General features: G+C 36.3%; 2 protein-coding genes across 2 annotated transcripts; one reads left to right on the top strand and one right to left on the bottom strand.

Annotated features, from left to right (window-relative positions):
• The first annotated feature begins 36,518 nt into the window (after positions 1-36,518).
• On the top strand, positions 36,519-37,901 carry LOC104087765 (uncharacterized). Its single transcript, XM_070185347.1, has 2 exons — positions 36,519-37,503; positions 37,804-37,901. Exons 1-2 carry the CDS (start codon positions 36,519-36,521, stop codon positions 37,899-37,901), a joined length of 1,083 nt encoding a protein of 360 aa, XP_070041448.1.
• A 144-nt stretch (positions 37,902-38,045) lies between these two features.
• LOC104087761 (cation/H(+) antiporter 2-like) lies at positions 38,046-41,941 on the bottom strand. Its single transcript, XM_009592321.4, has 4 exons — positions 41,494-41,941; positions 39,669-40,664; positions 38,603-39,519; positions 38,046-38,448 (listed from the first exon to the last, which is right to left on the bottom strand). The coding sequence occupies exons 1-4, from the start codon at positions 41,647-41,649 to the stop codon at positions 38,154-38,156; spliced, it is 2,364 nt and encodes a 787-aa protein (XP_009590616.1). The 5' UTR covers positions 41,650-41,941; the 3' UTR covers positions 38,046-38,153.
• Between the last annotated feature and the right edge of the window lie 30,148 nt (positions 41,942-72,089).

Genomic DNA, 72,089 nt, shown 5'->3' with positions numbered 1-72,089 from the left:
TTCAAATATAATTTCCTCAAGTAAATATCTTTCAAATATAATTCTTTCAATAAATCTTTTTTAAATATAATTTTCTCAAATAAATATCTTTCAAATACAATTCTTTCAAATACTACTTTTTGAATCAAAATCCTTCCAAATAAATATTTTGAATATAATTCTTTCAATTAAAAGTCACCATGTGACACCTCATTTCAGAATCATAAAAATATGTGTCTCAGCCCTTTTCATATTTTCACGATACTTCGTGCCCATAATTGAATCATCATATTTCCTGGCACTTCGTGCCCATTTTTCATATCACATATGCACGGACAGTTCACGTGCCAATAATAAAACCATCATATTTTCTCCGGCACTTCGTGCCCACGTTTCATATTTCAACTGCACGGACAATTCACGTTCCAATATCATCATTATTTACTCACGGCACCTCGTGCCCACATTTCTTTTCATAATCCGCTTGGCAATAGCCACAGGTTCCTAATTTCAACATAAATCAGACTATTATCAATTTACCAACAACAAGACAAATTGCACAAGGTATAAAAATAAACACAAGAAAAATCACAATATCATATAAAATCGTCAATGCAACCACTACACATTATCACATATCATCCCTGACAATAGACAACCTTATCACTCCTATAATAGCCTCCCTTATCCCTCCGCCCTGACAATATCAATAGCCACCCTTATCGCTTATATTTCCACCCTTATCGCTCCTATAGCCACCCTTATCGCTCCGTCCAGATAATATTCCAACACACATAACAACAGTGAAATGCCACCCTTATACCCACATAATATCAACAGTGAAATTCTACCCTTATGTCCTCAAAATAATAAATCAAATAACACCACAATTTACACGGAATATTATCACGGCAACATACAAAATCAATTCATATCACGATTTGCCCAATAGCCACAACCAATTTCAAAGATATAACAAAATCAATAAATTTCACAACAAATAGCCCGAGGCTCTACACAATGTATATAAAACCTTAAAAACAATCAACAGAGATAGAAAATAATCAGCATAGGGCAACGCCTTCATAAATTCAAATTTTGCTAATTATATTAACACTTCTTCTTAAGCTTGTTTAATTAATTATTTGCATAGAAAAAATTCATAATGGAATTAAATTCCAAGAATATCAAACCGTCAAACTTACGGAATTCATATAAATATACAGGTAATATTCACATCAAATCGTAATATAAAAACAAATTCAATAAATGCGAATTGAGGCATGGTAAATAGATGATTAAATAAATGCCAATAAATATCCAATTTACTACACAATATGCCTAAGACTTTAACCCAATATATTTTGCACATATAAGCCCGAGTACGTACTCGTCACCTCGCGTACAAGGCTTTTCACATTTCAGAAACGGCGCATAAGACCTGATGCCTTAGGGGTAATTCTCTCACTCGAGGTTAGGCAAGACACTTACCTTTTTGAAGTTAGGCCGATATTCCAAAATAGCCTTCTTGCTTGAATTGACCTCCGGACGGCTCAAATCTATCCAAATTAATTGTATAACTTCATTAAAATTCATCGGAAACAACTCCGGATACTAAAACACCAACTTAATATTTTATTCTAAAAAGACAGTGCGGGGCCCGTCCCACGGAACCCGACAAAAGTTTTACGAAATCCGAACACCCATTCTGATACGAGTTCAACCATATCAAAATTATCAAATTCCGATAACGGATCGCCCTTCAAATCTTAAATTAAAGTCTAGAGGATTTCTACCATTTTCAACTCAATTCACTAATTTAGTGATAAAAACAACAATAGATTCATGTAATTTAACCAAAATCAAGTTAGGAATTCTTACCCCAAATGTTTTTCTTGAAAACCTCTCAAAACATCGCCTCACCTGAGCTTCCTTGGTCCAAAAATGAAAGAATGAGATAGATTTGGACTTTATTCTGCTGCCCAGAGGTTTGTTATTCCCGTTCGCGATACTCCCCTCGCGTTCGCGATGAACAAATTCTTCAAAAGCTATTTTCAAACTCTTCTCAGATTAATTTGTATTGAGTATATTGAATTGTTTATGACTAGATTTGAGAATTTCGGACAATAATTCGCGAGGCAAAGGGTGTATTGAAAACTTGAATTTGGTTGCGAAGCGAGGTAAGTGTCGTGGTTAACCTTGACTTGAGGGAATAGAACCCTTGAATTATTTGCTATGTTAATTTCATGTGTAACGATGTATAGGCAAGGTGACGAGTGCCTATACTTTGTCAAATTAATTGTTTACTTAATTATTTAAACATCTTAAATTGTTTAAGACGCGAACTAATTGTTATAATAATTGTTTCTCTCATATTCCTTGTCAAATATTAATTCTTGAATTCATGCAATAAGTGTTACATGCTTATTTGATTTATGTATCTTAATTGCTACTTGAGATTTAACATAATAAATATTAAACTACCTATTTTCTCCTTGATTTTCACAATTAATTGTTACTTGTCATTGTTTGTTTCATAAATAAATTATAATTATTGTATGTCTTGATGCTTAATAGTTTCTCATTGAACGTGGTATTTATTGGAGTATTTTCATTACATTTAAGAGTTGTTAACATATATTGAGGAATCGGGTTGCACGCCGCCACAGAAATAAAAATATATTTATTTGGGGATCGGGTTGCATGCCGCAACAGATTTATTTAAAGTTTATATTGGGGGATCGGGTTGCACGCTATAATAGATTTATTTAAAGTTTATATTGGGGGATCGGGTTGCACGCCGCAACAGATTTATTCTAAGTTTATATTGTTGGAGCGGGTTGCATGCCGCAATGGAAACAAGTTGAGGGATTGTGACTGCTGAATTGACTTCAATTATTGATATTATTTACCGGTCTTACTACTATTCCCGTTATTATTATTATTATTATTATTATTATTATTATTATTATTTTATTATTATTATTATTATTATTATTGTGTACAGGTTAATGTAAAGCGACATGCCTTAGACTCGTCACTACTTCATCGAGGTTAGGCTCGGCACTTACAGAGTACATGGGGTCGATTGTACGCATACTACACTCTGCACTTCTTGTGTATATTTCAGAGTTGGTCTCAGCGGCGTACTATAGACTTGCTCGGATTGCAGCTACCCAGAGGAGACTTGAGGTATAACTGCACAGCGTCCGTAGTTCTGAAGTCCTCGTCTACTCTATTTTAGCTGTGTATTTTCTTTCAGACAGTTTTATTTTATTCAGACCCTTATTTGTATTATTTTAGAAGCTCGTGCACTCGTGAATCCAGTTCTGGGATGGTATTTAGACATCACGATTATCATGGATTATACACTTTAATTTAGACTTTATTTCCGCATTTGTTTCTTTATTATTAATTAATTTAAAATTGTGTCAAAATGGCTAATTATATTTTACGGCGAAGGTCCCAATATACCCCTGTACTTTTGAAAAAAATGGTTTAAGAATACCTCTCGTTATCCTATAGGGTTATCTATACCCATGCAGTCATTCTTTGGGTTCAAATATACCCCTCATTTAAACGGAGGGACATGTGCCATCGTCCTGTTAGCTTATTTTAAATATCTCTTAATTAATTAAAAAGACTCATTACCCATACCGGAAAAGCAATATTTTTTTTGTAAAAACTGAAAAAAACTGAATATGTTTTTTTACTAAAAACTGTAAAAAACGAAAATATTTTTTTTCCAGTTTTTACAAAAAAAAAATGCTTTAAAAAAATAAAAAGTATTTTCTAAAACAATATTTTTGTAAAAACTGAAAAAAAAAACTAAAAAGTAATTTTCTAAAGCAATTAAAAACTGAAAAAAACTGAAATTTTTTCAACTAAAAACTGAAAAAAAATAAAATATTTGTTTTTTCAGTCTTTACAAAAACATTGCTTTAAAAAATTGCTTTTCATTTTTGTTTTAGTTTTTACAAAAACAATTGCTTTAGAAATTATTTTTCAGTTTTTTTTAAAGCAATATTTTTCTAAAAACTGGAACAAAATATTTTTGATTTTTTCAGTTTTTAGTAAAAAACACATTCAGTTTTTTCCATATTTTACAAAAAAAAATTCATTTTTTTTTTTCAGTTTTTACAAAAATATTGTTTTAGAAAATATTTTTTAGTTTTTTTAAAAGCAGAGTTTTTGTAAAAACTGAAAAAAAATATTTTCGTTTTTTTCAGTTTTTAGTAAAAAAAATCAATTTTTTTTAAAGTTTTTACAACAAAAAAAATTGCTTTAGAAAATTGCTTTTTGGGTATGGGTAATGGGTCTTTTTAATTATTTAGGAGATATTTAGAATTGGCCAACAGGACGATGACACGTGTCCCTCCATTTAAATGAGGGGTATATTTGAACCTAAAGTATGACTGCAGGAGTATAGATAACCCAATAGTATAACGAGGGGGTATTCTTAGACCATTTTCGAAAGTACAGGGGTATATTTGGCCCTTTGCCTTATATTTTAACGTTGGCTTGCCTAGCAAGTGAAATGTTAGGCGTCATCACGATCCTGAATGTCAATAATGGGGACCACTGATGAATATGTAACGGCATGCTTTGAATGCCATAAAACTCTACAACAGACTGTGTATTTAATACTGCAGAATATTCTTCATTGAATGTTATCGGATGACAGACATTCATTTATCTTTATGAGTAATATTCCCTTCGGGGGTTTTCCGGTGCCAACCGAGACTGTTGTCCTCGGTCTTGATTCTCACTTGTCTCGCTTTTCATCTATCTTCGGTTCCACGTATTGCTTTATTATGCGAGCATTCAATATGATCAAGTTTTACCCTATACAATATATATATATATATATATATATAGTCCGGACAAAAGTTAGATGTTCACGTGAACCTACAGTCTAGACGCTGTAGATCCTCCCCTGCTAGTTGCATTTAAATCGCTAAAATAATTCTATTAGAATGATACTGAGTAAGAACAGGGTAGAGCCTCAAATAAGTTAAAACGGAGCTTTCAGACTCCCAGCACATGTATGGCCTCGTAACGTGGGAAACAAAACTTCAAGCAAAATTCTTTTTGTACATTTACGTATGAGTTTGGCATTTTTAGGAGAAGTGGAAGTTGGGATTATGATAACTTCAGAATTTAGACTATTACTACCAATGTTTGTGAAATAAAACAGGTGAGAACAAGAAAACATAGAAGTAAATACAAGCTGTACCAGTAGCTACCAACTATATCCGTACAAGCCACTCATGCACAAAATAAAATGCGTACAACCTTTACGTCCCTTTTGTCAATTTTAATATTTACCACAACCCTGCACGTCTTTTTTAAAGATCTTCCACCAGAATATTAAAGATATGATATTGATGGACAGAGTAACCCCACAGAGGCGAATCTAGGATTTTGAATTTGTGTGTTAAATCTATAAGGTTCTTAGTATTGAACCCATTATAATTTTAAAATAATGAGTTCAAACCTACTATTGGTTGTAAGTTTAGTGTATTTTTTCCACATAAATTTATGCTAAACATTGAAAGTAATAGGTTTAGATGAACCTGACGTCACAACATCCATGCACTTCTATTACCCGGTTTCTGCACTGATGGGAGGTACCAGGTACCCATCGAATTAGTCAAGGTGCACATACCAGGCCCGGACACCACGATTACAATTTTGTTTTTAAAACTGTTATTTAAAGACAATTTAAAATGTCTTCATGATGTCTTAAAAATGCCTCGAGGGCGGACCTATGCAATACCGAGAGGGGTCACCGACACTCGTAAAGTTCAGCAAAAATTCTATGAATACATGTATATGTTCTTAGAAAACAAATAATATATTAGAAGTAGGCACTGTTAGCTGTTTGCCATAATTTTCTTGCCATATTTGGTTTTTCTATTCCTGGAAGAAAATGACAATATATTTACCATAATTGAGTTTTCCTTCTAGTAAAAGAAAAATTATAAATCTCCCATATTTGGCTAGTCCCTTTTTTTGTAGGAAAAAGTTTGGACTTCTATAAATTGAGGATACTTCCTTCTCATTCAACAACATCCACAATGTAGCCATATGGGGTTTGAGAGTCATGTTTAGGTAGAGAACTTTACAGGACAAGTGTTAGTGTATCACTTGTTTTTGCCTCTTCGTAAGGTTGTTCTCTCAGCATTTTATACTCTCTTTTATATAGTGGATTGCTCATCTCCGCCGTGGACGTAGGTCAATTGACCGAACCACGTTAAATGTTTGTGTCTCTTTTGGTATATTTCTCTTTTATTGTCTGATTTATCGTTGTTCAAGGTTTGTTTTGCTAGCTTTCGCATGACACCTGATTATTTCGGTCATAACAGTGGTATTAGAGCCTTGGTTATTTATGGGGTTTTTACGGAATGGAGGCGAATATGAGCAAGAAGGTATGTTTAAATGGGAGAAATGGGAGAAATTATAATATTTGGAGAAGCAAGATGAAAGATTTGTTGTTCGTGAAGAAGATGCATCTACCCGTTTTTGCAGCTCATAAACCCGAGAGTATATCTGATGAAGATTGAGATTTCGAGCACCAACAAGTATGTGGATATATACGGCAATGGGTTGAAGATAATGTTCGCAACATATTGTGAATGATACATGTGCAAGATCATTGTGGGAAAAGCTAGAGACTCTTTATGCTTCAAAAATTAGGAACAACAAGTTGTTCCTGCAAAAGCAATTGATGACCTTTAAATACAAGGAGGGCAGCCCTATCCTTGATCACATAAATAATTTTTAGAGCGTCCTTGATCAGCTGTCTAGAATGGGAGTTAATTTTGATGATGAGATACAAGGACTTTAGCTTCTTAATACATTACTGGAAATCACGCATTTCCGACTACTTTTAGATCAAAACTGGTCAGTCGAAAAATAATTTTCGATCGAATCCGTCGGTGATTTCCGACCAAAGTAGTTGGAACGATCAAATAGGTCAAACGACCAAATATATTCAAATTTTTTACCAAAGTGGTTGAAATTTTACCGACCGAATCAGTCATAATAATATAAATAAAAATAATTATTTATTTAAAATTAAATAATAAAAATATATAATTTCTGACCGAATCAGTCAGAAATTAATAATTAAAAATATTATTTAATTCCGACGGAATCTATCAAAAACTGTTAAATATTAATTTTTATTTTTTAATTTCCGACCGATTGAGTCAGAAATCTGGGTGTTTTTGGTAAAATCTGGGCAGTTGTCCGACTTTTTCCGTCGAAAATCAGTCGGAATTTTCTGTAAAACTGGGCAGAATTCTGCTCAATTTTGAGCTACACCACCTGTCAGACTATTACAATACAATACCGCCAACAACCAATCAACAAATATAATATCTAAACCAACAATACCAACTATTAACATAAGCTAAAGTCTAAACCAACAATACCAACCATTAACACAATCTAAAGTCTAAACCAACAATACCAACCATTAACACAATCTAAACCAACAATACCAACCATTAAGCCTTACAATTTTGGGCAAAAAAACTTCCAAATAGTAGCCCACATTCAAGTTTAAAAATAAAACATAAAGTTGTCTCTCACAATCAAGTTTACCAATCAACCAAAACGCCACACCTAAACTACTACACATCATATTCAATTGGTTCATCCTCATCATCAGATAGATCATGCCCATGTTTTCTCATGAATTTCTTCATCTTAACAAACATTCCGAATTAGGAGTCTAAATGTTGCTTCAAATCACGAATTTCATTTCTCATATCTTCCATATGTTCTTGATTTTGAGAAGAAGAAGAATTGTCTAAGAGTGGGTTTGGATGACCTGTAGGTCGATGCATTCCAAGTCCGTAGACTTTACTTTTGTTTACTCCACCCGCTGCCTCTGTCCAAAATGAAGCCATATCATCATGTGTTGGTTGAGTTGAAGGAGGTTGAGTTTGTTGCCATTCTTCCACCCTTTTATAATAATCTTCCTGAAATCAGAACATAACTATTATGCAAACAAACTAATATTAATAAACCATAAATAATTATAAAGTTAGTATTTTATATATGTGTCCGACGCACGCGTCTCCACCCAGTGTTCTCTTGTACCATCCTTCTTCTTTTTCTTATGCGTCTCCTCGAAGACCTCAACGTGACTCATATATCGCCCTCTTTACTTTTCCTTCATAACAAAAAGTATGAGTTAGACATTACAATCGTAAAATTCTATATGTAAAACTAAGAAAAATTTTATAAGTTATTACCAATCTTAGTTTATGGGCAGCAAAACTAATCGAACCTCCTGTGTGCAACGAGCCACCTTTACTGGATGCACGGTTTGCCTTTGCTTGTTCACTCGTCTTCTTCCATTCTGCAGTATTCCATTTCTCAAGAAGTTTATCCCAAACATCTTCTCTTAACCACTCTGGCATTTTACAAGCATTCCTAGCAGCGAACAGAGTATCTTTAATTTGCTTAGCAGCCTTCTTCTCGAAAATATTATTTATTTCATTTTGATGCTGAGGATGCCATGTACACTTTGTCTGCAATATAAAAAAGTAACATTAGATGAAGACGATAATTATTAAATAAATATAATCAATTTTTACCCTAAATTGATTCCACATTTTCTCTCTGATGTTGTACGGTAACTGTCTCTAAGAATTCCTCGGCTCATGATAAAATGGCTTCATAGAATCCACAACCAAATGTGTAGACTGAAACGATGGCAAAAACCTGCATTAGAGTTAACATATATATAATTAATAAGCATCTTAAAGTTTCAAAAGTTTTAATTATAAATAAATATTCCTTAATGTTAACATATATAAAAGTATATTCAAAACATAAAAAATAGTATAAAAACCTTCTTACCCATCCTCGTAGGGGACGATTATCAATCAATTATAACTATCAAATTGTACATCCTCTCCAAGATTCTGCCTGCGTCTACTAGATGGTGCAGAAGCAGCACTAGATGTAGCTGGGTGAGAGCCTCCAATATCCAACTTAGATATGCTAGGAATGGATGATGATGATGGACTGGAAGATGATGGAGCAACAAAAGACGAACCATCATGCTGACTACCATGAAAGCTCGTGGATGCAGCAGCTAGTGAGCCACCATGCTGACTACCATGAAAGCTCATGGGGTGTAACAGCTTGTGAGCTAGTATCCTGACTACCATAAAAGCTCGGGGGTGCAGCAACAGGTGAGCCACCATGCTGACTACCATAATAGCCCGGTGAAGATGATGGTATATAAGGTGTGGGTACAAAGTTAAAAACATTGTTACTTTGACTTCCTTTGGTAGGCATAGAATAATACTGAACTGAATTATTATTACTTTGACTTCATTTGGTAGGCATCCCTCATCATTTCATTGTATCGAAAATTTTTAACATTATGCTCCGCAATGGGGCTACCCTCATCACCAAAAGAATTATGAAAGTTAACATCATCTAAACTAGCATGATTCTCCCCGTGAACAGTCCATATATAATAATTTTCTGCAAACCTTTTCTTGTAGAGATGAACTTTAACTTCGTCTCTTTTCAATAACTTAACACACTTACATTTCACACTAGGGCACCTAATCCTTCCTCCAATAAGAAAATCATCAAGTGTTTGAGCCTTAGCAATAAATTCAGCAACCCTTTTAATAAATTCATCCCTCAACCCCGCACGATAAGGATGATTCGTATTATACATCCATCTACGATGCTTAAATTCCATCTACACAAATAGAAATCTAGAAATGAGATATTTAAAACAATTTGATTTATTTAAACTAGTTACAAAGTTATACTCTTTCAAGGTTCGTTTTAGATATATGCATATCATTGTGTCAAAGCACTTTAATTGATATATTTTATTTTTTAACACTCGAAATCTCACATTAATCCCTATTCTAAATAATATAAGTCTTTAACTATAATAATTAAATTTGAATAGCTTCTTAAATATTCATATAATCCAAATTAACTAATGATTTCTCAAATTTACAAATTAATCTTAATGTTGAAATTGAAAATATTTAAATTTAATATCATTCTAATAATAAAACTAATAAGCAACAATGAACCTAGTACAACAAACTTTACACCAAAGCTTTAAACTGTAACTAGTTAATATAATTACCGTTTGAAGTGAAAGTGAAAGTGAAAGTTCGTTTTCCTTCTTTCCTATCGTTGTTTTCTCAATTACTTTATGCCAACATGTCACCTTTTTTATTTCGAAAATAAATAAGTTAATCAAACACTAATTCAACATATTCTTAACAAATTCAAAATTAGATTTAGGATTTCTTGACATATTCTTGTTTAACCAAAAATTTCAACCATAACTAATTCAACATATTCTTCTCTCTTTTGGTTTTATATTATGTATTATTAAAAAACTAAAATCCCTAAAATTTCAACCATACCTACTTCATCTAGCTAGGATATTCATATATAGAAAATTACTATAAATTTAACAATGAAAACAAGTATATATATATATATATATATATATATATATATATATATATATATATATATATATATATATATATATATATATATATATATATCAACGAAGTACTTACCTCGACGGAAAAAATGCCGAAGAAGTCAACTGAGCCGCCGCGGCGCCACTGCTGCAAAACGGGTAAACTAATTAATAAATTAAGTGGAAAAAATGGAGGAGGAAGGAGAGGGAGAAGGGAGGAGGAAATGTGTGTGAGAGAGAGATCAAAAATACATTTAAATTGGGGGAGAAGGACGAGAGGGAGAGAGGAGGAGGATGAGAGAAGAAGGAGGAAGAAAAGAGAAAAGAAAAGAGGGGACGGGGGATAGGGTTTTTTTAAAAATAATTCCGACCGATTCAGCCGGAATTGTCATTTTAATTTTATTTTTAAAAAAGTACCGACCAAATCGGTTGGAATTAAAGTCAAACAAGTCAAACAAAATTTTCTGCCAAAAGTTACGACCGATTTGGTCGGAAATGTGGTTGACAATTTTTTTAAAATATATAAGTGATATGTTTTTACAATTCCAACAGATTCCATCGGAAATTTCCGACAAAAATTTTCAGTAAGAAATTCTTGATTTTCTAGTAGTGATACTTTGCTAGACTCTTGGGAAACTCTTCGTGTTTCTTTGACAAATTCAGCACCTGGAGGTAAGGAAACCATAGAATATGCCAAGAGTGGTGTGTTGAACGAGGAAGTAAGGAGAAAATCTCAGGGTTCATCCTCACAAGCAGATGTCTTGGTTACAAAAGATCGGGGGAGAGACAGAACAAGAGGTTTGAGGAATAGAGGTAAAAGCAGAAGTAAGTCAAGGTCTAAATGCCATAATATTACATGCAACCACTCTGACAAGAAAGGACATATCAAAAGATTTTGCCACAAGTTAAAGTAAGACATTAGAGAAGGAAAGAAAGTTGAAAACAATGAGAACAATATTTTTGCTGTTGTTCGAGATGACCTTCTTTTTGCTTATGATGAAAACGTCATCAATTTGGTATCCCATGAGACGAGCTGGATAGTAGATTCTGGAGCTACCTCACATGTCACGCCAAGAAAAGACTTTTTCTCATCTTATACTCCTGTTGATTTTGGAGTGTTAAAGATGGGCAATGCCAGTGAAGTTAGGGTGTTTGGTGTTGGCACAATTTGTTTGAATACTAATAATGGTTCAACGTTAGTTCTTCAAGATGTCAAGCATGCTCCAGACATTCCTTTCAACTTGATCTCTGCAGAAAGATTAGATGATGAAGGCTACCATAATGCCCTCTTTAATGGCCAATGGAAGCTCACCAAGGATTCATTAGTAGTGGCTCGATGAGTCAAGTCTTCTCAATTATATGTGACATAGGGCTCTATTCTTAATGACTCCATAAATCTGGTGAAAAGTGATACTTTATTAGAATTGTAGCACAGAAGCTTGAGTCATATGAGCGAGAGGGGGATCACGTGTTTGGCTAAGAAAAATTTGCTTTCTGGAGTGAAACAAGCAAAGCTGAAAAGGTGTATCCATTGTTTAGCTGGCAAACAAAAAAGGGTTTCCTTTCATAACCATCCTCCTTCAAGAAAGCCCGAATTATTGGAGCTATTACACTCTGATTTGTGTGGACCTTTTAAAGTAAAGTCAAAAGGTTCTGCACTTTACTTTGTGACCATCATTGATGATCATTCCCGTAAGATCTGGGTGTATACTTTAAAATCTAAAGATCAAGCACTTGGCGTGTTTAAGAAATTTCAGTCCTTAGCTGAGAGACAGAAGGGGAATAAATTAAAATATATTCGCACTGACAATGGTGGTGAATATTATGGTCCCTTTGATAACTATTGTAAGGAACAAGGAATTCGTCATCAGAAAACTCCGTCCAAGACGCCTCAATTGAATGGTTTGGCAGAGAGGATGAATAGAACTCTAGTTGAGAGAGTTAGATGCTTGCTTTCAGAGGCTAAACTTCCAAATATATTTTGGGCGGAAGCACTTAATACTGTTGCTTATGTTATCAATTTGTCTCTTGCTTTGGATGGTGATGTCCCAAACAGAGTTTGGTTTTCCAAAGATGTTTCTTATAATCACCTGAGAGATTTTGGGTGTAAAGCTTATGTGCATGTTCCTAAAGATGAGATATCAAAACTGGATGTCAAAACTAAGCAATGCATCTTTATCGGTTATGGTCAAGATGAGTTTGGGTATCAGTTTTATGATCCAATTGACAATAAACTTATTAGAAGTCGTGATGCAATATTCATTGAAGACCAGACTATTGAAGATATTGACAAAGCGGAGAAGATAGATTCTCATAGTAATGAGAGCTTAGTTGATATTGATCCAGTTTTTATTGCTAAGGCACCTATTGCACATGAAGGAACCCAAGACAATAATGAAGATGGTGATCAAGATCAAAATAATCATCATGGTGTAGATGTTATGGATACTCCAGTTGATGAAGTTATTGTTGATCAGCAACCAATTCCTGCTTAGGTAACTACTTCGAACGCTCCTGAAATCTCTCTTAGAAGATCTACAAAGGAGAAGCAAAATATCCATGTGTTATCCTCCTAGTGAGTATGTGCTTTTGACTGACATGGAAAAACCTGGGAATTACGATAAAGCCATGCAAAATACTCACAAAGATGAGTGGATAGAAGCCATGAAAGATGAGATAAAGTCAGAGAATGGCACATATGAGTTAGTGAAATTGCCGAAAGGTAAGAGAGCTTTACCTAACGAATGGATAATTAGAGTAAAGCAAGATCAATATACCTCTGCCCCTAGGTACAAGGCGAGGTTATATATTAAAGGTTTTAGCTAGAAGAAGGGAGTTGACTTTGATGAAATTTTTTTCCATGTTGTGAAGATGTCTTCTATTCGTGTGGTTCTTGACTTAGCCGCGAATCTAGATTTAGAGGTTGAGAAGATGGATGTAAAGATTGCTTTTCTTCATGGTGATTTAGATAAGGAGATTTATATGGACCAGCCTGAGGACTTCGTAGTTAAGCTTGCAGATAAGCATGAGTTTTAAGAGAAAGCACCACTCATGATCTATAAATAGGACAACCTTGGAGAATTATTCTATCCTCATTGGTACAAGTCTTTGAAAGACTTAAGCACATAAGAGTGATTTTTGAGAGAGCTTTCATCAAGAGAGAAGAGAAAAGGAAAGTATTCGTTTTGCAGCAGATTTATATTCCAACCAGCCAACTTCAAATCACGTTTTCTGATCCGTTAATCGTTGGATCGGGCTGATATTGTGACTCAGTATTCGTAACATCTTGGTCTTTGATTTGAACGGTAGAGATCGGATTTGGCCTCTAATTTTGAGCCCCGAACAACAGCTCCAGTTTTGTAATTTCTCCTTCTTGTTCAATTGATTTGTTGTTGCTCTTGTTATTCTGTGTTTGGCACTTGTTGTGTAGTCAATTTGGAGAACTTTTATAACCCTCTTATTTTTATAGTGGAACTTTTTGGATCATTGTGATCCCGTGGTTTTTACCTTCGATTTGAAGTATTTTCTACATTAAAATTTGGTGTTCTTTATCTTCTTTATTTTCGGGTTTGCCTCTTCCTCGACATAACAGTGGTATCAGAGCAAGGTTCAAGACAGGTTCATCTTGGCGGGTTCAGTTCTAATCGCAACCTAACTAACGGTAATCGTGATTCACTACTAAAAATTCGACAAAAACCGACCAAGGTCGACCGACCAACTTTGGTCGGTCAAAAAACCGACCAAAGTTGGTCGATTTTTCAAAATATTTTTTTTAATTTTTTTTTTTTTACGAAACCGACCAATTTTGGTCGGTTTTCTTTGGTGCAAAAATGCGGGAAACTATTTTTGAGTCCCGCGAAATTTATGTTTCAAGAAACCGACCAACTTTGGTCGGTTTTTCAATTAAAATAAATAAAAATTAATATTAAAAAAACCGACCAAAATTGGCAGGTTAATTCAGCGGGTCATTTAAAAAAACCAACCAACTTTGGTCGGTAATTTTACTTTTTAATAAAACCGACCAACTTTGGTCGGTTATTTTCATGCGAAAATACAATTAAAGAGTATAAATCAAATAAAAGACAATCTTAAAACAAAATGTACCAATGGTCTAGTGGTAGAATAGTATTCTGCCACATTACAGACCCCGGTTCGATTCCCAGATGGTGAATCTTTTTATTACATAATTAAAATACCGACCAACTTTGGTCGGAAAAAACCGACCAACTTTGGTCGGTTTGTTTTGCAATATTTTTTTTTTGAATTTAACTGACCGACCAAAGTTGGTCGGTAATTTCCGACAACCTTGGTCGGTATTCCTTTCCGACCACAAAAATACCGTCCACACGTAAATGGTCGCGTTTTGGTCGGTTTTTGACTATTATCGACCAACGTTGGTCGGTTTTTACCGAATTTCTAGTAGTGATTTTTTATATGAGAAATTTGACCAGAGTACTACTCATTGAGATAAACTTTGCGGTGGAGATTTGGAGATGCGACCTGTTGAAGATTATGTGAAGAAGGTGGATCAAGTTTATTTTGTCAGAAAATTTAGGCCAAGGGGGAGATTTGTTAGTTGTTTGTCATAATTTTCTTGCTATATTTGGTTTTCCTAATCCTGGAAGGAAAGGGCAACATATTTACCATAATTGAGTTTTCCTTCTTGTAAAAGAAAATTATACATCTCTCATATTTGGCTAGTCACTTTTTTTGTAGGAAAAGGTTTGGACTTCTATAAATTGAGGATCCTTTCTTCTCATTCAACAGCATCCACAACGTAGCCATATGAGATTTGAGAGTCGTGTTTAGGTGGAGAACTTTACGGGACAAATGTTAGTATATCACTTGTGTTTGCCTCTTCGTGAGGTTGTTCTCTCAATATTTTTGTACTCTCTTTTATATAGTGGATTGCTCATCTCTGCCGTGAACGTAAATCAATTGACCGAACCACATTTAATGTTTGTGTCTCTTTTGGTATATTTCTCTTTTATTGTCTGATTTATCGTTATTCAAGGTTTGCTTTGCTAATTTCCGCATTACACCTGATTATTTCGGTCCTAACAGGCACCCTATATACAAAGTAGATTTTGATTGAATCTAACAGTGCACCCGTGACGTCGACCTTCTCCTGGATTCGCAATGCCTCACAACTCAGAGAGCCTAGACAAGCTACATACCTTCCTAGTAATAAATCGGAAACAACATTTTGAACCACTAATAATAAGATGCCAGTGCACATGGCTATCTATATATAAGATGCAAAATCTTAGCCAGTGCAGATGGCGATAAGATGCCTAATGACAACTTCTTAACCGGGTAGCAATAGAGAATAGACAGCTACTATCAACGAAGCCATGTAGTTGTTATTTCGATAATATTTAGTAGGCAGGAAGAAAAGAACTAGTAATGATACAAAATTAAGGTTGAGGCATCCAGTAGATAACAAAAACAGTTATCCATCCACTAAAAAATTGATTGGATAATGAACTTTTCAAAAATTGGTAAAATACATATAAGAGCCATATTATCCGCTTAAAAAATGGATAACCAATGTGTTAACTTTTACATTTGCAAAGATTCAAAATAGGGGTTCCTCAAATTTGGAAAACTAGGAATTCTCCCAAAAGTTATCATATTCAAGAAGTCATGAATAATATGGATATATATATCCATATTATCTGCCGGTTAACTTGTTTTCTATCCGTATTAAATAAGACTGGGTCGGATATTTTATCCTTTTTTATATTATCCATTTTTAACCTGCTATATCCGACACGACACGACCATTTGTCACCTGTAGAGGCATCATATAAAGAAGTGGTAATTAGTGTAGCTGTGTAGGCCAAATGTGTAGCAGCTTAATTACCAGATTAGAAGAAATGCTCACATTTCTATCACATGCTGATTACATTAACTTATTATATCGAGACTTTTTCTCATCCTGTCTCCTTAATATACGACGAGTAAACAAGAAGCCATTATGAATAGAAGATTATTTCACGAATAGCCTATAAGAGAAACCTTGCTCACGGAAATGTCTCATGAAAACATACAAGGTAGAGCCAGATCCTAAGGGAAACTGTAAGGGAATATGTCATTGTAAAATCGAGAAAATATATAGTTTTTGTATATATATACATAAAAATTTACAAATTTTATACTTTTGCGGCTATACCTGATGTAAATAGTTTCGGCCACGAACTAAAAGTGATCTTTGTTCTTCTAATGAGAAAACCCTAGAACTAACTGACCATCTGAGAGAGATAAGAGAGCAAGAGGGGAAAATGATCTTGTTAATCAAAATGGCAAAAACTGTACAATGAGTAAATATCTGTCTATTTATATTTACAATACATCCGGGTCGGGCAAGTTAAATAAAAATAATTTGGGTACGATCCAAGTGTTGGAGCTTGTTAACTGGGCTAATCAAGGTCTATTGGGCTAAATAACTTGAGAAGAGATGGAGAGAAGATTAATAACACCAGACTTCAAAGCATTCTGAACAAAATGATAATTCACTTTAATGTTTTTTGTCCTCTCATGCAAAAATATTATTCTTTGCAATATTTATAGCAGACTAGCTATCATAGAGCACATCAACAGAAACTACATTAGTGACACCAAAATCAGATAAAAATCTAAGGCTTCTGATCAACATCTTTAGGTAATCTGGTTTTCTTAACATCTGACTCGGTTCTTTCGATATCTGCATGACACATTTGCAACCCTATATATCAGCAAGTAAATATATATCTTTAATAGACCTGGTTCTTTGACAACTGTTTGTTAATCATCAAAATCAATTTAAATTCACCTCAACACACTTTTCATGATTTATCCAATACCTTCATCAGGTACAAATCTTTTGCTTCTTAAAATAAAATGGAAGTCAACTTGGCAGGCAGCTGTATTAAGCATTAATTTGATTATAGTTTCCAGAAGGATTCTGTTGGTAGCAGACATGGAAGGAATCATCTGCACAAGCCACTCGTGCACAACTAATTAGCTAATATCTTCACAATATTTCTTAACCACTCTATCAATTCATTACTTATTTAAATAATGTGATTCTCTGTTTGTTTAGATCTCAAATCTTTCTAATACTTATTTTTCATTTCATTATTGTATGATGCATCTCCAAATGAACCAGTACAATTCATTGCCAATCTACTTGTTCTAGGATTCCTCCTGGAGGCAAACACTTTTATGCATACTTCTTCTGGTTGATCCACACCATCCTCTATTCTTGAAAGATGATACACACTAGCTAACAGCCCGTCAGGCGTTGCATCATAGGCATATTGAGGACGGAGATAGTTGTGTTGGAATAACTTGATAAATTTAGTAGATCAGTTTAGGAGGTCCTAATGACTATAAATCGAACCTATCCAATTTTTACGGTACGATGGTTAGCCAAGTAACAAGTTATAGTTTTTAGCTAAGAATCCATGATCAAATGGCCTCTAAGTAAAGCTGAATAGACATCTAATAATGAACCAGAAGTAATAAAGAGGTACAGATAATAATATCATGAAAACACATGGCCAACCATCCAAACATGCACACATATAATAGTAGATTTATTCGTGAATCTCCATAATGAAAAGATTATGACTTATTATTATAGATGCCATCTCCTTATGTTGCGCTCCTCCAGCTAAGAACACCTCGGAAAACCATGTACTTACAGACAAAATCTCAAGAAAAATTAAGATTAGAGAAGTGGAAATTAACTACTAGAGCCCTTGTATGCCAAATATGTAGCATCTTACCAAATTCCAAGAAAAATCTCATGTTACTATCATATGTTGATAAGATTCATTTTCCTTATAAATGACATTGCTTGAGTCTAATTGCACATCATAAATATAGAGTTTCCTCTCAAGAAAATAAAACACTAGCAATGGCTACTTCTTCAAAATCCAAACATGTTCGATCAATCAGTTTGCCTAGATCACATTTCACTCAAAAAGTTGAAGAGGCAGTCAATAACCTCAAAACATTGAAGATATCAACTGCATCGACAGCAGAGACCATGCACGACGGTCTACTCGGTCTAGAGGAGTTATACAAGTGCATGAATGATTTACTTAACTTGCCTCAAACACTTCAAGAACTATCTCAATATCAACAAGGGAAATTGGTTGAAGATTTATTGGATAAATCCGTGAGGCTTCTTGATTTGTGTGGCACTATAATGGAACTTGTCTTACAATATAAAGAAAATGTAAGAGACCTTCAATCCTCTCTCAGAAAGAGAAAAACAGATTCGACAACAGAAACCAGTATTACCAAATTCACCACCTTCAACAAGAAGATAAAGAAGGAAGCTAAAAGATTAGTCTTGATCTTAAAGAAAATGGATCAGAAGACTGAGGGATTTGTATCCCAAGATGCAGATCAAGACACAGTAGATATGATTAAAACACTAACAGAGGCCAATGCAATGCGCATTTCCATTTTTCAAATGTTCTTGTCTTTCTTGTCTGTTCCACTTTTGAAGCCAAAATCATCTAAATTGTCATTGGTTTCAAGCTTTGTGAACAAGGGAAGAATTGCATGTGTAGGCCAAGAAGAAAAAATGAACTTGGAAACTAGGCTGGAATCATTTGAGGCTCACCTTGACAACTTTGAAAATGGCTTGGAAGGATTATTTAGGCGCATGAATAGATCAAGAAGCTCTCTCCTAAATATGAAATCCTGTTAATCTTGCAAATTTTGTTTCATAAACTGTATAATTGACCACACATTGATAGATAAATAATTTTGTAGTTATTGTTAGAAAACACAACATACAAGTGAAAGATTTATCTCCAATTTTTCATCTCTCTCTAATTGTTATTGCGGATACCTTTCCTTCCAACTTAGACAAAGAGAAATATAGAAAAGCACTGGTTCGGATATGAATCCTAATAAAATTGTGATTTTGAAAGAAATCAATGAATTCATGATTAGGGTTTGAGAGAGCTATTGAGAAAGAATCGGGGACCTATTATTTCAGAAAGAGGAAAATCAATATTTACAATAGACTTGGCCTCACTATTTATACAAACCAGGATATCCAAGAAGCCCAAAGTAAAACACTGACCCACCTATAAACTATAATCTGAATAAATATAAAGTGGGCTTCGGGGCCCAATACTAGAAATAACTAATGGATAACAAATGAATTAAGTAATGTCATTAGCATATATCTCAACACCCCGGAAAGTTGGAGGGTGGGATAACCCCCAACTTGCGAAGAAGTAAATGATGAAGTGCACCAGTCAAAGGCTTAGTGAGCATATCAGCAAACTGAGTGGCACTTGAAGTATGCGATAACTGAATCAAACCTTCAGCGAGCTTGTTCATGACAAAATGGCAATCAAGCTCAGTGTACTTGGTATGTTCATGAAATATTAGGTTCTTTGCTATGTGGATGGCTGCCTGATTATCACAAAATAAATAAATAGGAGAAAGAACTGCAACACCAAGGTCACAAAGAAGCCTTGAAACCCAAGTGAGTTTAGTAGTGGCCTTGATAATAGACATGTACTCAGCTTCTATAGAGGATAGTGAGACCACAAACTATTTCTTGGACTTCCATCCCTCCAAGCTTCCACCCAGTAGTATACAGAAACTAGAGACAGACTTTCTATCGTCTGGTTAGGCCCCCAATCATCTATCTTAGTACACACTAAGAGAGAGCTCAGGAGAGTAGTTGTAAAATACAACAAAATTAAAGGTACCTTTAAGGTATCTAAGTAGATGTAAAGCTGCCTGAATGTGAGGGAGACATGGTTTTTGCATGAATTGACTTAAGTGTTGGACTGCAAAGAAAATATAATGTCTAGTGTCGGTTAGGAAATTCAGCTTCCCAATCAAACACCTGTAGCTTTCAGGATTAGGCAAGACAATGCCCTCACCGACTTTTAGTTTCTCATGCATTTCAAGAGGGCACACAACAGAAGAGATACCACACTGGGAAATACAATACCAGAAAAGACCAAATCCCTTAGTAAACTTGAAATTATGAGGGTACTCATGCAACTAATAGCATTTGTCAATGGTGTGACCTCGTGTCTTACAGTATGTTCAACTAGAAGTACATGGAGAAACGAATGTATGTGCCATTGATGTGGATGGCATTGATTCAAATATAGATTATTGGAGTACTGCGGTAATTTGTTATATGCTTGGAGCACATCCTTCATTTTCTATATTGAATGGGTTCATTCAAAGAATGTGGGCGAATCATGGAATCTACAAAATTGCGATGCTAAAAGGTGGATAATTCTAGTAAGGTTTGACACATAAGAAGGGAAGAATGAAGTTCTCCAAGGAGGTATTTACCACTTTGAGAACAAGCCATTCAATATCAAAGCCTGGAGTTCTGACATGAAATTCACAAAAGAGGAACCGCAAACGGTACCCATGTGGATTAAATTACCTGGACTTGATTTCAAGTATCGGAGTCCGAAATGACTTAGTAAGGTAGGGAGTTTAGCAGGGAGGCCATTAATGGTGGATCACAACACTGAAAACAAGGTGGAATTTAATTTTGCTAGGATATTGGTAGAAGTTGAAATGGATTCCAATTTATCAGATACAGTTCTATTCTGAAAAGAAAATGGATGGTCATAGAACAAAATATACAGTATCACTAGAAGGAAATCCTATGCAAATCATGTCATAGGTATAGACATTCGGAGGAAGAATGTAGGAAAAAGAAAGCTCCAAAACTAGTTGTGCCAAAAGAGTAGGGGGCACAGTCAGATCATGGTAAAGAAGAAAATACGGGTGCAGAGCAACAACAAGGTATAGAGAAAGAGAAAGTGAAAGGCAAGAAGCATATGGAAGTTAGTAAAACAACAAGAATAACATATAATGTGCATAGAAAAACCAAGCAGACAGATAAAGCCACTAGATCACAATCAAGATGGATCACTCATGTGAATAGATATTTAGCAATGCAGAACCCACAACTAGCAAAGCAGAATTAGGTGATAGTAGGACAGAATTCTTTCCAAACACTGGGAAAGATGAACCTAAAGCAGAGAAGCAAGTAAATCATGATATAAATGAGGGAGGAGAAGATTTTCCTCCTTTAGCTAATGGTTTATATACTAGCATGGAATGTTAGGGGTCTCAATGCCCCTAACAAACAAAAGAAGGTCATACACCTTTGTAATGAACGAAGTGTTGGCTTAGTAGGACTGTTAGAAACAAAAGTGAAAGAAAGTAGAGTTGATAATATAGTAAATAGTATGTTTGGAGGTTGGTAATACATTACCAATCTGGAACAACATCAGAATGGTAGAATTTGTATTAGTTGGAGGCAAGACCTTTATCATGTTATTACTTTATCAAAGTCGGCTCAAGCTATAACATGTAGGGTAGATTGTATTTCTAAACAAACTAGTTTCTATATAACTTGTATGTATGCTTATAACCACAGAAGTGAAAGAAGAGAACTATAGAAATATTAAGAAAGATAAATGGTGGTATGTAATAGCTATTGGATGGTATTAGGGGATTTCAACTCAGTCCTTGATATGTAAGATAGAATAGGTTGGAACCTAGTCACACTAAGGTGCTGGAATTTAAGGAAAGCATTGAAGTTTATGAACTTATTAAGCTTCCCAATTATGGAAATAGACATACTTGGAATGACAAGCAAAGTGAACATAAAATATTCTCTAAAATAGATTAGGTATTTGTTAATAATAGATGGATAGACATAATGGCTCGTCGTGTTGGTACTTATTTACCAGAAGGGTTGAGTGATCATTGTACAGTGAAAATAGCAGTACTAAATGGTCCTCTAAGAACCAGGAAGGCATTTCAGTTCTATAATGTATGGTCAAGTCATCCTCAGTTCTTAGAAAGGGTGGAGAATGTGTGGGGCATTGACATTGTGGACTGCAAGATGCTACAAGCCGTTAAAAGGTTAAAACTTCTGATAGAAAAGCTTAAAAGATCTAAATGGTCAGTATTTCAGGAACATTATAACAGAAAAGGAAGAGAATATAGATCAATTATTTTAAACTCAAAAGTTCTTTGCAAGATGACCCTTTGAATCAACAGTTGCAACGAACAGAACAAATGAAATACAAGAGTTTAGGAGGACTTTGTACATGGCTGAAATGTTTTTGAAGTAAAGAAGTAAGGCAATTTGGATCAGACTTGGTGATGACAACATTAAGTATTTTTTTCTCAGTAAGAAAACACAACACAGGAAACTGCAACAGGCTATTATCCAACTACAAGGCAATCAGAATGTTATTCAAAATGATCCAGGAGTTATTGCAAACATTTTTGTGGAGTATTATGAAAATCTGTTGGGCAAGAAGGAGTCTTTAAGATTCAAGGCAAATACAGGGGTGCTAAAAAATGGGTACACATTTATCAGTGGAGCAGCATGTGGAACTACTACAGAAATACACTGCAAAGGATGTAAAGTCTAGGGCTAGATGGCAATGAAAGTGGCTTTTACAAAGCTGCTTGGGGTGTAATTGGATAGGATATTTCAGCAACAATCTTGGAGTTTTTTTACGATGGAAAGTTGTTGACACAAATTAATTCTACAATGATAGCACTCATTCACAAAGTGAAAGTTTCTGTTAATGTCAGTCAATATAGACCTATCTTATGTTGCAATGTTGTGTACAAATGTATCTCAAAGATAATTCGCAGGAGACTAAAGAAAGCTATTGGGCACATAGTAGCAGAAAACCAAGCAGCATTTGTTGAAGGAAGATCTATGGTACACAATATCTTAATATGGCATGATTTGATTAGGTATTATAATACGAAAACTTCACATAGATATTTGATGAAAATTGATCTTAGGAAAGCCTATGATATGGTTAGTTGGGAATTTGTGGAAGAAGCTCTAAGAGGTTTTGGGTTTCCCGATAAGTTTGTGCTTCTAGTAATGACATGTATATCTTCTACAAAGTTTTGTGTGAAAGTTGATAAGTAGGAATTTTGACCGCTTATTTGCTCTCTTTTACTTACGTTTTAGCTCAAAAATGCTAAAGGTATTCCCGAGAACTAATGAAATGTGCTTTCTTGCAGGAATATTGGAAAACGAGCCAAAGAAGTAAAAATTAACTCAAAAAGGAGTAAAATTGGGCAAGAACCAAAACAAGACAAAAAGGGCTACAATGCGGACCGCACAATATTGTGTACGGCCGCAAACTTTGAAAATGCACTGATAAAATTTCTTCATAGAGTGCGGACCGCACAATTATTGTGCGACCGCAAAAGACTAGATTCAGAGACTTATAGTTTGGGAGCTTGAAGATGTGCGGACCGCACTATTATTATGCGGCCGCAGGATGCCAAAATGCGGCCGCATTCATAAATGTGCGGTCCGCAGAATGAAGTCCAGATCCAGTTCAAGAGCAAGAGTGCGACCGCACTCAGAAATGTACGGTCCGCATAATTAGAGAAAGTGCGGCCGCATCTCACTCTTATGCGATCACATATCTCAATTGATATCGCCCAAACCCACACTACTAATTTAGGTTGCGAGGCGGTCGATGCAATAATAAAAATCCAACGCGAGTCGGGGTCGATTCCACAAGGAGCTTGATGTGAGATTAGGTATATACATAGTGTGAATGTATGACGTGCCTAAGATTACACTTCCACATTTTCAATTGTTGTTTCTACTTCTACTTTTACGCTAATACTTGTAATTATAAATCTAAGAGACAATGTTTTTGGTTTTGGTTGCTTTTCAAGTTATAAAAGATATAGGGTTGCGACTTCCGCCTATTTGGTTACCTAACAGATTTAGAGCTTTAGGGTATGTTTGGTTGATTAGGATACAATATAGCAATCACACGCAATTACTCACTCTATACCTCTCGGTAGTTTGAGTGATTTTTCCCAATTTAACTTTCTCAAGTCCAAATAGGTATCTCACGAAACAAGTGATAAATGCTCAAGTTGGGTCTTACTATCTCTAGCTTTGACCCTTTAATTGAGGCTATCAATTTCTTGAGTTCACCCCAATATTTTATTAGCCAAGTTTTCCTAGACTTAGTCTCACTTTCTCAAGTATAGACTAAGTCAATTAGGCATGAATCAATGTTTGCAACCATCAATTCTCAAATTCAAGCAAGAACTAGGTTAAATATCATATACCCAATCATAAATAAGCCCTAAATCAATCACCCATTAAGTACCCATACTAGGGTTGAGTCACAACCATAGCTAAGGGTTTAGCTACTCATGGAAAATGAAGAAATTAAAGAAGAAACTAAGATAAAATGCATAATAATTAATTAAGGAAAGAAAGTCTAATTTTTAAATGCTAAACTAGTACAAAGTTATCCAATACAGTAAATAAAAATGGCTCTAAGTGTTCAGGTGCATCAAACTTAACCTAAAAATGACAAAAAAGATCTATTTATACCCAACTGAAAATATCTGACAAAATTGCCATTGCGAAGGTTGTGCGGCCGCACAATTCTGTGTGTGGTCCGCACTTTGATTTTCCTATCTCTTAAAGGAAATGGCAACATGTTTATCATAATTGGATTTTCCTTCTTGTAGAAGAAAATTATAAATCTCTCATATTTGGCTAGACCCTTTTCTTGTAAGAAAATGTTTGGACTTTTATAATTTGAGGATTCTTCCTTCTCATTCAGTAGCATCCACAATGTAGCCATAAGGGGTTTGAGAGTCTTATTTAGGGGGAGAACTTTTCAGGACAAGTGTTAGTGTGTCACTTGCATTTGCCTCTTTGTGAGGTTGTTCTTTCGATATTTTGTACTCTCTTTTTATATGGTGGATTGCTTATCTCCGTCGTGGATGTAGGTTATTTGACCGAACCACGTTAAATGTTTGTGTCTCTTTTGGTATATTTCTCTTTTGTTGTCTGATTTATCATCGTTCAAGGTTTGCGTTACTAGCTTCCGCATGATACCTGATTATTTCGATCCTAACAAGTGGTATCAGGGGGGAGGTTCAAGACAGGTTCATCTTGGCGGATTTAATTCTAGTCGCAACCTATTTAACGATAATCATGATTTTAATCTGAGAAATTTGACCGGAGTACTACTTACATTGAGACAAACTCTGCGATGGAGATTTGGAGATGCATCATGTTAAAGATTATGAGAAGAAGGTGGATCAAGTTTATTTTGTTAGAAAATTCAGGCCAAGGGGGAGAATTATTAGGTGTTGTCTCAATTTTCTTACCATATTTGATTTTCCTATATTTTGAAGGAAATGGCAATATGTTTACCATAATTGGGTTTTCCTTCTTGTAGAAGAAAATTATAAATCTCTCATATTAGGCTAGTCCCTTTTCTTGTAGGAAAAGGTTTGGACTTCTATAAATTGAGGATACTTCCTTCTCATTCAGTAGCATCCACAATGTAGCCATAAGGGGCTTGAGAGTCTTATTTAGGGGGAGAACTTTTCGGGACAAGTGTTAGTGCGCCACTTGTATTTACCTCTTTGTGAGGTTATTTTCTCGATATTTTGTACTCTCTTTTATACAGTGGATTGCTCATCTGTGCCGTGGGCATAAGTTAATTGACCGAACAACGTTAAATTTTAGTATCTCTTTTGGTATATTTCTCTTTTGTTGTCTGATTTATCGTCGTTCAAGATTTGCGTTACTAGCTTCTGCATGACACCTGATTATTTCGATTCTAACAGCGTATAGGAAAACTCATAGGCCTAGAGGATTGATACAAAGACTTTGTAATTAGCTAGTTTGTTTCTGTTAGAGGCCTATTTAACTATATTACTCTTCCTGGAAGATAGATATAATTATTAGGTGGTCTTCAGGTGTACTTTTTGCTTGCTAATGGTAATTTCACAATTATTACCAAGAAAAAAATATTAACAAATACACTTAAACAAATGATTTAGGAACTTTTTATTACCAAATAGTTATGCAACAATGTATACAGTATACAACACTACATAACTATATTGTAATCGTATATATGGACGGGGGGGGGGGAAGAAAACTAAATGTCTTCCAACTTCTCCTTGGCCAATATCATTTCCCTTGTCGAAGAGCCTTGTCCCAAATTGAAGAAGAAGAAGAAGAAGAATATAACATATGAATCCTAACTATTTTTGATTTAAAAAAAAAAAAAAATTAGACCTCTTTCGATCAAACAAATATTTCACTCTGTTTTCAAGTGTATTATAAGTCCAAAGCCAAACCATTACACAAGAAAATCCTACAACAGGTGCCCTTTACTAAAATAGGGAGTACTATCAATCTCTAAGTATGTAACTTAGAATAATGGAATCGTATGTATTGAAGCTATGAACATAGGATGTCCCGTATTTATACAAACAAAAGGAAATCAAATGAATAAAAGAAAGTTTATGTGATGGTGACATAAAATTCATACCTAAATAATCTTCTTTAATTTGTCTAACTCAAGATCTCTACATTCTTAAAGGTCATTCTATACTTTGTTTTCTATAGTCAGTTAATGTTGCTCAATTTTACACTTGTCCAGCGATTTCTGGTGTCGGACAGGTAGTCTCTTCCAACAAACAGTAATCCAGTAATCCTCTTTCAAATAACCACAACTAGTTCTCTGCTGCATAACATTACAGTTGTAAAGCTATAGCCTGAGTTTAACCATTGCATGTGCTTAACAAAAGATTCATGTAATAAGTAGCGAGTATAGTTTTGCAATTAACATTTGAGACATAGAATATAGTCTTTACAACATTAGATACTGTATAAGAATAGTTGTTACAAGCAAAAGAGAAAAATGTTCCCATGAAACATGCAACTGTTTTTGAGGTTTTATGCTGCTAGTAGGATTTCCTTAAGGTTGAGGAAACATTCATTTAGAGTGGAATAATATTCAGTGAGAAATCAGTCGTAACAAATTGCAAAGTTTTAGGGTGTGCTTGGTACGAACGAAAACCTTTGCTGGAAAATATTTTTCAATATTTAGTTGGTTTAAATATTCTGAAAAATATTTTACTCATGAGCTTATTTTATTTCAATCGGAGGAAAATGGCTTCTGCACCACAAGGAGGGAAAATATTTTCCATAACTTTGTTTTAACCTTCTCTACCCCACCCCAACCCTCCACGGTCCACCCCAATCCCCTACCACCCCACCCCACCCCCACCCCCACCCCAATCCACCCCCCTCCCCTGCCCCTCACCACTGCCACCCCTAGATCCCGGCCTATCACTCTCCCCCGTTACCCATTTCATCTTTCATAATATTTGCTTAAATTATTTATTTTCTAAAAACATATTTCTGCTACCTAATCAAACACAAAAGATAAGTAAGAAAACCACTTACTTTTCAAGAAAATATTTTCCTTCACACCAAACACACCCTTAATTGCAAATACAATTGATTTTCCAAAGAGCCAAATCACAACTCTCAGTCCCAAAAGCGTCTTTTGATCCCAGTCACAAAGGTATTCAAGTATATAATCTATCAAAGCCATATATTTAGCTTAATTCAATATCTGATAATTAAGAAGTTCAATAACTAAATTGAAAAGCAGGATCCAAACATCCTTTTCTAATAATGCAAACTGAATACTCTAATTGATTGAGTGCAGTATTGAATTAACTGAAGATCAAACAGCCAGTATACCAACCATACTCATTCTTAAAAAAATTATTTAACTGTCCAGTTTACTGCTTTCTGAATTATCTCTAATTTAAATACACCAATTTTGTTTTCATGATAGAGTGCTTAAGGAAGAGCGGATAATATGGTAGATTGGGGTTTCTAGTGTTTTGCCAAAAGTTTAGGTGTTTTCGAGAAAAAGAGAAGAGATTAAAATTTATTTGCGTTAAAACATTTGGAAAAATGATTTAGCGTGAATAACTGAAAAGTCTATACAAATGCTTTACTTTCGTGGCGACGTTTTGCGTAGTTGCCACTAAAAGATTACGTGGCGAGTGGTGAACCTTTTTGAGTCGCCACTATGCCCTTACATTCGACGACTATATGAGTCGCCATAGAAATCTCCATTTCTTGTACAAGATGCCTAATGTATTTAGCCCTTAAAATCTAGTTTTCAACCGTTTAAACAGTTTGTTATTTGGATATTCCTATTAAAGAATATGTTCTTTTTACTAAGAGGTAGTAGTACAATCGACAACCCCACGTCGCTAAATTGTGTTAGAATTGCCTGAAGAACATACCAGGGACAGAATATATAGTCGCGCTTTATCATGAAAAAGCGCGCCCCGAGACAACCTATAAATACTCCCATGGACGGAATTTTTGCTTATTAATTTTAATTTCCCAAGGAGCTAGGGCTTTTCTCTCTCGAGCAAGTTCGGCCAAGAACAACTCCCCCACCAATCAACGTATTTTTTAGAAACATTGTTTGGTTAGTTACTACTCGTAAACACATGTATTAATATCATTCAACCTTGAAGTCTTTAGATTTCTTTCAAATTTTCAAGAACACTAGGGAGAATATTCTAGGATTCTTCAAAGAGCTAGGTAAACCCCACTACTCAAATCTCACTATTTGTGTATAGAGTACACTTACGTACGGAAGGTACTGCAGAGTAGAAATTATAATTTAAACCATGGCATTCATTGAACCCTACAAGTGGATCTTTGGGAAGAAGATGATGAATAGCACCTAAGACTAAGAAATGTTTTGGATAATGATTTGAATACCCCTAATAAATTTCAATTGCCATTTTGGGAATAAATAGACTCTAATTATTGGAGTAATCGTGATTATGGTGACTTTGAGCCAAATTGTAAGCCCTAGTTGGGATGAGATAAGATCGTTTGAGTTTTTATTGATGAAGTCCTATATTGAATATTGTAGATTGGTTTTAATTGGAATTGTTGAGCTTAATTGGAGAATAAGGGCGAGATAAGTTAAGATGTACCTTTCTTTTTAAGATTTAAAAAAAAAACATGAATCGTAATTTACGAAAAATATTTCAAATGCTTGTATAATTTTGTATGAGCAAGAGCTATTCATTCCATTTATAAACTAAATTGTGCTATCATATGCTTTAATATTTATGGAGTATTTTACATGTTGGCAAAACTACTGCCTTGAAATAAGTGATAGCACTATGAAGAATTTATGATGAATTGTGAAGTTTTTATGAGATAAAAAATGAAGCTAAAACCCTTTATGTTCTCATGTTTAACTTGATCTCAAAAATATTAAACTGCTTTCAAGTTAATATTAAAGTGACGTTCTCAAGAAGTATATTTTAAAACGTCTGTGGGCTAATAATGCCAAACTCATGACGGCTTATGGACCTAAAAATGATCAAATGACAATGTTAAATGTTTTTGGGAGAACCTTAGGACTGGGGCATTCGTTTTCACAAGTCAAAATATTTGTCTAGAAATTATATGTGCCGATGTAGGATAGTGGTTAAACCACCGGGATCTTTACACAAATAGCCGTTCATATTCATTGTTTACTTTTTTTAGTCATATACATAGTTTATATATTAATTATACATAATTATACACATATAATACATAAATTATGCATATATTATATCTCCACCGGTTATTTTTAGTTTAAGCGATTTGGTGGACGGCTATTTATGTTAATTCTTTTAGACCAAAATGGTTACTAGTAGTATCAACCTAAAATAAGGGGTACATTTAGTGTTCAACCCCTCGAAGTGTTGATCCATGCGGCATACATGGTGAGGTCGTCTTATCGATGACATTCGTCTGTTATGATATTTCTCATGGCATAGTTATAATGATGATGATGATGATGTCAATGCTGTTATTTGTGACTTGAATTATTTCCTTATATTTTTAGGAAACTCATAATCCCTATAGGTTTGGGAAAACTCATTGTTCTAATAGATTTGGGAAAGGAAAACTTATTGTCCTTGTCGGATTGGGAAACCTTTCTCTTATAGGTTTGGGACTATTTGGGACATATATATAGGGGTTATACTTGGGGATTCTATAGATTGTATTGTGTTTTTTCTTCTCATTCATAGTGAAAAACTCTCTCTGCTTCTGCCCCGAGGATTAGGCTTAGCCGAACCTCGTAAAATACTTTTGTTGATTTTTCTTCTCTATTTGCTTTGTGTATAATTGTGTACTAGTTAACCCATAATTTTTCACAATAATTGGTATCAGAGTAAGATTCGTGTTTCTACATATAATCTCAGGTTAAGATATCTTCATCATCTTCAACAAAGTACGCTGTGGAGAAACTCGATGGGGGTTCTAATTTCAGTCTATAGAAGATTAGGATGAAATCGTCCCTGGTGTTACAAGGGTTACAGAAGGCAATTCATGAGGATTTTTCTGAAGAGATGAAAGAGACAGAGAAGGCAGACTTGAAGGAGAGGGTTTTGAGTATAATTTTCATGAGCGTTACAGCTAGCATTATTTGGAAAATTGCTGAAGAAACTTCTGCAACAACGGCATGGAAGAAGCTAGAAGATCTATATGCTAAGAAATCACTGACAAACTACCTCTACCTGAAAAAGGGGTTATACAATCTCCGTATGAACGAAGGTACACTTGTTACAACTCACCTTGATCAGTTTAATTCAATCATAATGACCTGACGAACGTGGATATCAAAATTCAGAGTGAGGATCAGGCATTGATTGTGTTATATTATTTACTACCGTCTTATGATAGTTTTGCTGATACATTACTATATGGGAAAAATAGTATTTCACTGAAAGATGTTAGTAATGCACTAAAATCTAAAGAGTTTAGAAAGAGCTTTCCAGAAAATAGAATTGAGGGTGAGGGTCTTGTGAGTAGAGGAAGAACACAACAAAAGAACTTTAATAGAAAAAATTCAACCGACAGATTAAAGTCTAGAGAAAGAAAGCATAACCGTTGTGAGTACGAGGAGCAATGTCACTACAAAAAATATTGTCCTAAGCTGAAAGAGAAAAGAGGAAAGTAGAAAATAGATAATTCTGCAAATATTGTTGACACTAATAATAATTCTGATGATAGTGACTATGTAGGAGTTTGCACCGTGAGTTCTAGTCATGGACAGAATTTCTTAGTTCTTGATTATGGTGCTACTTTTCACATGTGTACATAAAAAAATTGGTTTGCAACTTACAAGCAGATGAGTGAGACTGTCTATATAGGAGATGATAATCCATTACTAGTAGAGAGGATTAATAACATCAGATTGAGAATGTTCGATGGAATTATCAGAAACATTGAGTGTTGCCATGTTCCTCGGGATCAAGAGAAATTTGATTTCCCTTTCGACTTTGGATGATCAAGAGTATAAGTTTTACTCCGAAAATAGAATATTTAAAGTGTGTAAAGGCTCCATGGTACTCATGAAGGGTAAACTACATTCTAAATTGTATTATTTTCAGGCCAGTATAGTTGAAGGGGAAGTTGTTGTAGCTTCTAGAAAAAGGTAATGTGAATCGGTCTCAGTTGTGGCACTTGCGACTTGGTCGTATGAGTGACAAGGGATTGTCTTTGTTGAGCAAGCAAAATTTACTGGATGGATACAAAAGTCAAAATTTGAATTTTTGCGAGCATTGTGTGCTTGGTAAACAGACAAGGGTAAAATTCAGCAAGAACGCGGAGCACAAGACCTAAGACAAGTTAGATACATTCGGACTTGTGGGATCCAAATAGAGTTCCTTCCAAGAGTGGTGCCAAACATTTTATGACTTTGATTGATGATTACTCAATGATGGTGTGGGTGTATTTTATGAAAATAAAAGATGGGGCATTTTTCATATTTGTTAAATGAAAGATAATGGTTGAGAGGAAGACGAAAAGAAGAGTTAAACGTCTTCGGACTGACAATGGATTGGAATTTGCAATTCTGAGTTCAATAATTTCTGCAATAGAGAGGGCATAGTGATACATCGTACTTATGTTGGAACACCACAACAGAATGGTATTGCAGAACATATGGACAGAACGCTTTGTGATAGGGTACGAAGCACGCTTTCACACTCATGTGTTAGTAAGAATTTTTGGGCTGAAGCAATCAATAAAACTTGTCATTTGGTCAACAGATCTCCATCCACAACTATTGAATTCAAAACTCCTTTTGAGGTAATCCGGTTCGCTTGCTGATTATTCAAATTTGAGGATATTTGGTTATCCTGCTTATGCTCATGTGAGGGATGAAAAACTTGAGCCGAGGGTAAAAAAGTGCATATTTCTAGGGTATGTAACTGGAGTGAAAGATTATAGATTGTAGTGCACAGATTAAAAGACTTCAGGGTTAATTATTAGCAGGGATATGGCATTCAATGAATGTGCCTCACTGGACAGTCAGAGGGAGAATGAAATAGCAGAAACAGATCGTGGCGTCAGCGACCGCATAGAGCTAGAAATTGAACTTGACCTAGTAGTTCTAAAGTAGGGAAATTAGAGGAGGTGCAAAAAATTGATCAAGATGATAATATTAATGTACATGCGCAACATCAACCATATGGCATTGCAATTGGCAGAGAGAAGAGAGTGATCAATCGATCGCAAAACTTTGCAAACGTAGTTGATGGGAATCTTCTTGGATATACGAATCACATGGGATTTGCTTTGGTATTTGCAGAGACCATTGATGCGGTTGAGTGTAATAGCTATCCAGAAGCTATTTCGAGTATAGAACCAAATCGGCGCATTTGTGCTATAGTTAAAGAGATTGGGTCTCTTAACAAGTTTATGGCGTTGCCTATACTTGATTGGTGTGTGCAGTACTCAGTATAGCCCTTGCGGGCTGAAGGCAAGGTAGAGAGACGTTGTTCATGTTAATATAGAGAATTCAAGCCAAAAGGAAGATTTATTATTTGTGGCTTGAATTATCTCCTTATATATTTAGAAAACCCATAATCCCTATAGGTTTGGGAAAATCTATTGTTATAATAGATTTGGGAAAGGAAATCTTATTGTCCTTGTCAGATTGGGAAATCTTTCTCTTATAGGTTTGAGACTATTTGGGATCTATATATAGGGGTTGTAGTTAGAGTTTCTATAGATTGTATTATGTGTTTTTTCTCATTCATAGTGGAAAACTCTTTCTGCTTCTACCCTGAGGATTAGGCTTAGCCGAACCTTGTTAAATCCTTCTGTTGATTTTTCTTCTCTATTCGCGTTGTGTGTGATTGTGTACTAGTTAATCCACGATTTTTCGTAATAAATGCCTAGATGAACTCCCTAATCTAATTAATAAATTGTCAAATTATGCTTACTTAAATTATGTCATTTTTCAAATGACTTGTTTTTCATTTGTTTAAAATTTTATTAAATGCATTGTTATGAAATATCATGATATACTATTATTTTATCATGTATCCCTTTAAAGACATTAGTTTCGGAGCTTGTTTCAGATAGTGACACTTGAAGTTGACGGTGCAATAGACGTCACCTCCACTTTCACTTCCGTGAAGACTAAAGACTATTAAACTTCTATTATGGGAATGCCAGTTATGTACGTGCAATTTATACTTCTATTTCTCATGATGATGATGTCAAATTGTGATTTTTATTCCGCACTTATCTATTTTGGCTAATGTCTTAAGTATGTTTTGGGTTATAATTAGACATTTAAACCAAACGTTTTAAGATGGTGTTTTAAATGCTTATGTTATGTTTCGCACTTTGAAATGACTATCAATAGGTAGACATGTTTTTGTGGTTTGCTCGGTGTGAGCTGATGTAGGGGTGGATTTAGGACGTTTTTACGGTGCACGTGAACCCATAATTTTTTTGTCAAATTAGGTATTTTATGTATGTATTTCGTAAAATTGATCTAATATTATCTGTTGGTCGTCATACTTCAAAAATGTTAGAATAATGCATTTGGTTGAATGCTGAGTTATTTATTCAGAGAAATATAAATTAATTCTCATTTAATACTTCTTTTTCCTTGTTCTTTTAGTTGTACATTCGTGTTCTAGAAATTTTAAATCCGCGATCATACTTCCCTTTTTGGGGGCGTGACAGGATCTCGCCCACGTTCTTACGTAAAGCAGTCGCTTAAAGTGTTTACATACTACGACTGACTTCCTCATTTCCATTCTTTTAGAAAATTTGTGATTAAAACAAAGGAGAAAATAACATGAGAAACAAGAACAAACGAAAATCTTGAAAAAGGCAAATAGAGGGTGGAAAAAAGTTATCCCACATGATAGAACCATATTAGTAGTAAGTAGTATTCTTTTAATAAAAACCTCTCCTGATTCTGCTGCAGTAGTGGGGCTTAAAATAAAGTGGAAGTCAATATTGCAGTTAGCTAGCTGTATTAATCATTACTTTAATCTTTTTTCCTGCAAAGGATTCTTTTGGTAGCAGACCTGGAAGGAATCATCAGCTCATCAAGCCACTCGTGCACAGCTAATTAGATAATTATCTTTATTATATTTCTTAATTACCACTCTGTCAATTCAGTACTTAAATAATTCTGATTCTTTGTTTGTTTAGATCTCAAATCTTTCTAATACGTACCAACTTACATATTCATCTCATTTTCCTTTTAGATATCCTATAATTTTTCATTCTTCACTAAAGAGTTACTTCACCCAAATGCATAAACTAAATAAATTGGCGGATAAATAACATATGTATAATCCAAATATAATATATGTATAATCGTTATAATCAATGCATAATATATATATATACCGACTCGGAAAAGTAAACAGTGAATCTAGATGGTTATTTGTGTAAAGAACTCAGTATTGGGATCCTTACACAAATAGCCATTCGGATTACTGTTTACTTTTCTTAGCCACTATACATTGATTATGCATTGATTATAAACGAGATTATACACAACAACAACAACAACAACAACATCTTAACAACAACAATAACAACAAACTCAGTGACTTCCCACAAGTGGAGTTTGGGGAGGGTAGTGTGTACGCAGACCTTACTCCTACCCTGAGAGGGAAGAGAGGTTATTTTCAATAGACCCTCGGCTAAAGACAAGATGAAAAAAATCAGTGGCACCAAGTGGTAACAACAAGGTATTAAGAAAACCAAAGCGAAAGAATGCAATCAAACAGTAGATAGTACCAGTAATCCAAGAAGAAAGAAATACCATGCTAACACTACTGCTACCGATCTGAGAAAGAAAACTGAAAATGCGCGGCTGCCTACTAACCGTCCATCATAATTCTCGACCTCCACACCCTCCTATCAAGAATCATGTCCTCGGTAAGCTCCACTTGTGCCATATCTTGCCTAATTACCTCTCTCCAATATTTTTTTGGCCTATCTCTATCCCTCCTCATACCCACCAAGGCCAACCTCTCACACCTTCTAACTGGGGCATATGTGCTTCTCTTTACATGCCTAAATCATCTCAGCCTCGCCACCCGCATCTTATCCTCCATGGGGCCCACTTCCACCTTTTCTTGAATAACCTCATTCGTAATCTTATCTAATCTGGCATGCCCGCACATTCATCTCAACATCCTCATTTCAGCTACTTTCACGCGAAATTATACACATCATAGTTATTTTTTGTTTAAGCGATTAGTCAGGCGATTACTTAAGTCAATCCTTCTCTAGCAAAAGCATCATGTTTATTGCCGTCTGGAGTAATTGGTTGATCTACCACAATTGCAGAGGTGATAAAGAGGGACATTTCTTCAGCTTCCAAAACAGAATATCACCTTAGATTATTACCCTTACACATGGCCAACCATCCAAACATGCACAAATGTAATATTTAATTTAGTCGTGAATCTCCATTATAAACAGATTATGTCTTACCTTATTATTATTCATGCCGACTGTTCCGCTTCTCCAGCTGCAGTCTCCTTCTGTTCCGCTCCTACAGCTAAGACCACCTCAGAAAACCATGTACTTAGCATTCAAAATTTTTATGACAATGTAGATTAAATAAATAGAAATTATTAGTGCCTTTGTAGGCCTAATATGTAGCAGCTTACCAAATTCCAAGAAATGCTCATGTTACTATCATATGCTTGATAAGATTCTTATTCCAAACACCATTATATTTCCTTCATTTTCCTTATAAGTTACATTACTAGAGTCATTTTATTATTGCCCCATCACAAAATATAGAGTTTCATTTTAAGAAACTAAAAAAAAAAAAAAGCAATGCCTACTTCTTCAAAATCCAACCATTTTCGATCGATTAGTTTGCCTGGAAGATCACAATCTAACCATGTTAGATCAATCTGTTTGCCTGGAACGTCGTATCAAACTACTGAACGAGTTAAACAGGCGATCAATAATCTACAAAAGTTGGAAATATCAACTGCGTCGACAGCAGATATTATGTACAATGGTTTACTTGGTGTAGAGGAGTTATATAAGTGCATGAATGAGTTACTTAACTTGCCTCAAACACTTCAAGCATTTTCCCAATATCGACTTGGGAAAATGGTTGAGAATTTATTGGATAAATCCGTGAGGCTTCTTGATCTTTGTGGAACAACAAGGGAACTTGTTTCACAATATAAAGAAAATGTAAGAGACCTTCAATCTTCTCTTAAAAGGAGGAAAAAAGATTCAACAACAGAAACCAGCATTGCCAAATTCACATCCTTTGGCCAAAAGATTAAGAAGGAAGCTAAAAGATTAGTCTTGGTCTTAAGGCAAATGGATCAAGAAGCTGAGGGGGGGTTTGTACCAAAAGATGCAGATCAGGATACAGTAGATATGATTAAAACACTAAAGGAAGCTAATACAATGCGCATTTCCATTTTCCAAATGTTCTTGTCTTTCTTGTCTGTTCCACTTTTGAAGCCAAAGTTATCTAAATGGTCATTGGTTTCAAGATTGGTAAATAAGGGAAGATTAGCATGTGAAGTTCAAGAAGAGAAAATGAACTTGGAAACAAGGCTGGAATCATTTGAGGGTAGTCTTGACAACTTTGAAAATGGCTTGGAAGGAATATATAGGTGCATGAGTAGATCAAGAAGCTCTCTCTTAAATATTTTGAAGGAACTTGGATTCAGTACACCGATGTGGTTCAGCCTAGAATTATGTAGAGAGAAAAAAGAGACAGCCGTTGAGAAACTACTCGGGGAGTTATGTCTTTTCAGAAAAAGTCCCAATGTTAGAGCTCCTTATTATATAGGTAGACATTCTTTTTCTTAAATTAAAAAAAAAAAAAAACGCCCTCTCCTTCTTTTTGCAAAAAAAATCTTCTTCTGGTGTGAAGAACTCAATTCAGTGGAAAAATACTAAGAAGAGAAGAACAACACGATCTTCTGCGAGACATTTGAGACGATCTTCTTTATAGGTACGATCATAGACTATTAACTTATGCAGTGTAATTCATGTTTTGAAGCATGTGATTGCACTATTTGAGTAGTGAAATAAATACGGTAAATTTTGGAGAACTGTGTATTCTCGTGTTTTCCTTTATTGGTATCAGAGCCAGGTTATTTGTTTCATGTTTATGATTATAAAGGACGGAAGGACAATCTTCATTTGATGAATGTTGCAGTGATATATGATCAATCTTTTTATTAAATTGACGCGTTTTCACTGTTCAAATGAAAATTGTGTAACGGTGACATCCGAATGCTGTATTCCTTCTTTTAATTTGAATACACAAGTTTTTTTGTTTTTTATTTTAGGTTGAAACTTACTGTGGTGACATGATTCTGCAAAATATGAGGCAACCTTCTTTTTCTTTTTCCTTGCCAAACATCAGTGTAACAAGGTAGAGAATTAAGGTGAACACATTGTACAAAATGAAAGAATGTTTAGACCTAATAAATTCTATTGTTTGTCATCATCATCGTCATCCTCATATTTTGAAGGTCTATACTGCTGAACAACAAGAACTGAACCACTAATATCAAATTCTGGAGAAGCCAAAAAATCGCCTACTTTACCAAGCTCAGGACATTCTTCCCAATCACTCATTCCTGTTGTTAGAACTGAATGCCCTCGCCCATCCTTTCCTACTATGAACAATGAATACATTTCAGCCATGTCTCTCAAGGCAGATGCCGTCTCTGCACCACTTTCTACAACTTTCTCCACATAGCCTACTTGACCTGTCACCACATACCTGATAATTTCAAAAATTACTATCGATTATCACACCAGAATGAGAGTAATCAACTTGACATCTACAGCCTATATTCGGATTTAAACATTTTATAGAGTGAAAAGGCGATAAGGTACTAACACCTGTGGGATATGCAAAAAGAATTTCTTATTACCTGTTATGAAACTCTGTCAAAACTGCATTATCTGCTTCTTTCTCTACTTCGTCATTTGATATTGCCATCAAGACATCATCCGTCTTGTGAGCAATATTGACGCCTGCAATTTGTCCTCTTGAAGACGCCGGAAGGAACCTAATTATGGTGAGATTTACGTGATGATCCATGCCAAGACGTTTACTAAAGCCTAATGCCTCACGATCATCAGGTCCGCCAAAAAATAAGATAGCAATGTGCTGCAGAGAGTCAGAACCCGAAGGATTTAAGGACCCGGCTGTAAGTCCCCGGTCAATAAGAATGGCAACTGAACATGGGGCATGACGAAGAACTTTCTGATTTGTAGTTCGTATACCTTGTTTCCCATTTTCTAGCTTCCCATCGATTCTCTGGTGTTTGTGAAAAGGAAGGATGACTATAGATGCTCTTATGTCTTCAGCATTGTTACAAATATCTGCATGCATACGTGAAAAGGGAGATACTGCTTTAATCCGATGAACTAATAACCCTGTCTCACTAGCGAACATATCCACAGCGTCATTTATCTCAACAACATCATTCCCACCATAATCATCTTCATCGCTTAGTTCATCTTCTTCTCTTTGATTGTACATCAAATTAGTCTTTTTTTTACCTGGGAGCTCAACCAGATGCATTAAGTAAGGGGTTATTGGAACATCTCTCGGCCCTCTGGAGGCTGCAACAAGTCCTAACATAGTTGCCACTGGTCGCGGACTATGCACACAAGCAAGTATTCGTAGTTCGCTTTCTGGATTTTGAGATTCAAAATGTATTTGCCTGTAACCAATGATATCACTCTCTCTTCTCACCATGAAAGCTACTATTGGTCCCCATATCAATGTATTCACAATAATTGTTGCTATCATCACGTCGTAGAAATTAAGGCTCAAAACAAGCTGCAAATTTGAGCACTCTTAGTTTCACGTTACTAACAGGCAAAAGAAAGCAGTTGTCTAATGTAAGCAAGTAAATCGCAGCATTATTATTCTTACAAGGTATAAAACAATATATATGCTTCAATCTGTTCTTGGAAAGGAAAACTTACATCATCCGTTAAGCCAATTGTCAATGCAAGCATATCAACATGACCTTTTAGGTTCATCATAAATGCCAAAAGCACCCCTTCTCGATAAGGAATCTTTAGGTGGAAGCAAGCTGCCAGTGTTCCAACAATCTTCCCTCCAATGCTTGACAAAATAAGGATACAGAATACCATAAAGTTACGAAGATTTTTCAGCTTAGTCACATTTGCCCTGAAACCATGGTTGCCAAAGTAGATTGGAAATATAAAATTGTGAATTGGATATGTGAGTTTGATCAACAAAGTCCGAGCTGCTTTGCCTCCTCTAGGAAACATTGAACCAATGAGGAAAGAAGCTATGATGCTGCTGAATCCAAGATGTTCGAGTGCCATAGCAGCGACATAGAGAATCGCTATAAGTACGAATATTTCAGCATTTCGAAGGTACTTTTGGTTCCTATTCCTCCTATTCAACCAATTAGCCAGATACATATTGATTACAATAACTATACCGACAATAATAAAATACAGGAAAAAGAAAAAGATCCATTTTGCAATTGATGTTGACTTGTATTCTGAAAGTATAAACAATAGAAAGACCGCATATGCATCGGCTATCAACGAAGAAGATATAGCCAACCGTCCAGTCTCAGAAGTTGAAAACTTAAGGTCAGCTGCCACACGAACCACAATCGGGGATGCTGCATTCGCTAAGGTTATTATGATCATTAAGGACATCATGAATGCAGAACCATGGGAAGCTGTCTCTTGAAATACTAAGAAAGTGATAGCAGCTGCAAAGAAAGTACATGCTAAACTGCTGCCACATGCAATAATGCTCGCTGGGCGTATGTTCCGCATCAGATAAGGGAAGTCCGTTTCAAGACCAATCAGAAACATGATGATAGTTCTAAATATTAACGCCATGAATTCGTAGTAACCCGAAGCATAACTTTGAATGAAGAACTTCTCTACTGCTTTGATTCGTGAAAACCCCGAGGGACCCATCAAGAACCCCGCCTGTGAAATGAACCAAATAGAAAACGTAAGAACAAGAAACAAGTCAGCCTATGTCCAATCAAAAACAAAATTATCAATTTGGGCATATTTTGTCAGTTTGCACTCTGAAAATTTTAATTCTTTGACAAACGGCAGGTCCATATACTACAGCATACTTGTGTTCCAAATGCAGCATTGGACCATATGACCTTTTTTAGCTATAAAGAAGTCTCTTTTCCCTCCATTTTTTTTAAAGTGATGAAGGTGTCCGGACCAGTTTGCGCATACCTCGACTATTCCACGAGGTACGTGTTGGCTGCTCCCTCCAGTGGCGGAGCCACATTCAACCAAGGGGTATCGACACCCCTTCACCGAAAAATTACATTGTATTGCTAGATAAATTTTTCTGTTTTATGTATCTTTATACGTTGACTCCCCCAAGACTTTTCGGTGTATCTATTTTTTTATATTTTGACACTCTTGGTGAAAATTCTGGCTCCGCCACTCGCTACCTACCACCAGCATAGGTACTGGGTAACTATACCAACAGGTCCAGGCTACCCACAGGTCTGGGCTAGCCTGCACGCGCCTCGACTATTCCCTCAATTTCTTGCCTTTCTAATCTAAGTGTAAATTGATTAGAAGTTCAGAAAAACAACCAAGAAATAAAATAAACAAATAGCTAGCACTACAAGATCCCTAATTCATGTAATAGACAAATCTTGAACAAAATATAGAATAAAAACCAAGATCCTATACATTTGGGCAATCAGATTTAACATATATTACAACAACTACACATGCACACAATGCATTCGTATAAATGTTTGTGTGAAGATGACATACTTACGAGAATTTGAACAATTGGTGAAGCTTGGCCTAAGGGCTTGAGCAAAATCTGCAGAACATGAGAGATCACAAGAATGCCAGAATATTGCAAACCCATGCTAATAATTGGGTTGACCAATTCATTATTGCATGAGGCTTGTTGCTCTGTGCCAGCCATTTTCTTGGAAGGAGATTAAAATGGTTAATTACAAGAATTTGGTTATTTGAAAAAGCATTTTCATGTTAATAAAAGAGAGTAAAAAAAGGGCTAAAAGGATGAGAGGGGAGGGATGAAAAGAGACAGGATAATGCTGGCTAGTGATAGATTTTCCTCCCCCACCACCTTCTTCCTTGGTCCTTTGCTGCTGAATGTTTTTTCTCTGTATTTTCTTTCTTGTAACCATTTGTGTAAACCGAAAGAAGTGCGAAAACAGGGTGGTGGATTGCTAGTATCTTTTTGTTTCTTGGTTTCGACCGTTATTAGCGGATGAATGTCTCGTGTCTTGCCCATGTGTTTGTTTTGTTGGCTTTGGCCTATATATACATAATCTTACTTGGCTGCAATGCTGCATTAATTTAGATAGGCTGATAGGGGGTGTCAAAATGCACGGGTCGGACTAAGGATGATTGACAAGAATGATCCTACGAGGGACGGTCTTGAAATATTATTCCTGTTTTAAAAGTATTTAGAAAATGACCCTTGGTGCTACTTTTTTTTTTGTTTTTTTTTTTTGAGTAAGGATCTATCGAAAACAATCTATCTACCTTCGCAAGCTGGGGGTAAGGTCTGTATACACACTACCATTCTCAGACCCAACTTGTAAGATTACATTGAATTTGTTGTTGTTGTTGTTGTTTGTTGAAAAAATGACTCTAGGTCCCACACATACTTATGGCTTGTCAGGAATTTCTCTACCGGATAGGTAGATTTTATACAATATTTACTCTACCTATATTGTTAATTATTTACAAACTGTACACGGCTGGCATGATTTTGTGAATTTTAATTTCACAAAACTTTAGCATATTGGCATGACTTTGTGTTAACTGCATTCGACCTATTTGTTAGACTGTTCACAAACTCTACCCATTTTGACATGATTTTGTATTTGTTCAATTGTTCACCAAACTTTACTAGATTGGCATGACATTATGTTATCTAGAATTGACATATATGTTAAATTGTTCATCAAAGTCTACCTGATCGGTATAATTTTTCTATGTTGTTCATTCAAAATTGATTTCAATTTCGATCAAACTACCACAAATCTGCTCTTAATGATCTCAATTTGAAACAGAACCTCCAATTACCAACACAAATGATGCCAATCACCAATTTAACCAAATAACACCAAATCAATAAGGTTCACTTTGTCCTTTTTAATATTTTCTAAGGACCAACAATAGAGTTTTGAGATTTTAAAAGTAAATCACTATTTGAATTAAAAATTTAAGCATCAATTATTAACATTCAATTAATTTTAACAATAAATTGATCATTAACTTTCAGTTTCTATCCCCAAATAAGAATTTATAGCTTCTAATATTGAAGAACTATAGTAATCTTGGTGAAAAGAAGCATATATTTATAACAAGGTCAAAAATAGGGACAATATTTTTAAAAAAAGTCCCATAGGAGGACAATCGATGCAATTTTCTGCCGAAATACATCCTAACAGGTTAAATAGGTTGGGCTATAACCCGTCAAATCTTCGCTTAGGTAAATTTTGAGGGGTGTTTTCATATATACCCACTTTTTAAAAAGTGGGTACAAATTCAATGGGTGAGCGTTGGGCGTCATCACGACCTATTATGGTAAATGGGGTGTGACAGTTTGGTATCAGAGCACTAGGTTCTCATAGGTCTCACGAGTCATGAGCAAGCCTAGTAGAGTCTTGCAGATCAGTGCAGAGACATCTGTACGTATCTTCGAGAGGCTATAGAGTGTTAGAAAACTTCTCTTTCTTCATCTCTTACCGTGAAATTAATGGTGTGCTAAGTATCTTTCTCTTATTCTGTCACATATAGTGAGAACACGCGCGACGGCAGTACCCAACGGCAGGGGGGGTGCTCCCCCAGTCGTCGGAGGTAGAGGTAGAGGCCGATGAAGGGCCATAGATCCTACTAGAGGATGAGGGCGTCCTAGAGTTGCTCATGTAGTACCACCAGTGGATCCGGTTGAGGATCCTATTATTGAGGAGCAGGATTAGGCACCTGCAGCCGAGCCGACCCCAACAGATTTTATGACCGCACCAGGAGGTCATGGGCCGTATGTTGCGGTTCATGGATTCTATGACTCAAGATGGACTATTCCCAGTAAATTCGGCCACATCTCAAGCGGAAGGGGGAGCACAGACCCCTACTGCTCGTGCTCCCGGGCATGCTACTATCGTATATCAGACCCTAGGTACATGGCCTGTGGGTGGGGTTCAGCCGGTAGCAGCAGTTAGAGCAGAGTCTAAACCGGTTGCGACTGTTGAGGAGCAGAAGCGACTGGACAGATGGACTAGACTTCATCCTCTTGTCTTTAGTAGTGAGCAGTCAGACGACCCCCAAGATTTTATTGACGTTACAGGGAGATGATGCATAATATAGGAGTAATAGAGTCCAACGGGATGGGCTTCACCACATTTTAGCTAGAGAGGGTGGCAGTCTTATCTCCAGAGTGGGCCAGCAGGTTCACCTCCCTTGACTTGGGATCAGTTCACACACTGGAGAAGTATATTCTACCGTCACAGAGAGATGAGCTACGGGGTCAGTTTGAGCGGCTCCGACAGGGTTAGATGTATGTGACCAACTACGAGATGAGATTCACTGATTTGTCTCATCATGCATCTATCATACTCCTCACAGATGCAGAGAGAGTGAAGAGGTTCATTTCAAGGTTGCACCGTGAGATTCAGGTTTTTATAGCCCAAGAGGTAGAGATGGGGACTCCATTCTTCTAGGTTGTAGAGATCGCTCGGAGGATCAAACTTATCCGCAACCAGAGCATAGAGTTTATGTCGAAGAATAAGCAACCTAGACATTTTGGTGGATTCTGTGGCACCCCGTCTGGGAGCAGGGGTCAGTTTATGAGGGGTTATTCTAGCATGCCCATGAATTCAGCACCACAACCTACTTGGGTTGCTCCAGCGCGACCCTACTTCAGTGTCATGCTAGAGAGTACTTACCGTCTGCCAGCTATTCAGGGTTCATCCAGTAGGTATTCAGGCTATCCGAGCCAGACTCAGAGTCAGTAGTTTCCTACTCAGAGAGATTGTTTGAGTGCAAAGAGTTGGGCCAAGTGAAAAGGTTTTGTCCTAGACTTTGGGGCAAGGCAGTGCTGCAGGACCATCGACCCATGATTACCGCACAAGATGCCGCACCACCCGTCTAGCCGGCCAGAGGCGGAGGGCAAGTGTGTAGTGGTCGCCCGAGAGGTAAAGGCCAGTTGGGTGGCACTCCGGATAGATTCTACGCCTTTCCAGCCAGACTAGAGGCAGTTGCCTCCGATGTAGTGATCACAAGTACTATTTGTGTCTGCCGTAGAGATGCTTCAGTACTATTTGATCCATGGCCTACTTATTCCTATGTCTCTTCTCCATTTGCTCCTTATCTCGATATATCTCGTAAGTCCTTGGGTGTTCCTGTATATGTGTCCATGCCAGTAGGTGATTCTGTTGTTGTGGATCAGGTTTACCGGTCCTATGTAGTGACTTTCTATGGTTATGAGACCAGAGCGGATCTTCTATTGCTCGATATGATTGACTTCGAGGTTATCATAGCCATGGAATGGTTGTCTCTCTACCATGACATTATCGATTGCCATGCGAAAACTGTTACCTTAGTGATGCTAGAGTTGCCTAGGTTGGAGTGGTGAGGTTCATCTATTGGTACTTCCAGTCGCGTTATTTCTTTCTTGAAGGCTCGACATATGGTCGAAAAGGGTTGTTTGGCCTATTTGGCCTTTATTCGGGACACTACTGTGGAGACTTCTACGATAGATTCAGTGCCTGTGGTGCTGGAGTTCTCCGATGTATTTTCTGCTGATCTAGCAAGTATGCCACCGGATCGTGACATCCATTTCGGCATTGATTTGGCACCGGGCACCCAGCATATCTCTATTCCGCCTTATCACATGGCTCTAGTGGAGTTGAGAGAGTTGAAGGAGCAGCTTCAGGAGTTTCTTGAGAAGAAATTTATCAGGCCGGGTGTGTCACCTTGGGGTGCACCGGTATTATTTGTGAAGAAGAAAGATGGGAGTATGCAGATGTGCATTGATTAGCGCCAGCTAAACAAAGTCACCATCATGAATAAGTACATGTTGCCGCACATTGATGATTTTTTTTTATCAGCTACAGAGTGCTAGAGTGTTCTTGATCATGCCCAACTCTAGTCCTAAAAAGGATAAGTGGTCGCTACAAATATAATCCGGTTTAAAAGTCCGGAGTCGAATTCCACAGAGAACTAAGGTTTTGATGTAACTGTTAAGTATCACTAAGAATACAAGCTCGAACAATTCCTAATTTATAAATATTAATATTTTGTTTTCTTACTAATTAACTAGCAAATTAAAATAGTAAATTAACAACTAAAGATACTAAGGTTTTGGGGACAAGATTAAGGAGGCCTAGAGTTATGATTTCCCCAATTGTCGTAATTCTTCCCGCTGCGTCTCCTATAATATCGCCTAAGTATCCTCTACTGATCGTGAGCACTTCAGGTATCGTAATTCTCTCTCGAGCAACTACCATAATTTACTAGACATATTCTCTCGAACTACGCTAGCTGGCACTAGTTCACCGCTCACTAAGATCACACCAAGGTTTCCTTATCTTTAATCCCACCTTTAAACCCTCCGTATTAATTTCTCACATACATTAGGAGTGAAGTTGTTCAACAACTACCTACATATGTACCCTTTCTTAAGCAATACACACTAAATAGGCACAGTCAATCGATGACCATTCAATCAACTGAAATAAGTATGTAGTTAAACAAGTAGAGAAATCTAAAGGCAAGATCATATTAAATGTAATTAAAAGTCATCCTCCAAGAGGTTCCATCAAACCCTAGATGAGAAAGTTTATCTACTTATAAACATACTAACAATCATGATAATAGTTGAAAACATTAAAATACAGATTAAGGAAGAACAGAAGAGAAAACTCTTGTGATTCGTTACTTCCAAGTGTTCCGTAGCCTTTTGCCTCTCCAATCATGTGCTCCCCTCTAAAAACTAAGTTTAGGAGGTATTTATAAGGTAGGGTTGAGGCCTACACGTCCAAACATAATGAGGAAATAAATGTGGCTCGGATAAGCATCGTCGGCGCGAGGCATTGTCAGAGGCGCCAACATTACCCCCGAGGAGCCATCAGAGGCACGGGCATTACCCAGCAAGGTGCCATCAAAGGCGCCAATGACAATGCCCTGGACAAAGCCTTGCACTGTCTAAGGTTGTGACTTTTCATTGCCTTGCAACGTCCTCTTTTATTGCTCTATTTTGTAGCTTCGAGGTACCATTTCGTGCAACTTTTTTCCAGTTTATGTCCAAGTATTCCTACACGTAAAATAAACTCAATTGAGCTCAATTGTCGAACGAATTAGCATTCAAGCAACAAACAAGTAAGGTGAATAATGTTAAAATATATGGAATTATAGCACGACATCCACACCCCACACTTAAATGTTGCTCGCCCTCCAGTCAACCAATTAAATACTTCCTCTTCAAGTACTCAACAAGTCACACATTCAAAACACACTACACCAATGACAATGGTTGATAGCGACAATTAAACTCTAGCATATGCAGTCAAAATACACTTCCCGTACTTATGCCCAATTTCAACATATCCAACACAGGAACAACATGATTATAACAATCCTAGACTCGAAAATTAACTCAATGTTATAATGCATCCGAGGCTTGAACACTTACTCTAACAGAGAAGTCTAATAATTTTACCTATCCTTTGTGAAAGCATGTGCCTTCACAATAAAATAAAAGAGTAAGCAATCCACACATCCAAATCACATGATCGAATATATTTTAAGGACTCATACATATGAAGAAAATCACTCACTCTCTCAAAGAAGTCACATGCACGCAAAAGGTACCAGAGGCTAGCCCATTATGTAAAACTCTACTAATATAGCCCTGCTCGGTCCGAAATCAAATAGGACTTTATTATGATTGTAATGTGGGCTAAGGGAGAGGTAGGATATATTTAGGATATAGTGGCTAACCCTCCTAAGCACTTTAACACATCATGTATTCAACTTAATCGCAAAATTCCTTTAATCCACTTCAATCATCACAAGATAACTCACCCCAGAATATTTTTCCTTTTTCTTTATGCACTATTTCAGATCACATCCACTAGCAAAAATAAGAATCTTTGTTTATTATTTTTTTCTCTCTTATTTTCCTTTTTTATTTATTTATATTATTGCCTTGTCGCTAGTGAAACTTTATTTAAAATACAAGTGCACATTTCTTCCTTCTATTGGTTCCACTTAAAAGCTACCCCAAGTTTCTTCATTACTTCTTTCTAGCGTTATATTTGCAATTTAAGTATTTTAAGAGTTATAAGGATCAAAATAATTCAATTAAAAATAAAAGGGGATAGTCTTGTAATGCTGGTGCCAAAAGAAAGGCTTATAGGATCAAAAGGGTAAACTAGAGATGATTTTATTTGTGATAAGCAATAAAACTCGAAAAGATCAAAGAAAGCCTAATATCACTTTTGAAACCGAGCAACACCTAGGATTTCACTTTAATTCATATTCTGGACAAGTTCTAGACTCAAATACAATAACATGGACTATACAAAGAACTCACTTAACACATGGCACATGACTCTCTAAGGACGGTCCCATTCCGACTCTCAATCAAACAAGTATTCACAAAGCCAAGAGATATATTAAGCATTAAGCACAAAGTGAACACAAGTCAAGCAAACGAGACATAAGAGTCATAACACATGCTATTCATTTTTATCAAGGCAACATCATATATCTAAAATCAAGGGAAGGTGAAACACATGCCAGAACCTAAGTATGCAACCATCAAACAAGTCAAAAGGTGCGAATCACATCATTTCTTCTCCTTTATTTTCTAAATACTACTATAAAAAACTACTATCCGATTCAAGTTACATCCCATAAAAAAGAACCGAGGCACGAAGAAAAATCAGGGGGGATTATTACTACCTAAAAAAAATAAAAAAGATATGTTTTTTGTATTTTTCTATTTTTTAATTTTTTGTATTTTTTTATTTAGACTCAAATCCCTCAAGAAAACTGTCTAGGAGATCCATCATCGGGAAAAGTCCAAAAATTTCTTTTAAAAAAAGCATCAATTAAACTAACACAACTAAAATAACATAAAAAGTCACCCAGATAATCTCCTCACCCCACACTTAAAATTGTGCATTGTCCCCAATGCACAACATAAATAATAAGAGGGTAAAAGAAATTTTCTGATAGGCGAAAGGCCGAATCACTAGCAGTTCATGGGGTACTCAGACTTCTCCCCAGGTATTTTTCTTTGTGTGGGCACCCCACACTTAGTGCTAACAAATCTATCTTACTCTTGCATCCTTCCAATGGCTTTGCATTCCATACTCCTACAAAATAACAATGACACTACAGAAATAATATAGTAGTAAAAAAATAATTAAAAAAATTAAAAATAAAAGAAAGAAGTAAGGTTGGGTTGCCTCCCAACAAGCGCCTGATTTAACATCGCGGCACGACGTGAACTACTTTTTGCCTCTACCTCGAGCTTATGAATTGAACCCCAAGTTTTGATTCAAGCTTATGATTATGCTCCTGGGGCGGTACAAATTCTTGTGAGCTAAAAATTAAGTAAACTCTCGTGCACCTTTTAGCTCTCGATCGAGGGGTGTTACCTTGCCTAGACGACCTTGAAGATTTCAAACTATAAGGTTCATCTACCTCTTCCCTTGACTCCTTTTTATGCTCATAAGGATCAATTCTCATTTCAACATCCGAACATAATGTAGAGAAGTGTTTGGAATGAGGCCCGACACGCTCAAATACCCGAACCTCAAGATTTTTAGCCTCCTCGACACAAATTATACTGGAGTCAACTAAATTTGTATCCTCAATGTCCTTGCCTGACTCTAGTATCATTTCTTCAACATTAACATCATCAAATTCTAGCTTGTTAGAGTGTTCGTGTTTTACTTTGGACCCCTCTATTGGCACCTCCATTTTTATCTCTAATGCACACTGCTCCTGGCTTCTATCCATAATATTAACTTGTTGAACATTAAAAACTTCAACTAGTTGACTCACTTGAGCCTCCAAGTTGCGAATAGTTGCCTCTTGTCTTTGTATCTGCAGTTATGTCTCGTTATTATTTCCCACAAGGTACCTTAGCATATCCTTGATCTCTTTCAGGTCATCATCCCCGGGTTATTTGTTCCTATTAACTTCATAAAAAAAGCAGAACCATCATAGTAAGGGGTTGGGAGAGGATAAGAAATATAAGTACAACTATGAAAGTGACCATTTTGACCACCACAAATATCACGCATATTCCACAAATAAGATTGAGTTGGTGCACATAACTCGCTCTCAAAAATATTTTATAATTTTTCCACGGGTGGTTTTCTTCACAATATATATGAGGATCAATAGTAGAATTATCGACACCTAAACTCCCATAATTCCAAGATGTCATGTTTCTCAAATCAATAGTTAGAATAAAATAAAATTAAAAAATAAAACAAAACAAAATAAAATAAAAGTTTAAACTTGAAACCTAGCAATATATACAGCTACAACTACACCGTTAGTTCCCCGGCAACGGCACCAAAATTTGATCACGCCCAACTCTAGTTCTAAAAAGGATAAGCGGTCGCTGCAAATATAATCTGGTTTAAAATTCCGGAGTCGAATCCCATAGAGAACTAAAGTTTTGCTGTAACTGTTAAGTATCACTAAGAATACAAGGTCGAATAATTCCTAATTTATAAATATTAAGATTTTGTTTTCTTACTAATTAACTAGCAAATTAAAATAGTAAATTAACAACTAAAGATACTAAGATTTTGGGGACAAGATTAAGGAGGCCTAGAGTTATGATTTCCTTAATTGTTGGAATCCTTCCCGCTGCGTCTCCTATAATATCACCTAAGTATCCTCTACTGATCGTGAGCACTTCAGGTGTCGTAATTCTCTCTCAAGCAACTACCACAATTTACTAGACATATTCTCTCGAACTATGCTAGCTGCTACTAGTTCACTGATCACTAAGATCACACCAAGGTTTCGTTATCTTTAATCCCACCTTTAAACCCTCCGTATTGATTTCTCACATATGTTAGGAGTGAAGTTGTTCAACAACTACCTAAATATTTACCATTTCTCAAGCAATACACGCTAAATATGCACAGTCAATCGATGGCCATTTAATCAACTAAAATAAGTATGTAGTTAAACAAGTAGAGAAATTCAAAGTCTAGATCATATTAAACGTAATTAAAAATCATCCTCCAAGAGGTTCCATCAAACCCTAGATGAGAAATTTTAGCTACCCATAACCATACTAATAATTATGATAATAATTAAAAGCATTAAAATATAGATTAAGGAAGAACAAAAGAGAAAACTCTTGTGATTCGTTGCTTCCAAGTGTTCCGTAGCCTTTTACCTTTCCAATCATGCCCTCCCCTCTAAAAACTAAGTTTAGGAGGTATTTATAAGGTAGGGGTGAGGTCTACACGTCCAAACATAATGAAGAAATAAAAGTAGCTCGAATAAGTATCGTCGGCGCGGGGCATTGTCAGAGACGCCAATATTACCCTGTGAGGCACCAACATTACCCCGTAAGGTGCCATCAGAGATGCCAATGACAATGCCCTGGAACGTCTTATTTTATTGCTCTATTTTGTAGTTTTGAGGTACCATTTCAAGCAACTTTTCTCCACTTCATGTCTAAGTGTTCCTACACCTAAAATAAACTCAATTAAGCTTAATTATCGCATAAATTAGCATCCAAACAACAAATAAGTAAGGTGAATAACGTCAAAATATATGGAATTATAGCACGACATCAGTTCTCGAAGATCGACTTGAGATCTGGATATCATCAGCTGAGGATTCGTGCTTCAGATATTCTGAAGACGACTTTTCGGACTAGATACGGGCACTATGAGTTTCTAATGATATCCTTCGGCTTGACTAATGCCTCGGCGACATTTATGGATCTGATGAATCGGGTCTTCATGCCATATCTTGACTCATTTGTCATTATCTTCATTGATTATATATCGATCTACTCGCGTAGTATAGAGGAGCACGAGCAGCATTTGAGGATAGTGCTTCAGACCTTGCGAGAACAAAAGCTATTTGCTAAGTTCTCCAAGTGCGAATTCTGGTTAGATTCTGTGGCTTTCTTAGGGCATGTTGTATCAGGTGAGGGTATTAAGGTGGATCCCAGGAAGATCGAGGTAGTTCAGAGTTGGCCTCGTCCTACCATAGCGATCGAGATCAGGAGTTAATTGGGGCTAGCTGGTTATTATCGTTGGTTCGTTGAGGGGTTTCTCGTCTATTGCAGCTCCTTTGACTAGATTGACTCAGAAGGGTGCCTAATTCAAATGGTCCGATGATTGCGAGGTGAACTTTCAGAAGCTCAAGACCGCATTGACTACAACACTAGTGTAGGTTTTTCCCTTCGGTTCGAGGATGTATACTATGTATTATGATACTTCACGCGTTGGTTTGGGTTGTGTACTGATGTAGGAGGGACAAGTTATTGCATATGCTTCACGTCAGTTGAAGCCCCACAAGAAGAATTATCATGTGCATGATTTGGAGTTGGTTGCGATAGTTCATGCTCTTAAGATTTGGAGGCATTATATTTATGGAGTGTCGTGCGAGGTATACACTAATCACCGCAGTTTGTAGCATTCGTTTAAGCAGAGGAATCTTAATATGAGGTAGCGCAGGTGGCTTGAGTTACTGAAGGATTATGATATTGCCATCCTCTATCATCCGGGCAAGGCGAATGTGGTTGCGGAAGACTTGAGAAGAAAAGCTGAGAGTATGGGTAGTTTGGCATTCATTTCAGTAGAGGAGAGGCCATTGGCTTTGGAAATTCAGTCCTTAGCTAACCGACTTGTGAGGCTGGATATTTCAGAGCCAGCCAAGTGCTTGCATGTGTCGTGGCTCAGTCATTTTTATTCGAGCGAATCAAGGCTCATCAGTATGATGATCTACACTTGCTAGTTCTTAGGGAGATGGTACTGCGAGGTGATGCCAAGGAGCTTATTATCGGAGATGATGGTGTGCTGCAAATCCAGGGTCACTTATGTGTTCCTAATGTTGATGGCCTAACGGAGATGATTTTAGAGGGGGTGCACAGTTTGCGTTATTCTATTCATCCGGGTGCCATGAATATGTATCGTGACATGAGGTAGCATTACTGGTGGCGGCGGATGAAGAAGGACATAGTTGAGTATGTGGCGAGATGTTTGAATTGCCACCAGTTTAAGTACGAGCAACAGAGGCCAGTTGGCTTACTTCAGCAGACTGTTATACCGGAGTAAAAGTGGGAGCGTATCACTATGGATTTCGTGGTTGGTCTACTGTAGACGTTAAAAATAATTGATGATGTTTGGGTCATTATCGACAGACTGACCAAGTCTGTACACTTTATTTCGGTGATGACTCCATAAACTTCAGAGATGGTGGCCTAGATTTATATTCAGGAGATTGTCTGGTTGCATGCCGTGCCTATTTTCATTATTTCAGATAGAGGTACTCGGTTCACTTCACACTTCTAGAGAGTTGTACAGTGATATTTGGGTACCCGGGTAGAGCTCAACATGGCCTTTCATCCGCAGACCGACGAGCAGTCAGAGTGGAAAGTTCATATTCTGGAGGATATGCTCAGAGCATGTGCGTTTGACTTCGGAGGGCAGTTGGATCGATTCTTATCGTTGGCCAAGTTTGCTTATAACAACAGTTATCAGTCCAGCATCGAGATGTCTCCTTTGAGGCTTTGCATGGTCGGCGATGTTGTTTCCCCATCGGCTGGTTTGAGCCTGGCGAGGCTAGGTTATATGGTACTGATTTGGTAAAGGATATCTTGGATAAGGTACACTTGATACAGGAGTGACTTCGCGCAACACAATCTAGGAAGAAGAGTTACGCGGATCAGAAGGCGCGTGATTTATCATTTATGGTGGGTGAGAAGGTTCTCTTGAAAGTCTCACCAAGAAGGGCATCATGAGGTTCGGAAGGAGGGGCAAGCCGAGTCCGAGGTTCATCGGTCCAAACGAGGTGTTGGAGCGAGTTGGAGAGGTTGCATACAGGCTTGCCTTACCACCTAGTCTATCGGGAGTTCATCTGGTATTCCACGTGTCTATGCTCCGGAGGTACCATGCCGACAGGTCACATGTGTTGTATTACAATATAGTTCAGCTAGATGAGATCTTGGAATATGAGGAGGAGCCAGTGACCATTGTTCACACGTAGGTCCACAAGTTGAGGTCTAAGAAGATTTCAGCAGTGAAGGTCCAGTGGAGGGGTCAACCAGTCGAGGAGGCGACTTGGGAGACCGAGGAGGAGATGAGGAGTATATATCTATACTTATTCAGCACTTCAGGTATGATTCTAAACCCATTCGAGGACGAACGTTTGTTTAAGAGATGGGGAATGTAACGACCCGACCAGTCGTTTTGATTTCTAGATCACTATTTCTCTATTTAGGACTTTATGTATGTGCATTTACTATTTTATGACTTGTGGAGATGGTTGGTTTGATTTTGGAAGGTTTCGGGTTGAATTTGAAACACTTTGTTCCATAATAGTGGCCTAAGATGGCCAAGTTTTACTTGAGTCAACACTTTGATTAAACGACCTCGAAATCAAGATTTAAGGTTCTAATAAGTTTGTATGATAATTTTAAACTTGGGCATATGTTTGGATCAAGTTTCAGGTGAACCGGGAGCGTTTCAGCGCTTATTAATGAAAGTTGGTGTCTTGAAGGTTTTAAAATTTTCTAAGCTTGATTTGAACTTGACTTTGGTGCTATCGATATCCGTTTAGGATTTCGAGTCTTGGAATAGGTTCGTATACTGATTTGTGACTTGTATGTGAAATTTTGCATCATTCAACATTGTCTAAGGTTAAATTCTTTGCGTTCGGAGTTAGTTGGAGGAAGTTGAAGTTCAAAAGTTGATTAATTTGGTTTTGAGCTATGATTTTTAGTTTCAATGTTATTTTACGTGTTCTTAGACTTTGAGTAGGTCCGTAGGATATTTATGAACTTGTTGGTACATTTGAATGGGGTCCCAGGTGGCTCGAGTGAGTTTCGAATCACCCAGAGCAAAGTTGGAATTTGCAGATTTTTGCTGGTACTAGTCTGCTTTGTGATCGCAAAGGGTATTCCATGATCGCGAAAAAGGATTTTTGGAGGAACAACTGGTTATTCATCGCGAACGCGAAGAAGGCTCCATGAGCGCAGGGGAGGACCCGACTCTCCTCCGCGAAGCTGAAGGTCCAAGCGTAAACGCGAAGAAGGAAGGGGATGATGGGCTTGGTAGGTGTTAGGTCTTCACGAATGCGGCTCAGGGACCGCGAACGCGAAGGGCATGGGTCAGGAGGCATCACGAACGCGACTTGGAGGTCGCCAATGCTAAGAGGAGTTTGGCTAGCTGAAAGTTTTGGCCTTCGCGATCGCGAAGAGGAAAGACTTGGGCAGATTACATTTTATTTCGGGACTTAGTTCATTTCTCTCACTTTTCACTTGGGTTTGGACGAATTTGAGAGCACTTTTGAGGGGAATTTTCATCAAACATCACAAGGTAAGTTATTTCTACCAATTATTAGTTAAATACATGGATTATGGGTAGATTTTAATATATAAATTAGGGGAAGTGTGGGATTTTATTGGAAAACCTAGGGTTTAGTAAAAATGGGATTTGACCACGAAATTGATTATGGAACTGGGAATAAATTATATATTTGAGTTCGTGATGTCATGGGTATACATTTATCTTTTAAAAAAAAATCGGAAACACGTGGGCCCGGGATTGACTTTTGTTGATTTTTTGAGAGGGGTTGGGAGATTACTCTAAGAGTTAAATTATGAACTTTTGAGCATATATTGATTGGTTTGTACGAGCTTTGTCTAGTTTCGGATTGTTCGTCATCGGTTCGAGGCAACTAGTAAGGTTAGAGAGCCGAGTAGTGAGCTTGGAAGTGAGGTAAGTCTCTTGCCTAATCTTGTAAGAGAGAATTATCCACGTAGGTGCTTTAATTGCTATGTGCTACTTGTTGTGGGTGCTACATACGTACGAGGTGACGAGAGTCCGTACGTAGCAAGATTCATGTTCATGTCCGAGTAGACTTAGATTCACATCATGCCTTATATGTACTATTTGAATTAACCTTATTTGTTTAATTATTTATATTTATGACAGAGATTGAGACTAGGATAAATTTACCGATCGAGGCTCTTACTTTGGACTTTGTGAAATATTGATGAACGGTAATTTTGTGTCTTCTCGACTCGCATGTATCTTCGCGAGTGAGAGAGTTCTTCTACTCTTATGGGATTTAATTCTGTGTATTTAATGAAATTCCTGATTTTAAAAGTTAAAATAGATAGTTAAGTTGGAGGTTCATGCGTTGGCTTACCTAACAGTATCGTTGGTCACCATCGTGATCTATTATGGGATTTGGGTCGTTACAATATTCTAAATATTAGGAAGTGGTTACGCACATTTGCTGATGTTAGTCGGACCAAAATTAGTACTTTCCGTTTCTTTTTTGGCTCAACTGAGTAGGTGTTTCATTGTTCTTTGAAAGTGTCATGGCCGGCCATATTCTAACATTAACAACCCCTGGTGTTGGGATAGGCACTTTTCTTTTTTCACGTAAAAGAAACGGTCTAAATTTAAACCTCTGCTATACAAAATATCAAAATTTTACGCCTTTACTACGATTAACAAATCGTCTTGCTCTTAACTTTAACGGATTTCCAGCATGACCAGATGAATTTCACGTGTTAAAATACTTTGGAAAAAAGTCCAAAATGATCCGTGACTGATATAAAATTATTCTTCGTTATACTTCAAGTTGTAGTTCCTTTTAGTATACGAGCAAATACGAGACGATTTCTAAATTCATAGTATAATAGAGGATAAAAATAAGATTTTTATATAGTACTAGCAGTAGAAATTCAGAGGCGAACTTATGTTATAGAATAAGGGGTCACGGCAACCGTAAAGTTCGGCAAAAATTTGATGTATACATGTATATGACTTTAAAAAATAGTGATATATTAATAGTGACACTCTATATACAAAGCAAATTTTCGTTGAATGCAAATACCCACCCGCTAGCTCTAAATCCTGGGTCCACAAGGTTCAAATTGTGGTTCTTGAGAATTGACCTTTTCCCTTGAGGTCGCCTAGATTGACTCTTGAAATACTTAAACTTTGCACTTTAATTACTAAATAAAATTCATCCCTCCACGTTCACTCAACACCATTGTCCAATTCTCAACTCTTAACAATCATGTTGGCCACACTCCCTTTATTATTTCCAAAATGAGCAACTAAAAAACTGCTAATTAAAGAAGCTTAGCCAGAAACTGCAGACAAAAAACAGAAAACACTATTATCAAACATGAGGATGTCAAGGAAAAAATTTCTTGGCACAGTTCGAAAGAAGCTTTACCAGCCATCTCCCCCTCAAAAAACAACTATCATTATTGTCCATAACAACACCATTACTAATAGGGTTAGCAGTGCAAATGCTCAATCTGCTGCAGATAATAGTGGCATCCATTTTCTGTCTAAAGAGGAGATGGCGGCCATTGCTATCCAATCTTATTTTAGGGGTTACCTTGTAAGTTTTACTTAATCTCGGCCCCTCCTTGCTATTTATAGTTTGTCTTCTTAATTTCATTTTGGGTAATTCAATTTTCAGTTTATTGCATTAAAATCATAAAACTGATTTTTTGTAAACGAGAAAGAACTCGACTATAGCTATATATCATAAAAAATAAAAAACGTCGAAAATATTACTCTCACCGTCCCTTTTTATGTGACATCAAAATGAATGATACCTTTCTATATTTAGTAATAGTTCAACTTTAAATTTTCTGTTTCACTCTTAATGAAATGTCTTCTAGCCACACAAAATTTTATGAATTATTTCGGATCACAAGTTTCAAAAAAATAAATCTTTATTTCTTAAATTTCGTGCATAGTCAAACATATTCACATAAATTGAAAAGAAGGGAATAAATGTCATCATAAAAAATGCAAGAAGGTTGTCAAATGTATAAAATTGTCATATTAATGTCGTGACTTCATAACTCTTCATATAATATCCGCGTGACACAACTTAAAAAGAAAAATCCCTTTTTCCAACCAACCTAATATACAGTTGTCTTTCACCGTATGGTACACCATGGATTTTCATTTTTTATTTTACGTTGGTCGAAAAATTATTTTTCTTCTAATTCTATAAAGCGGTTGTGATACCATACGGATATTTTGTAAGATGAGTTGCTAAAGTGACAGCTTACTTGTGTTTCTGGGACCAAGTTTAACATTTTTCAGCATCTTTAAATTTTTATGTGATATATAGACATAATTAAGCTATCCTTATGTTACAAAGTTTAATTTTATACTTCAGTGCAATAAACTAAATACATAAAAATCAACCATTTTAACTTTTACCTTTGAAACTTGCAATGTATGTATTGATGATTATGCTTATACAATCAAACCTCTGTATAATAATATTATTTGTTCCGAATTGTTTTTGCTGCTATAGTGAAATATTGTTATAGAAAATATATGGAGTATAACATAACATGGAAAATTGGTTCTAAAAAAAACTTAGTTTTGACTGCTATAATAAAATATTATTATAGAGTGGTCTGATCGTATGCGTTTTAATGAAGGCAAGACGGATGTTTAAGGCATTGAAAAGCCTAGTGAAGCTTCAAGCAGTGGTACGTGGAGTATGTGTAAGAAGACAAGCACGCATTGCTCTCCATTGTATGCAGTCCCTTGCACGTTTGCAGGTCACAGTCCGAGCTCGACAACTCCTCAGCAATTCTGATGACGGCCCATAATTACATTATTTGTGTATTTTAATGTGTTGTAGCAGACTATGTTATTTTCTAGGTTAGATTATCACTTATTACGGTCAGGAAAAATATGGGAATAATTGGACGTAATATTCTTTAACCGTTTATTTACGATAAAACTAGTTGGATGAAAACAGCGCTCCTAAATGAAGCCTTTCTATTATATATATATATATATATATATATATATATATATATATATGATATATGATACCCCATGCCATAAAGAATATAATTTATATCTTCAAATCACAAAAAGTCTATTTTGAAGTGAAGAAACCCACGGGGCGGTAACTAGAAGGTAGGAATTCAAACCCGGCATTCAGCCATTCGGAGAAGAGTTGAGTTGCACTAAGAGACTTACGATTAAGTTCACTCAACTTCGCGGCGACAGTCCGGACTCACGGTTGGAGGGGAAGAAAAGTTTTGTTTTGTCGCAACAGCCCCAGAGAGGAACGTGCCCACGAGGGCACCACCAGATGTTATAGATAAACCTACTAAAGAAGATGATTGACTGGTAAGAAAGAGCTTCCGTAAGAACTGGAAGACTCTTGTATGTACGACAACCCTCTCTTCCGTTACTGGTGGACTGTTGCACAGAAACCAGCTTAAGCTGGTTGTACTTTTAAGTGCGTTCAATTCACTCAGGCAGGGTGATTGAGGTGCGTACTTTGTCATATATCTTTTGTATGACCTGATTGGGCACAAATATTTTTATATGTCATTATATAAAAGTTAAAATTCTTTTTCTATTTTCTTCTATCATAGTGCAAGTAGTACAAATACCTTGCACTATGATAGTAGAGCGTCTTGAAAGAAAACAAAATCAAACACTATTTAATACATAAAACGTACTAGCACTAAGAAGTACACTCTTCCTTTTTTTTTTTTCTTTCTTTGATACTTCTTTTTAAAAAAAATTAGCAAATAAATAAATAAATAAATAATCCTCGACAACATTATGAATTAAATTACTTGTTGCGCGGATGTCCGCCCAGTATTAATTCCGTTATGCTAAAAGGGTTTTAAAGTTTCTAGTACTTTTGAAACGGAATACAAAAAGTTTTTTATGTGCTTGATTTGGTATGAACGCTAGGTACGATAAATATTTACCTTAAGGGTACCTACAAAATTAAATGCTAGCAAATATGGTCGTGCTACTTTACCTTGGTTGTATTTGATGAGGTGATATAATGAAGAGCTTTTAACATATTTGACTGTTCTGTTAGGTGATTTTGGAAAGTTTGATCAGGAGTAAATTTTTTGATATCGGAGTTGGATTTTGATTCCAAAAGTTAGAGTAGGTCCGTGGTGTCATTTGTGACTTGTGTATAAAATTTGGGGTCAATCGGATGTGATTTGATAGGTTTCGATATCGTTTGTAGAAAATGGGAGTTTAAAGTTCATTAAGCTTGAATCTATGTGTGATTTGTGTTTTTGATGTTGTTCGAGGTGGTTTGAAGGCTCGACTAAGTTCGTATGAGGTGTTAAGTCTTGTTGGCATGTTTGGTTGAGGTCCCGGGGGCCTCGTGTTGATTTCGGATGGTTAATGGAACGATTTGAAGTTTGAGAGAAATGCTGAAGCTCTACAGCTTCTGGTGTAATCGTACCTGCGGAGTGGGGATCGCAGCCAATATACATATAATATATAGTAATACAACAACAACAACAACAACAACAACAACAACAACAACCCAATATAATCTCACTAGTGGTGTAATGACTCAACCGGCCATTTTAACTTTTAGAACCCCGTTCCCTAAAATAAAACTTTTCGTATGTGCTTTTAATGATTTATGACTTGCGGAGATGGTTGGTTCGGGATTTGGAAGTGTTTGGGTTGAAATCGGAACACTTGGTTCCTTATGTTGGCTTTAAAATGCCAGGTTTGACTTTGGTCAATATTTTTGAGAAAACGACCCCGAAATAGAATTTCGACTATTCCAACAGCTCCGTATGGTGATTTTGGACTTGGGAGCGTATTCAGAATTTTATTTGGAAGTCCGTAGTTAAATTAGGCTTGAAATGGCTAAAATAGGAATTTAAGTTTAGAAGTTTGATCAGGGAGTTGACTTTTTGATATCGGGGTTAGAATCGAGTTTCGAAAATTTACATAGCTCCGTTATGTCATTTGTGACTTGTGTGCAAAATTTGAGGTCAATCGGACTTGATTTGATAAGTTCAGGTACCGAATGTAGAAGTTGAAAATCTTAAGTTTCATTAAGCTTGAATTGGAGGATGATTCGTGATTTTAGCGTTGTTTGGTGTGATTTGAGGTTCCGACTAAGTTCGTATGATATTTTAGGACTTGTTGGTATAATTGGTTGAGGTCCCGAGGGGCTCGGGTGAGTTTCAGATTGCTAACGGATTATTTTTTGGCTTTTGGAACATTGCTGATAGCTGTTGGAAATTTTCTTCTCATTTCCTTATACGAGATCGCGTGGATTGGGTTGCGATCGCGTAGGCTTAATTTGGCAGCTGAGAATTTGTTCAATGCGATCGCATGGGCAAGTCCGCGATCGCATAGGTTGGATTCAGTTGTGCTATGCGAACGCGTGGTTAAGGCCGCGTTCGCGAAGAGGAAACGAAGCAGAAGTTGACCACGCGCTTAATGCTTCGCGATCGCGTGAGGAGGCTCGCGATCGCGTAGGCTTACGGAAACTGTGCTTCGCGATCGCGTGGGATTTTTCACGATTAGAGTTATTTTCTAGGCAGAAAAATTTGTGCTACGCGATCGCGTGAGGAAGTTCGCGATCGCGTATAAGAAATCACTGGGCAGAGAGTTTAAGTTCTGAAAATGGGGTTTCATCCCATTTTCCATTTTTAATGATTTGGAGCTCGGATTTAGGCGATTTTTGAAAGATTTTCAGAGAAAATAATGGGGTAAGTGTTCTTAACTCAATATTGGTTAAATTACCTGAATCCATCACTATTTTTATCATTTAATTGGTGAATTGGGTTGGAAAAGTTTGAAAACCCTCTTGGATAGATTTGAGGGCCGAATTATTATCGGAATTTAGTGATTTTGGTATGGGTAGACTCGTGGTTGAGTGGGCGTTCATATTTCGTAACTTTCTCCGGATTCTGAGATGTGGGCCCCACAAACGAATTTTTAATAAATTTCGAAATTTTTATTAAAAATGTAATATTTTCTTATAGAATTGATTCCTATAATTTTTAGTGATTGTATCGAATTATTTTGGCTAGATTCGATCTAGACATAGTTGGATAGTCGTGGAAAAGGTCTTCTAGTGGATTAAATTGGAGCAAGACGAGGTAAGTCTCTTCCCTAATCTTGTGAGGGGAAAATTACCTTATAGGTGATTAAAATTAAATAATTGTTACTAATTGTGGGGGCTACGTACGCACGAGGTGACGAGAGTCCGTGCGTAGCTACTATTAATGCTAAAGTCCGGGTAGTTTAGGATTCAAAGCATAAATTACTTGTGTAAATTGTATTCTTTGTTTAATTAATATTATTTGATATATATATATATATATATATAATTAATTTCTATTAATAATTAATTAATTTAAATAGAAAAATTAAGTATAAGAGATTTTCATCCTTTAATATTTTTATCTAACAATTCACAATATACTCTCATTCCGGAGGTACATAAGTAAATGTCCTCCTTTCTTGTGGAGAGGGCCGAATGCCTCGGTATGATAGATGCATCTATGGATCGTGCGGCACGTCCCTCGGCAGTGTACACGAAACTCTGGATCGGGCCGTACGACCTCGGCAGAAATCATGCTTAATAATAATAATAATTACACGATACTTTGATAGTTTATTGCAGCTTGTGAAACTAATTGATAAATTAAAAATCTTTGGAATTTAATGAATTATTATTCCTGGTTGTTAAGGAATTATTGTTATTCCTGTAAATGAGACTAATTGATAAATTTTGAAATTTATTTAAATTGAAGAAATTTAATTATTTCTGCTGGTTAAATAAATTATTGTTATATTCTGTGAATCATGCTGATCTAGATATTCTAATTTTATTTCAATTATTATTATTGACCCATAGTGTGTGTCAAAGTAGGTCATCTCGTCTCTACCACTTCGAGATTAGGCTTGATACTTACTGGGTATACGTTGTTTACGTACTTATACTACACTTGCTGCATATTTTGTGCAGGACCTGAGGCAAGTACTAGTGGGGGACCTATCGTCTTACACCCACGTTATCCAGGGGCATAGTGGTGAGCTGTCTTTCTGAGCCGTTCTGCAGCTACCAGTGTCTCTCCCTGTATTTTTCATTCTATCTATTTTTTATTTCAGACAGTATTAGTGATTTTGTATAATCTACTAGATGCTCATACACTTATGACATCAGGTCTTGGCATATACATTGGTAGAATTTGGTGTCTTATTATTTTCTTGGTTATTTTAAATTTCTCGTTGGCTTGTCTAACTGTAGTGTTGGGCGCCATCACGACCTATAAGTGAAATTAGGTCGTGACAAGTGGGGTCTGGGGAGAGTAGTTTGTACGTAGATCTTACCCCTACCCTGGGGTAGAGAGGTTGTTTCCGATAGACCCTCGGCTCCCTCCCTCCAAGAACTCTCCACCTTGCTCTTAGGGTGATTCGAACTCACAACCTCTTGGTTGAAAGTAGAGGATACTCACAATTAGAGCAATCCACTCTTGTCATATTATATAGTAATAATGTATAATGTATAATATATATATTTTTCAGCTATATTTTTTGGGCGAACATCTATTTATATTAATTTCTCTATAATGAATGGCCTGCTCAGATTAATTAGAGAATAAGGTCACGGAGTCATTTTATTTCTTTTTAAAAAAGAGAAACAGATTAACAATAGGCTTTGATTACCCAACATCTAACATAAAATGATAATTGCAAATCCAATAATATCTTTAAAGAAATTGCAAAATATAACTACTTCAATAAGGCTAATCATATCACCTTACTGATAAGAGATTTGAACCTAAAATTTTGGAGATCACGAAATAAAAATAAAATTCAACAGCAAAACTATCATTTATACTTGGAATATATTCCCAGAATACAAAAGGATTGAGATCTAATTAAAAGGCAATTCCTATAATTAAGTCTTTCAAATTCCGAAAAGATACACTTGCCTTAAACGTTAGAATGAAACCATCCCTTAAGTGTTTATCGTTTTCCAGGCTTTCATTCAAAGGCCAATAGAGAAAAAATGTTTTCACCGGAAGAAAAAAATGCCTGCCATTTCTATATACTTATGAAAATAGAGGAGGTAGTCGCAGCAGGAGAAGCACCCCGCACCCCTAAACCCTGAGATCACTCGATCTTGACCAGTCAATCTCCTGTCATTACTATCACGTGCGCAAAGGGTTGCTCATGCTTCCCAAACGTCACACATATTTTAGGTCAGTAAGTCAATAGCTCTCTGGACAGCGAAATAGGGGTGACTTCCCATTATTTCCTGAAACACGAAACAAAGTAAAATTGTACGGAAAAAAAGAAAGAAACATAAGATATATTCAGAAAAGATAAAACAAACCAAGAAGGTAATGTTACACTTTTTTACCTTTCTATCTAGTATGACAAACATGTGTAACGATCCGGTCGGTCGTTTTGAGTATTATAACCTTATTTTTTTATTTACTGCTCAATTTATGCTTTATAGTTATTTTATGACTTACCGGGTTGGTTGGTTCGGATCCGGAAAGAATTCGGAGTGAAATGAGACACTTAGTCTCATAATTAAAAATTTAAGTTAGAAGAGTTGACCGGATATGGACCTATATGTAAAAGACTTCGGATTCGAATTCTGATAATTCCAATAGCTCCGTATGGTGATTTTGGACTTAAGAGCGTATCCGAAAAATTTATTGGAGGTCTGTAGTGGAATTAGGCTTGGAATGCCGGAAGTTGAATTTTTGGAAAGTTTGACCGTGGGGTTGACTTTTTGATATCGGGGTCGGAATCTAATTCTGAAAATTTGAATAGGTCTGTTATGTCATTTATGACTTGTGTGCAAAATTTGAGATCAATCGGACGTAATTTAGTAGGTTTCGGAGTCGTTTGTAAAAATTAAAAATTTCAAAGTTCATTAGGCTCGAATTGGGGTATGATTCGTGATTTTATCGTCGTTTGAGGTGATTTGAGGGTTCAACTAGGTTCGTATGATGTTTTAGGACTTGTTGGTATATTTGGTTAAGGTCCCGAGGGACTCGGGTGAGTTTCGGATGGTTAACGAATCAAAATTTGGACTTAAACAGCTGATGGAATTTTCTGATATCCGTATGTGATTTCCCTATACGCGATCGCGTGAATGCGTCTGCGGTCGCGTAGACTTAGTTGGTCAGTAGAGGTTTTGTGCTTCGCGATCACGTGGGGATATCCGCGATCGCGTAAGGTTAATTAAGGGCTGCCGAGTTTTGCGCTTCGCGATCGCGTAAAGCGGGATGTGATCGCGTAGCTTTGAGATTTTGTGACTCGCGAACGCGTGAAGAAGGTCACGTTCGCGTAGAGTAAGTGGAGCGGAGTTAGAAGTCACGCATTTTGTGCTTCGCGATCGCGTAAGTCTGTGATGTTGTGCATCTCGATCGCGTAAGGTTAAATCTGAGCTATGAAAAACTGTTCTTCGCGATCGCGTGGGAATGTTCCCGATCGCGTAGAGCAAATGACTGAGTAGAGAGTTTAAGTTTTGAATCCCATTTTCCATTTTTAACGATTTGAAGCTCGTATTGAGGCGATTTATGGGAGATTTTAAGAGAAAACAACGGGGTAAGTGTTCTTAACTCAATATTGGTTAAATTACCCAAATCATTTAATTGGTGAATTAAGTTGAAAAAGTTTGAAAACCCTCTTGGATAAATTTTAGGATTTGAGGGCCGAATTGTTATCGGAATTTAGTAATTTTGGTATGGTTAGACTCGTGGTTGAATGGGCGTTCATATTTTGTAACATTTGTCGAGTTCCGAGACGTGGGCCACACGGGCGATTTTTGAGCTAAATTTTGATTTTTTATAAAAAATTTGTATTTTCTTGTGGAATCAATTCCAATAAATTTTATTGACTAAAACGAATTATTTGTGACTAGATTCGAGGCATTCGGAGGCCGATTTACGAGGCAAAGGCATCGCAGAGTAAAGAATTTCACGTTTTGAGGTAAGTAACAGTTTTAAATCTAGCCCTGAGGGTATGAAACCCCGGCATTTGGTATCATGTGATTACTTTAGAGATGACGCACATGCTAGGTGATGGGCGTGTGGGCGTGCACTGAGGGGATTGTCAGTTGATCTGCCCCGTGAGATTATAGAGTTGAATAACTTGCTGTTAACTATGTGCTCTCTATCTGTTGTGGAAATTTGACTAGAAAGCATGTTTAGGCTATATGTTGGTACCGTTGGGACCCACAGAGGTCGTGCACATGTTAAATTTTTTTCTTAAATTATTGTTCGTACCGAGTCACAGTTTATTTGATTATGTTATCTCAGTCTCTATTGTTCATTATTGATGCATCATATCATTGTTGTTTGGGCTGATTTTCATGATTTCTGAGAGCCCAAGAGACTGGAGAGATTTATGACTGAGCAAGGCCGAGGGCCTGATTGTGAGATATATTATACTATAGCACGTGAGTTGACCGTGCAACACGTGAGTTGGCCGTGCGGATCCTTATATTATACTATAGCACGCGAGTTGGCTGTGCGGATCCAAATATTTATATTATAGCACATGAGTTGTCCGTGCAGATTATAGCGCTTGGGTTGTAGGAGCCCCTCCGGAGTCTATACACCCCCAGTGAGCGCGGGTACCCATTGAGTGTGAGTGCTAAGGGCCGAGAGCCGAGTGATTGAGTTGTTGTAATGAGTTGAGTGACTGTTGCCTATGAAGCTGTACTTGCTTTGCATTTGTTGTTGCACTTGGTTGCTATCTGTCATTATTGTGAAATCTCTGAAGGATTTATATCCGGATTACATGAACTGTATAAAATTGATTTGGCTTAAACTGCCGGATTTGAAAGCATGTCTATTCATTGCTGGAATTACTGAAGGTAAACTATAACTGTGTAGCTCGTCACTATCTTCATTTCTTTATTTATTATTATTACTTGCTGAGTTGGTTGTACTCATACTACTCCCTGCACTTCGTGTGCAGATTCAGGTGTCCCTGGACGTAGCGGGTGTTGATTCTTTCGCACAGTTGATTTTTCGGAGATTCAGATGTAGTTGCCGTATTTCGTAGACCTTGCCTCTCCTTCCCTATCTCCTTATTTATAGTATTTGGTCTCAGACTATTATGGACCGTATTTTTCAGACTTATATTCATATTAGATGCTCATATACTCAGTGACACCAGGTTTTGGGAGTGGTTGTATCGGTATTTGTAAGATTTGCGGATTTTATTTAAATATTATATTTTTAAACTTAAAAGAAATTGTGGTTTACCGAGATTTTCGGCTTGCCTAGTTTCGAGATAAGCGCTATCACGACATGTTAGAATTTGGGTCATGACAACATGGTTATAATAAAATGAAAGAGAACTTAGATATTGGCACGACTCAATCAAAGCAAATTAAAACTCCTCCATTCATAGAGGATTTTTTTTATTTATTTGTCTGAGTGATCCAGACCAATATCATAGTTACTATTTCATAGGAAGGGGAGCCTTGGAGCAATGATAAAATTATTTTATGTGACCTATAGGTTACGAGTTCGAGCCACAACCATTAATGCTTGCATTAGAATAAGCTGTCTACATCGCACTCTTTTAAGATACGACCCTTTTCTGAACCCTGCCTGAACTCGGGATGCGTCATGCACCGGATTGCCCCTTTATGTTTCATAGGAAAAAGATACGTAATCATCCAAAATGTGACCTAACCCTAAGATATATAACTGTTCTGCGCTAGAAACCATAGAGAGAAAATATCACTACTATACTATGGTCTTGAGTGTGAGACAGAAACAAAAGAAGGTGAAGGGTGAGAGAAATAAAGAGGCCGAGCCAAATTTTGAAAGGGTAAAATGGAGAAATTAGCGTGCGAGAAGAGAAGGAAGAGGGTGGAGAATGTCACCGGGGAAAATGTAAGGATGGACAAGAGAAGAGAAAGCCTTATGTAAACTGCATTTATAACTGCGACTACCAAAGCAGAAATACAGGTCCAGTTCATTCAACTCCATTATTCTCTCCTCTCACCCGGAAAAAAGAGTTTTAAGTTTTATCCATATTTACATAATCGGGTCATTTATTAAATAATTACAAGTTAATTTCTTAATAAGTATTATTTTTGCAATCTTTAAAAAAAATAAAGTAACTCGTTATCATAGGTTAAAATTTACTAATAACGTATAATTTGTTTTACACTATCAATGTATATAACTTAAATTCTAAACTCCTAAAATATTTAATCTTAAAAATAAGATAGGTTACATGTTACAACGGATAAAGATGACGTGATTGTGTAAAAATATGTAACTTGAAACTCATAACTTAATTGATCCGAAAGAATTTACTCGCATATTTATAGCGAACCAATTAATGATTACATGACATTTTTCTTTTAAGTATATTTTATTACTAAACATGATTAATTAAAGTATATTTACATCAACATATCACTTAACTATTTGGTACAAACCATTTATCTGAAGTAAGTTTTTTCCATCCGCAACTTGGCCTTTTACCATCTCTTTCACTCTCTCAGTCCAGAAAGACAGGCCACATCGCATAGTCCTTCTTAGCACTTGTCCATGCCTTTTGATTTCTCTTTGACAAAGTAGAGAATAGACACTGAAAATTATTACCAATTCAAAGTAGTTGTGTTCTTGAAGCAAAACTTGAAATCAAACTCATTATCAATCTTTTCTCGTTAGTCAATGAGCTCAAATAGCTAGGGAAAAAATAAGGGCAGATATATGCCAGTTTAGTAACAACAAACTTTGATTTAAATCGAATTATTTGTTAGGATCAAAATAATCAGGTATCATGCGGAAGCTAATAAAGCATACCTTCAATGACGATAAATCAGACAACAAAAAAGAAATATACCAAAAAAAATATATAAATATTTAACATGCTTTGGTCAATTAACCTACGTCCACACATGCGGAGATGAACAATCAACTATATAAATAGTTTACAAAATATGGAAGAACAGTCTCACAAAAAGGTACAAGGATGACTAACATTTATCAAAAATTCTCCTCCTGATAAGATTCTCAAAACCCTTAGGGATTACATTGTGGATGCTACTAAATGAAAAGGATCAAGGATATTCTTAATTTATAGAAGTTTAAAATATTTTCCTCCAAGAAAAAAGACTAGATAAATATGGAAGAATTATAATTTTCTTTTCGTAAAAGGTAAAATGGATTACGGTAAATATGTTATCCTTCCTTCAAGAGATCGGAAAACCAAATATGATAAGAAAATCAGAATAAACACACTATTAACGAAGGGTATGAATGAGTATTAAACATATTTTAGGAGTGTATTTGTATCTTTCTCTATAATATTTAATGGTACATATAACAAAAACATCAAAAGAAAAAAAAGGACTGCCTATGATGGTGAAATCTTTTACTATCCTACTCAATAAGGCATAATCATAAATGAGAAGAGGGAGGAGGAATCTCTCTATTTTATCTCTCAACATTCACTGCGTTGAGCAGAGAGTACTCAGTCAGCCAAACGGATGGGCAGAGAGGCCCAACCCACAGATTTAATGCCAAATCAAAAGGTTGAAATTCAAAAATAGTCAAATTTACAAATGGTAATTCAAAAATAACTACAGTTTCAAAAGTAATAGAAATTTAGTCACTTTTCATGTAAAGATAAATTTGAACGAAAACACTGTTTAAAATCCGGAAAATATTTCATCATAATATACTGGATTTCGAATTTTTTACATGTGAACTTTCAGTATAATATACTGGAGTTCCAACATAATATACTGCAGTTCCAGCATAATATACTGAAAGTTCATACACAGATGCTCCAATCTCTAGTTATGCTGGAACTTTTCGTGTGCTGGAGTTACAACATAATTGTCACGATCCCAATTTTCCTCCGTAGGATGTAGTGACGACACCTAGTCTCTAAAACTAGTTAAGCCTAACACTTACTAAGTAAACAGAAAAATTAGACCATCAAATGAAAAATACGAGATAAAAAAAATCTTATACAAATTACAATTCCCAAAACCGGTAGTACAAGTCATAAGCTCTACTAAGTTCGCTAAGAGAATCCTTAAGTACAACTGTTCACAATGGAAATTAAACAGTACAAAAATGAAATCAGAAGGTGACTCCGAGGCCTGCGAATGCGACAACAGGTTTACCTTGAGTCTCCACAACTCAACCAACCAGCTAATAACCAACAATAATCGTAGCACCTGGATCTGCACAAAAATATGCAGAAGCGTAGTATGAGTACATCACAGTGGTAACTTCGGTAAAGTAGTGATGAGGGACAGTCAAGATACCTACAGTAATAGTCCACACAGATAACTAATGAACAAGTACCTGGATCTGCACAAAGAAAAAAAATGTGCAAAAGAGTAGCATGAGCACACCACATCGGTGCCCAGTAAGTATCAAGACTAACCTCGGTGAAGTAGTGACGAGGACTAGTCAAGACACCCACTGGTTTAATAAACTGAACAAGTATAAGTATAGGGATAACAGAACATGACATCTATCTAGGGACCCCGAGATATGGCTAACGACATAGCAACTGCAATAAGGAAGAAAAACAGCAAGTAACAGCGGAACACCAGAATAAGACAAAGAAGAATGAACGAAAACACAACCCAAATCCAGAAATTCACAATACAGTAAAGGCAAGTAGTAACTCAGCAGCTGCAATAGTTTTCACATCAGGTCTCAGCCAATAACCCCAATAAATTAGTCAAAATCCTTCAAGTGTAAACTTTCACCCATAAGTTTCTTTCTTTTTTTTTTAAATTGAGGTCTTTAGATTATAATCCTTTCCAATAAGAAATTATTTTTGAAATATACTTCCTTCAAATATAGTTTTTTCAAGATAAAACCTTTCAAATATAAACTTTTCAAATAATTAGCATTCAAACATAGTTCTTTCAAGATAAATACTTTTCAAGTACAACCTTTTCAAATAAATATCTTCAAATATAGTTCCTTCGAGATAAATACTTTTCGAATATAAACTTTTCAAGTAATTAGCCTTCAAACATAGTTATTTCAAGATAAATACTTTTCAAATATAAACTTTTCAAATCATATCCTTCGAGTATAAGTCACCCTATGACAACCGAGCATGGAAGATTTGCAGCCCCGAACACAGATATAACCACAGTGGGGAATCTACCTGAATACCGTCCCGTAATCCCAAAATAAATATGCAGTGTTGGGGAAATCTCCCGTAATACGTCCGTAGTCCCAAAGTAAATATGCAAGACATGGGGGGTCTCCCGGAATACGTCCGTATTCCCAATTTAAATATGCAGTGCTGGGGGATCTCCCGAAATACGTCCGCAGTTTCAAAGTAAATATGCAAGACAGGGGGATCTCCCGGAATATGTCTGTAGTCCCAATTTAAATATGCAAGACAAGGGGATCTCCCGAAATACGTCCGTAGTCCCAATTTAAATATGCAGTGCTGGGGGATCTCCCGAAATACGTCAGTTGTCCCAATTTAAATATACAGCGCAAACAACAGAGATAACAACTATAACACGACAGAAACCTCGTAAATCACCACAACGAGTGCAAAAGCAACAATGACAGAAATGCAAAGTACGGTGAGCAAATCAACTCAAGAATTTAAGTCACAAGAACGGTATAACTCATTCACAAGAAATAACCACAGTAAAGAATGTTAGGCACAAGGAGAACAACTTAACAAGGGAAAATAAAACAAAAATATAGCAATGATTCCACAATATTCAAGTCAACAATAAGAAGCCAACACGAGTCAAATAGTTCCAATAATGGCAAATCAACTAAGATATAGGTTATCTAAACTCCTTTTGAGGTTGAGCAATTACGAGAAAAATTCAACAATTCAAATAAGGATAAGCAGCGGAAGATAATTACAACTCCAATTAAGACTAAACAATTATAGAGTGAGAAAATAATGATTTCAATTAAAGATAAGCAGTTTATAAAAATAAATATATAACACGACGATAGAAGAGGTAAAAATCTTTGGTTAAGTCGAATAAGGGTCAAATAGACAATAAGAGTGAATCCTAAAGAAATTATCTCTAGTCAAAGCATGTAGAGGTGAAACTAGCAAATAGGAATTCAAACGTATCAAAAACAACATCATACACAGTGAATATAAGGACATAAGAACCCTAAAAGGCCAACTTTCCACAAATAGGTCCAAGCACACACTCGTCACCTCGTGTACACAGACTACAATCAACATAGATAACTCAAATCCTAAGGGGTAGTTCCCCCCATCCCCCCCCCCACAAGGTTAGGCAAGATACTTAACTCGAGTCAAGCTCAATAAATCCGTAAGAATGCCCCTT

The sequence above is a fragment of the Nicotiana tomentosiformis genome, chromosome 9, assembly GCF_000390325.3.
Source record: "Nicotiana tomentosiformis chromosome 9, ASM39032v3, whole genome shotgun sequence".
NCBI classification, from domain to species: Eukaryota; Viridiplantae; Streptophyta; class Magnoliopsida; order Solanales; family Solanaceae; genus Nicotiana; species Nicotiana tomentosiformis.
The sequence above is the reverse complement of the archived record's forward strand: the minus strand, read 5'-3'. Positions and strand labels throughout refer to the sequence as shown.

What these genes read in the sequence shown, in the direction of transcription:
- LOC104087765 (XM_070185347.1), top strand. Translation starts at nt 36,519, where the DNA reads ATGCCTACTTCTTCAAAATCCAACCATTTTCGATCGATTAGTTTGCCT. An exon ending in TAGAGCTCCTTATTATATAG is followed by an intron (nt 37,504 to 37,803) that starts GTAGACATTCTT and finishes TATTGGTATCAG; the next exon opens with AGCCAGGTTATTTGTTTCAT.
- LOC104087761 (XM_009592321.4), bottom strand. Translation starts at nt 41,649, where the DNA reads ATGGCTGGCACAGAGCAACAAGCCTCATGCAATAATGAATTGGTCAAC. An exon ending in CAATTGGCTTAACGGATGAT is followed by an intron (nt 39,520 to 39,668) that starts GTAAGTTTTCCT and finishes TCAAATTTGCAG; the next exon opens with CTTGTTTTGAGCCTTAATTT. An exon ending in TTGACAGAGTTTCATAACAG is followed by an intron (nt 38,449 to 38,602) that starts GTAATAAGAAAT and finishes TGAAATTATCAG; the next exon opens with GTATGTGGTGACAGGTCAAG.